The sequence below is a fragment of the Cricetulus griseus genome, chromosome 2, assembly GCF_003668045.3.
Source record: "Cricetulus griseus strain 17A/GY chromosome 2, alternate assembly CriGri-PICRH-1.0, whole genome shotgun sequence".
NCBI classification, from domain to species: Eukaryota; Metazoa; Chordata; class Mammalia; order Rodentia; family Cricetidae; genus Cricetulus; species Cricetulus griseus.
The window spans coordinates 331,407,803-331,479,891 of NC_048595.1; the positions used below are offsets into that span (position 1 = coordinate 331,407,803).

The following is a 72,089-nucleotide window of genomic DNA, read 5'->3' on the forward strand; positions in this document are numbered from 1 at the left end:
TACCAAGTATGATGTACCATATATTATTTTCTCATTTAAAAAAAATGGGCTGGAAAGATGGATCAATGGTTTATAGCACTCACTGACTGCTCTCCCAAAGGCCCTGGGATCAATTCCCAGCACTCACATGACAGCTAACAACTGTCTCTAACTCCAAGACCCTAACACAAACATACATGCAGGCAAAATACCAATGCAAATAAAACAAAAGTAAATAAATTATTAAAAACAGACTTCCTAAAGAACAATCCAAACAGGTTGTTAACTTTACCCCTCCAAGTAAAATAATCATGATCTGATGAAAAAGTTTAAAATTTAAAACTCATTGCTGAGGCAGAGTCAGGTGATCTCTGTGAGTTTGAGGTCAGCCTGGTCTACAGAATGAGTTCTAGGACAGCCAGAGCTACCCAGACAGAAACCTTGTCTTGGAAAAAACAAACAAAAAACTAACTCATTGCCCTGTCAGTCATGTATCTGCTTCCTGTTAAGAAGGCTAAAAAAGACGGACAATTTTCACATTAAAGTCAAGAGTGCAAAGTCCCTGTTTTTGCTCTTAAACCATTAATATATCTATACAGTAGACATAACTGTCACTCTGTTGCATTAAAAAGCACTGTCAAGGCTTGACAATAAGATGATACCCCCAAAAGTTCCGGGCTATAAAAGGAAACATTTATAATTAAAGGGGTGATGCTAGCTTGACCCTTGAGTGGTGTCATCTAAACACACTTGCCCTTAGTGATGGCTGAAGTTTACAGATCTTAGGAACATGAATTTCCCTGAAGGAATCTTTTTGACAGTTTGTCACTCAACGCCCAGTGTCCCTTTGGAATGGGCAGCTGTGGATTCTGGTGGCTAAGTAGGAATATAAGTCTAGTGCTGTTTTCATTGTCCTCTGCACAGGGGAACTGGCTTCGGAGTGTCACACAGTGATAGAGTTTACAATGACCACCACCCTTTTCAGCCAGTTGTAAAACTTGTATACTGTCTGTCCAGGTCTCGTTTCAAGTCGTCAGTGAATTTGTAGGTCGACAGCACATCCATCAGTAAATGGCAGTGGTGCACACTGGACTTCAGCTGAGTTATTTGCTCACTTTCCACATTAAACTACCGGTTTCTGGTTTTTGTTTATTTTTTGTTTTGTTTTGTTTTTCTCTTCTCCCCAGAGAGGAGAAAACCAGCCAAACACATGACCTTTTAGGGTCATCAGCATAAAGCTCAATAGGAAGTCATTGTACTTCTATTTTCAAATTCTACACACAAGAGTAAAGGAAGTAAGACCATTAATTTAGTGGCATTAGAGATAAAGATCAAGCAGGAAATGACTTTTCAGATGATGTCATCCAGGGCTGAGTAGGAGGCGAAGCAGGTGGGGCGTGTCCTTGGTCTGATCTCTCAAAGATCTGCCCCAGCCTTCAGAGCAAAAGACGCCATGGTGGAGATAATGAAATTAAAAGTCATCTTGATACAGGTTGCCATGCTGTGTGATTAAAACCATACTCTACACTGCCAGCAAGAAGGAAGGGGAAGGGAAAAGAGAGGAAGAAGGAAGACCTTTTTAGTAACATGAACTTCAGCTGTAGATGTGGAATATTTCCAAGGCTTTTATATTCTGAATAATAATAAGCTTGTGGTGTTTTATTGTTGTATGTGGGGAGAGGAATATTTTTCTTCCTGATATTTCAACTTCCTGATGTTGTATTTTGAAACAAGTCTTATAAAATAGCCCAGACTGGCCTGAAACTCACAGTTCTCCATCCTCAACCTCAAGAGTGCTTAAGCTAAGAAGAGCATGTGAATTGCTGTGCCCCTCTCTTGGTATCATCTTTTTGTTATTGTTCTTAACACAAGGTCCATTTATCGCAGGCTGGACTCAAAGTCACTAAGTAGACAAGGCTGATCTTGAACGTCTAATCCTCCCCTCCATCTCTTACCTCTTAAGTACCTGAATTACAGGCATGCACCAACAGGACCAGCTCAATTTTAATATGGTTAAAAGTGACATTCAGTGTAAATCAGTTGGGTGCCTTTAGGTATTAGGCATGAGAGCACAGAAGGAAAGTCAATTAGGCTCAAATTCTAGTTTTTGACTGGTCAGTTATGAAGCCTTCTTCATCTGCAAAATAGGTCAATTAGTATCTAACTGGCACGGTTTGGGTGAGTAATACACAGACATAGACATGTCTAACACAGATGGCAATCTAGTGCATACAGTAACTTCCTCCCGTGACTATTTAGAAGAGAGCATTTTTAATGATTTTAAAGGGTGGTGTATACATGACATGCAATTCTTACTATCTCAGTCCTCTTTAAGCCTGCAGCTAAGTAACATTAAGTGAATTTATGCTATTGTGCAACCAGCACCCAGCCTCTTGCAAAACTGAAACCCCAAAGATCTCTGCCCATCAACAACTCACTCCCATTCTCCCGTCCTCCAGCCCCAGCAGTTATTAGCTTAACTTTTTGTGCTGATGTATTTGATCAGTCTCGATACTTAATGTTGCCTGCTAAAACTGCATGATTGGCTTATTTCAGATAGTCTATTTTTGAGACTACTCTTTGAGGTTTGACAAAGTTTTGTTCTCAGACAAAAATTCAGGTTACCATGATTTATATTGCATAGTCATCTAATTATTTGCTTAAGAACATAGACATTTCCAGAATAAAGATGGCCCATTGTAACAGGACAGTACACAGCTGCAATGGATGGATTTTATACAAATATAATCATCAACTCTCAATCACTTGCTGTGTGCTGACACTTGTGTCTTAGCCCTTTTCATGATTTGTAAGTTCCTGCATGGCAGTGACTGCCTGTCGTGAATAAGGTGCATATTATATATGAATGCACAAATCAGTAAATTAAAAAAAAATCAATGGACTCAAATCCCAGTATGTATTGCTAGCCAAAAATTATCATAGAATATTCCCTAACCTTGATTTTGTCCATCTTTACTCATCGGCTGTTGGTTCTCATACCATGTGGACTTTATAAATGTTAACTTAAGCAAAGCACAATCCTTAGAGAGACAAACAGTTGACTTTGGGGTCCTAGAAACATCTGTGCTCCATTTGCTTTTAGGGGAATGGATACGTGAGATTTTATTAGTTTTCATATCTGGGGTTGCTAAATTACTTTTGACAGTACAGCTGACAATGAACCAATGCATTAACATGTTCAGGCTGCAGAGTGACTTGCATATAGTGGTGTTAAAAACTCTAGATCTTCATGAAGGCAACTGGAAATTTTGTGCAAATCTTCCACAATTCTGAAGGTTCATTTCTAGTTGATTTATTTATTTTTTTACAGAGACCATCATACAAACATTCAAAGATGTATGATAATGGTAAACTGAGTAATGCCGTCCCCAAAGATGTTTACATCCTAAATCTGAGAACTTGTGAATCTGTTACATGCATGGCAGGAGGTGACAGAGGCTGCATAAGCATAAGGGTTGCCAACCAGCTTATCTCACTAAGAGTCTCCTAGATTATACCTGATGAGCCCAGTGTAGCCCCAAGGGTCTTTCTGAAGTGAACAAGGATGACAGAAGGGACTGTGTCACAGTAATTCAAAATAGGAAAGACTCAATCAGCTTGGATTGTCAAAATGGAAGAGGTTTGGTGCCAAGAAATGAAGGCAGCATCATGACGCCACAGAAAGCAGGAAAAGAGACTTTCTGTTGTAGTCTCCAAAGAGGAGTACAATCTTGTTGACACCTTGATCACCATGATATCTATCCTGGACTTGTGACATCCACAACTACAAAGTAATGCGTCTCGGTTTAAGTAATTGAATTTGTGACAATTTGTTAGAGCAACGGTAGGCAACTATTGTAATGAGTAAGGCTGTTAACTGAAGCATCATTTGTAACAAGAACAACAGAAACAACTGTAAACAACTGTATTAGTTGATTTTCTATTGTCCTAACAAAGACTTGGGGCTAGGTGTTTTATAAGGGAACAGTTTTAGAGAATGAATATCCAGGTTTGGACCACCCAATCTGCTCAGTGTCTGGTGAGGGACTGATGATAAACAGCATCATGATGGCAGGAGCATGTGTAGAAGAGATCAAGTGGTGAAACAAGAAACCGGAGAAAGCTTTAGAGCCAGCCTCGCTCTGTTCGTAACAACTGTTCTCATGGAAACCCAGTTGCTCCCAAGAACTATAGTACACCTTTTCAGAGATGGTACTCCCAATGATTTACCCACCTTCTACCAGACCTCATCTCTTAGAGGTTCCACCACTTTCAGCACCACTACAGTGAAGACCAAGCCTCCAGCACACTCAAGCTACATCTGAACCACAGCAGTGGTCTGAACACCCTCCCTCAGGAGCCTAGTAAAGCATTGTGTTGTGACAGTGGATGCTGAGGATCTGCACTTTGCCCAAGAGAGGAGGCAACTATTCTTGCCAACCATTTTGACCCAGAAGGGAGGGAGAGGAAGAGGACCACTGAGCTTTTAAGTCATTCTGCTTGAACTACATCATGGCAAATCAAACCTAACAGTGAAAACTGTAGAGCTTCTGATTTCATTCTTACAATAAATGAACATACCAGGCACTGTGCTAAACACTAGAAAATAAAAAGCAAACAAGCTACATGAATAGAGGGGAAGAAATTAGGGAATTGATTACATGAAGTACAAAAAATGTCAAAGCAGAGTAAAAGCACCGGGAACAAGGTAAGGGACACCTAACCAAGCAAGGCTGGGAAGACAGGACAGGGACAGCGGCCAATGGGAGGTCATGCCTGAACCCCATCCCAAAGGAGGAGCAGGATCCAGCCAGACAAAGAGGACTTGGAGGCCAGTACAGCAGAGGAAACACATTACAAAAGGCCAGCTGGCATGAGTCTAATGTGACGAGATGGGTGGGGCAGCACATGGAGACCAGGAAACTCTACAAAGCTGCATGAAGGACCTGTACATAATTAACTTTGTAAAACTTGCTGACCCTCAATCGTTCACCTTCGTAATAGGAAAAGCACAGAACTTCCTATCTGAGGAGGGTTAAGAGAACTTTCCAGTGTCTTGAGTCCTGAAAGAATATGATCCAACATCTGGGTATCTGTCTTCCTGGCTATGTCAACTTTCCCCATAGTCCCCACTTCTCAGCCAGGGACTATGAACTTTCTAGAATACGAAAACCCCAAATGCATTAAAGAAGGAGAAACATTTTGTGATGTATCAAAGTCATTCATAGTTAACAAGTCACCTCCTCTAACCATGAACACAAACTGTAACACATAATAGTGCTAGTCAGAACAGATCATAGACTAGACCACATGAACACAGCATACTCCAGGCCTTGGGTCTTGGTCACGGAATGGAGAGTTAAGTTTCTTCTTCTAATCCCTTCCCTGACTGACTGGCTCTCTCTCTATAAGGCCTCACCCAGATAGAACTTTTGAGCTATAGAGAATGAGAATCTTAAGCAGTTTGTGGGGCCTGGGTCTGGCTCTACTCATATTCATTTAATGAAAAGTGAAGTTGTATTGGGAATTATTTGGGAGCCTCTTTACAGTACACTGATGCCTGAGCCTACCCTCAAGAAACAGCCTTGGTTGGTCTAGGCATAACAAAAATTTAAAAAGACTTTGTATTATCTTTAATTATGTATATAAGAACTTGTGTCTGTGCATATGAATGTACATGTCTGTGGAAGATGGACACTTCAGATCCCCCTAGAGCTGGAGTAACAAGCAGTTGTGAGCCACCCAAATTTGGGTTCTAGGAACTGAATTCATGTCCTCTACAAGACCACCTTAACCATTGAGCCATCTCTCCAGCCCAACAAAATAGTGTATTAAAGGTTCCAGGTGATATTGATGTAAAGCCTGGTTCCAAAATAATGACCATATCTAGAAGAGGACACAAGAAAAGAGTCAGTAGTTTTGCTAGCCCATTTACAGGTAAGTATTGGTAAAAAAAAAAAAAATAGAAGATCCAAAAGAACAAAGAAAGGTGCAAGGAGCCCCACGAAGAAAGCCTGACAAGAAAGCAAACAGCTGAAGCCTCGATGCTACAAAAAGCTGGAAAACCAATGTCTGTGCAGTGGGCAGGGGGAAGGAACCCTAAAGAATCTTTAGTCTGTCCAAGATGGCTAACTCAGTTTGCAATGTCAAGTTACAACATCCTTACCAGGCAATTATGAAGTCCTCAGAGTCGATGAACAGTCCTGGACCTGGAATGGAGATCCCAGGAGTGACCAGAGTTTGGCGTCTATGACCTAGGCAGACTCAACTGCACCCAGAGGCAAGGTTCTCAGGAAACTCAATCAAAAACTGAAAATAGATGTGGCACCTGGAAACCTGGAAGGCAGTTTTCTGGGTCAGGGTACTTGGAGACAGTGGTGAGGTGGTCCTACAACTTATAAATAAGATCACCCTTTAAGAGCTGACCTAAGAGATCCTAAGGGAATAAACGACTCACTGGGCAAGGCAGTCAATAAATTACAAATAAATCAACAAAGGCTGGTGGTCACCAGTGATAACTCAGAAGACAGGAACCATGCCCCAGCTTGCCAAGGAACTGGGGACATGGTACCTTTGTTTAGGGATCCAACACAGCTGCCCTCAGCTTCCTCTGCAACACACTTGGTATGGGCCAACCCCACATTTGGAGGATCACAAAGCTTTCTGCCCAGTCTCTTTGTTTCTGCCTTCATTCTTAGGCTCAATGGCTGTTGTTCCTGTCACACGAGACAAATCCTAACCTTTTCCACTGAACTCTCCAGGGCTCCAATCTTATTCAGAGCAAATGCATAGATCCTACTGACAGTTACTGCCCTCCCTGTTCATTCCTCACTCACATCTAGGCTAATCTTCCACTCAACCCTGCAAGACCACCCCAACTCACCCACCCTTCCTCACATAGCCACACAGAACCCCATGTCCTGCCATCCTTCAATCATGCTAGGGATGCTCCCGCTCCAGGCCCTTTGCTTCTATAGCACACACAGTTGTAGGGGACAGTAAGCCACGCCTATTAGAGGCTGGCTACAGGTGTGCCTGACCACGTCTGTCAAGACGTGGTCAAGGTGAGGTCAGGATGATGAGGCATGGGCTCTTAAGGGGCTACAGAGCACATGGAAGCCCCTTCAACCTGGTTTCGCTGCTCGGCTGCCCTGGGCACACTCTGGCTTGTGTTTGGCTGGTATTTATCTCAATAAAGATATCTTGACCTTACGGATTACAGATCGTCTCTTGTGGTCACACAATACACAGTCTTCAACATCCTGTCTCTAGTTATCCACGTGGCTCCCTAAAACCTTCATTCAAGTTGTAAATCCTTTCCTGACCCACTCATAACAAAACTTTCCCTCACTACTCATCTTTTGTCTCTTTTCACTTCATGTCTTCCCTGTAACACTTGCCCTCTTCTAAATATTGACATTTATTTCACTAACAAATTTCTCCTCACTCTCCATACACTAGGATATACAGTCTGGTGAGTTCTGTTCACTGCTGCATTGCCGGTGTCCATGACAGACCCTATAACACAACAGGCAGTCAACTATGTTGAATGAACAAAGCACTTTCATCAACCCATGTCCAGGATATCTCTACTGTGTAAATAGATGCCTTCATAAGTGTTTGAAACAACTTTACTTAAATGTGTGGACCATTGGGATAAAGGTCCTTGATGAAATGATGGTTTCCCAAAGGCTTGTCGGCAGCAGAGAACATGTAGGTATTTTATATTAAGTTTTCACACTAAGTAAAACAAGCAGCCTGGCAAGTGACTGTTTTTCACGGCATTTAAGGGGTTTCCACTCCAGCAGCTCTGATGATGATTTCCCGGGACCCCCTCAGAGGCTGTCTTCTCTTCTCATTCCTAAAGCATTTCCTCAACTCGACACAGCAGCAGCTTAGCAGACAAGGATTTGACAGTCAGAAACCAACACCTATTCATGAACGGCTCAAAAGGATGTGATGTGTGAGAAATTCGTCACTCTGCAGGGTCACAAATCTGCATCGGCAGGCTGGTGCACAGGCAGTGCCCTGCAGAACAAAGCGCCTCTGTGGCCAGCCGGCCCACCATTCTCCTGGAAGCCGAACAGAGGTCTGTCTTTGTGAAAGATGGCCTTCACAGGAAGGCAACTGTGTGTGCTGGCAATGCTGGTGCACAAGGCTCACATGTCTCCATTTCACTTGTTTCCTAAAGTGCCATTTAGTATCATTCACCAACCTGGGAAGTCACTTGGGTTTTCTGTGATTAAGGCTGCCTGTGTCTGCATTTACCGGCTCGTGTACAGCTGGGATCTTAAGCAAGTACAAGACAGGGACAGGGAAGAGGCTTTGTCTTCATGCAAGAACACGACCTCTCTGCCATGTTGCATAGTATCACTAGGTGTGTTCATGCAAAGTAAACAAGTGATTGGGATTGCTTTGTGAGCTATGGAATCAGGTGGCCCATGTTCAAATCTCAGCTCCATCTCTTTCTAGATCTGTTATTTTTCTAGGGGTGACAATAAGCCCCAGCTTCTTGATCACCAAATTGTTTAAAAGGAAGAATTATATAGGTAAAATGAGTATGTAATGGCACATGCCCATAGCACAGACACCCCACATACAGGTGGAAAGAAAGAGCAATATTATCCCTGGATCTACTGGTAACTATTTGCTGAATGCTGTCACATTAGTGTTAATGCAGAGAAGGGGCCGAGCACTGAAGAGAGTGTCATGAAAGGATCCACAGGATAGGAGCCAGGAGAGAATTCAACTAGAAAGACAAGTAGACAGTATATAAAACAAGAGGCTGTGGCCTGATCACAGCTGTCTTTACAGTCTACAGTCCAGTTACTCTAAATGTGGTTGGGTCTCAACAAGGGGCAACACAGCAAGACTAGCTTCTAGGTCTCAAAGGTGTTGGCATTGGGCTGTAGCTCCATCCACCTCCTTGACATCCCTCTTAAATTTTGCTAGTCCCTCTGTTAACTTCAAATCTTACAGCTATTTTTAAATACCACAGAGTCTATCATTCAAACACAAAAGGTCCAACAGATACAATGAACAGTATCCCATCTTTGCCCCAAGTCCTTGGCCCCAGAAGCAAACACCTTGTTACCAATTTGGGGACATTGATGAAATAATCTGCACACATAGAAGTCATTTGTTTTACTATTATAATAAAATGTGGGATACTGTTCTGCCTCTTATTGAATTTTCTTGGAAAACTCTATATTGGCATATAGGTTCCCTCTTATTTGATACAGGATTTCATTATGAAGACCCAAATGTCTTGGTGCACTGCAGATCAGGCTAGCTTAGAATTTAGCAATCCCTCGGCCTCTGCCTCTTGATCACAAAGATGCACATTATTCTCTTTTTAAAATGACTGAGACCTACGTAGGTTTTGGTACTTTAGATACTGTGGAAGTACATCATGGGAATCATGTCAAAGTATCTAAAAGGTCAAACTTTCCATGGATTCTAGACTGACAGAAGCCCCTTTGCTCTGGAATCTGAGGTCTTACTTTCCTAAAAGCCTTGTGATTTATCCAGACATATGGAGTTAAGACCATACAGCCTGAGTGAGACTTCGCATGTTAGCACCTAGCCACTGGCTTGAAATAGAAGTCCCAGTTAGGCCAGGTGTTAGTATTCAGGCATCTGTACTGGCCTACCCTTGGGCTTCTGACAGGATATGTTCTCAGCTGCAGCCACTAAGAGCACCACCTGTGCACATTCACTACATTCCCTTTTAAAAGGGCCCTGCCCATCTCCTCTCTCTCTCTCTCCCACTCTGCCTCTTTTCTCTTCTGCCTCTCCTGTCCCCAGAGGCCCATCTCCCTTCTGCCCCCCCCTTCCCATTCACTTTCCTCAATAAAAAACCCATTCACCCAAAATCTGTCAAATGGCGGCTTTCTCTTGCACGCTGCTTTTTAAAATTACAACACCAGATGATAGAAAAATGATTTAAAATGTTCTGTAACACAAGAGTCAATGTTAGTATTAGGATGAATCTGATTTGCTAAGTCCTTGACTTCAATTATTTTTTAAAGTTTTGTTCCCAAAGGAACCATTTTAAGTAAAAAAACAATTTTCTAAAACAGTTGGGTTGGACAAAAGTAGAGCAAATATGTTGTCTGATCTAATCGGATCTACACTATCACTGAATGTAAGGGCACATTGCTTCCAAACTGACACCAAGGCATCAAGAACTCAGCTCCCCAGAGAAAAGCACTGCCCATCCACATGCCTATGTTGATGAGATCAGTCAGGTACTGACACTGAGCAAGCTGCTCCATTGGCTTTCAAGTTCAGATGGTAAGATATAGATAGCAACTCAATGGGGGCCACTATTAATTTGGCAAATCAAAACAGGATTTTGAGCTGCCTTCCACTCTTCCTTCCTAGCTAGACCTATGAGACAACTTCCTAAATACACTGGCATTCAGCTCTTAGAAAGCCAGGGAATCTGTACCAAAAGGATAAAGGAGGAGCTGGATGCCACCTTCCTGCATCAGTTCAGTGGGTTTGAGTGTGGTGGAATCAGGTTTGCAGGATTCAGATATTGCAATACTTGGTTATCATTGAAGAAGCTCAGTTCAAGGACTGTCCATGAAAATTTCAAAAATATCTCAGTCTTAAGTAAGTTTACGATTTTGTTCTGAGCTATCCTGAGTACCCGAGTCCTATAGAGTGCAGATTAGACCTATACCTAATGCTGAAATCAATTATCACTTCCCTTGTTTGTTTGGAGGACAATGACTAATTGTCTAATGACTAAGGATTTTCCGTGGTGGTCTTAACCAATAGATTCCCAATGCCATAAATTCTAAGGAGGACTACAGCACAAGGCAAGGATGGGTTGGCCAACTGTCTGAGGTCATATGGGGTATGGCGAACCTGTTGACGAAGGCCTCTGGCTCCAAAGCTTCTGATGTGCTGGTTCAGCTTACACAGACTCCTGCCAACCCAGAAACTATGAGGGCCTGAGAGTTATTTCCTGGAGTGGATGAAAAACGTGAGGCACAGGGAAAACACAAGCACTTCAACTTCAGACCATTTCTGACTGGACTAGCAAGTCACAAAGCAATAGAACATCCTTTCTTGGGTGGTTCAATCCTACTTAAGGGTAACTTCACAGGGACAGTTAGTCTTGTCTTTGATATGTGACTCAAATACTTCACAGGTAATGACTGACTGTCATCCTCTCTAGCAGAAAAGGAACAAAGCAGATTCTAGATATTTTTCCTGCATTTTTATGTCATGGCCAAAGAATGCTAGGATTCTTATCCACCCAGCATCAGGAGCTTTGAAGGCTTAGAGAACGTTAAAAAATGGAGAAACGTCACCCATTGAAACCAGTTAAAATGAATGGCTTGAGCCAGAACCCAAGATGAGTGTCAGCAGTAGCATCCTTGTTTATGAGATCTCAGGAGAGGTCTCACTGGGGCTTTAACACACACACAAACGGAATGGATGGGCTCTTCCTCGGAGGTTTGCCGTGAGTACCATCAGATGCAGCTCTCGGAGAGAGCAGCCAGTCATTTCCTCCCTTCCTTTGCAGGCCTTAAGAAAGGCAGGCTAGGGAGGCTAGTGTGGCCAGGGATGGCAGTCCCCAAAGGAGCAAGTGTAATCTCCAGGGGATGGGACTGGCCAGGTCCCCTGCACACTGTTGTGTGGCTTGGGTAAGTCTGAGTTTGCCCCTTTCTAGTAACTAGGGAGACAATTTAAAGGATTTTACTTCAACACCTGTATGTTTGGTGTTGAACCCAAGTTAATTATCATCTCAAAGATCTTGGTTTACTGACAATACTCAGTGAGACCCCCTGAATGGCATATTGTCCATGGACAATCCAAGTGGCAAGCACAGTTGAAAGTGGAGGACAACGGAGAGCATGTGTTTCAGTTTCTCTGTGTCTTGTGTTTGCGAATGCTTCCTTGATGAATGGAGAAGAAAACACATCCTAGTGAAGTTGAGAATGAAGCAACCTTTGTTTATTTTTTGAAAGATAAACGCATCTGATCCACGTCACTCATAACATTCTAAAGTAAACAGTATCCAACATTTCTCATCTAAAAATAAATAATACCCCGGTTGACAACACCTGTGGCATTAAAAGCTCAGGTCTTGTTAGGAATAAATACAAGACCATAATAGTACCAGGGAAGCCTGGGAAATTCTAATTGCTGCACTGTTCTAGCCAATGTGCTTTGATGTATGTTTCATTTTTAAGTGTGTTTCCCTATCCTGGGTGTGAACTGTTCCTTCAGATATAATTGCCTAGAAAACTATGCATGGCTGTACAACCAATCTTGCTGCACCATTGAGACAGCCCAGAAACAACTCATTGCCTGCAATTAAAATAGTTAAGACCAGGCTCAAGGGCGCACACCCTTGTGTTATCCATAATTACATATCAGAATTTCTAGTTCTAGAAATAAAGACAAATGGTGGCTGGAAGGGTGTGATAGTTTATTTAAAAAACAAAAACAACAAAACAACAACGACAAAAAAAGGAAATGGTACCACACTGATCATGGTGACCAGCATACACACAATGGCTTTTCTCTTGGGTAGTAACATTGCAGTATTTGTAGATACTGAAATGTTTCAACAGGACCAAGAACGTTAGAGAAGAAGGGTCTTGGATGAAAATGGACACTAGTAACTCTGGTGCTTTCACCCACAGAATTCATTTAAAGTCCCATGAATCAGTGGCATTATGCTATGTGGTTAGGAAGGAGGCAGCATGAACTTACACTTCTTTGTACTTTAATCTTTAGTTTTTATAATTTAAGCTATGTCCACCCTGGCTAAAGCACAATCATACAAGACACCTCAGGTAATTTCCTTGCTACTATTGCACAAGTTTAGTAATTTTACTTAAAAAAAAATCAAACCACCATCAAAACAAAAAGGCAAATAAATGTGACTTTCAAATCATTTGAAAAGCAGAGAGCTTGCTTATTCCATACCAACTCAAACTTAAATTAAATGCTATCATTATAACCTCCAAACTTCTGCAATAAAATTAAATTTTAAATATATATGGGCTTTCTTTATTTAACTGTACTTTGCAATCAACAAGAGGAAGTTGCTTTTTAAGAGAACTTGGCTTTTGCTGACAGTCCCACGTGTCTGTAGTAAAGACAATGCCACATGATGCCAAGTCCGGCTCTAAGTTCTGAAGTATAAGAACATCAAAATGATCATTAATCCATTCTTAAAAAATCCAACCCATATGTGATTACTTCATAGAGAGTAAATGTGCTGTTGAGTAACTATCCCAGTAGCCTTTTGCTTTTTGACCTTTCTGCAAGCTGACCCTTTCATGTAACCCTGGCTCACCCTCTGTACTCTATGACACCTTTTCAGTACCAGAGCTTCTGGGGTAGCGTAAGTGTAGTTCACAGGGACAGTAGATACAGGTGTTTCAACCTTCAGTGACAGCTTTTGCATCTGTAAACTCAAGAATCACATTATTTAGCTCAGCAACTACAAAAAAACATTGAGATTTAGGCATTTCAAGCCAGAATCTCATTGTGCTTTTTAAATGAAGCTGCTTTTGAATCTTTTATTTGGTATTTATAGTCATTTGTAGTTCCCTTATAACAATAAAAGGCTATATTTAAAATAATTTTTAAGGTTAAATGTTCTGAGGGGAGCTTTATCAATATTTAGTTTTTAAAAACACAGTATAAATCAGTATTTTTTTGTCTTCAGTACTGGAATAGAAGAAATTATTTCTGGTCCCTCCTTAAATCAACCAACACTTCTCATTGAGTAGAACACTGAAATTTACAGACATCCCTGAAATTTTTTGATTACGTAAACGAGTGAATCACAGTGGAGTCTCATTCAGTTAACAGTGTAGATCCATTTAAAAACAAAACCAAAAGCTGAACATTAAAGAAAATTTCAAGCTAAAAAAAAAAAGGACAGAAGGAAGCCCTCCCAAGAACTAAGAGCAAGTGTGTTGTCTGTCACTCACTGTTTCTACACTTTATCCCCAACTGATCGGATTCCTCCTTCTCCATGCCCTAAGGGCATCTGCTGAAATCCTCACGCCCAGTCTGCGGGACCCTTGAGTTGAGAGGCCATGCTACGACCGGTGTGAAGGGAATATGGTGCACTACCTTTTACCCTATGTCCGGAGATGGCATGCAGTCTCCCTCCTCTGTAATTGCCAGCATCTCACCAGGCGATGATGCTTCCCGTGCAAAGTGATGGTGGACACTGATTCTCCCACCGGCCCCAAGAAATACGAGGTTTTCATCAGTTTGTCACCAATGCACTGGCCTTTCACTCTTTCCATCAGAAAAGTGGGGGCTTAAACAGCAGTGGGACAGAAATGAAAACAACCAGTCTAAAGGCACGAAGTCGCATAGCTGCTCTAGTTGGAGTTTGTAAACAGAGAATAGGTTGAATTTAGATAATCTCGATCTATGAGAATAAAAAGGCATCCACAGCAGGCTTTTATCCAGCCAGCTTCTTTGAGACTCTTCATGGGTTTTGAGGTCTACAAAGTATACACTAATATACCCATACTTCAAAAAGCAATAAGGCAAATAGTATAATCATTATCCAAAAGTTACAATGGTAGTGTAGGCATACATAGTATAATTTAGTTACAAAGTGTGGTACTGTTTCTGCTACATAACCATATTAACTGTTTCTTTCCTACATAATTATATAGCCAGCTGGGGTTCAGTTGAACACAAAACCATCCTTGTACCACCACCTATAGTTGGCAATAGCTCTTTGAAAGCAGTTTTTATTCTGCTATAGAAATTAGCCTTGGACTGAAAACAAGTGCGCAGTCCAGCCACTAGACGCTGTCGTATTTGTGAAGAGCTTCTTCCAACTTCTGGGTCACTTTTTGGAAAAATATTATTTGTTGTTGTAAAAAATGCTGCATCTGTGATTTAAAGTCTCTCACTCGAATTTGATGGAAGTGATGGATCTCTGCCAGCGTGGCGAAAGAAATGGTGTTACAGCGGTCTTGAATGCCGTCAGCCTTTTGAACCTCCATCTTCCCTTCTTCTACATGCCGCCTACTCTCCTTTACTTTGGTAAGAGCTCCTGTCGCCAAAGAGAATAATAATTAAAATACAGAGACAAATAGTAATAAAATCCACACACCTCCCAATGCCACAGCTAAGTAATCATGTCAGTATCAACTCCAGTTGGCTCTGGAAATCAAGCCACAGTGGGGGAGGAACTGGGAAGTGTTGCCAGTGTATAGTGAAGCGGTCAGGGTTAGTACCTAAGCCCATGCCAGGTTCACCCAGAGACTGTGCCTGACAACATAGGGTGATGTAAGCATGTGTGCCTGGTCTGGTGGCACCTTCTTCCAGGAGACCACACCTGGGACACCAGCATCTCTGATGGTTACAATGTGGCACCTTATCCAGATGTCAGGGGCAGAGGGTTTTACATTTGCTCTGATGACCACTTCAGAAGGTCATCAAAAGTACCACAGCTTTCTGTCTAGAAACTTCTCCAGAGTGCTGCGGGGGGGGGGGGGGGATATATTAGGCATTTTGGTAGGTACCACACAAGGGTGGACTCTCCCCCGAGAAACACATGCCACACAGAAGGCTAGAGAGTCAGGAAATGAAGTGTTCCCAGGGCTAAAAATGTCCAGACTCACATGGCCTGGATACATTTTAGTGGCTTAATGGAGATATCCAAAGGCATCGAGAACGCACACTCCTAAAGCACTCTAAAAACTAGGAGTGGAAGCCAGCAGCCTGGGAGTGACATTTGGGGAGAAAGGTTAAACAGGGCACTTTTCAAAAATACTATGTTAATAATATTTGTGGACTAAAACCCAGGACCTCATATATACCAGGCAAATATGTTCTACCACTGAGCTCCGTGTGTCTTCCCCCTCCCCTCTTCAGTACTATACAAAGATGGGAAATGAAAAACCACCAACAGCAAATTTTATGCAGAGAAATGCATGTCTGTGGAGGAATGTACATACCCACAAGTTTTTCATGTATTCATTCTAAATGAGATCTTTCACTGAAATGGGCAGAGTCCCAGAGCAGCGAGGCATCACACAGCAGGGGCAGACATCCATGCCTGCATCATTTTGCCCTGCATTGGCATCATTCCACCCCACCACTGAGAGAAGGACGCTCTGTGGGCAGAGGCAGCTAGGCCCTAAGGCAACACGCAGTTTCAAGACTACCCCTGCCCAGCTAAGGGAAGTAAGTATCAGACCTTTGATGTTTGTCCTAGCCCAGCAGCACCAGTAAAGTATTAGTATTTGCCTGCTCCGTATTATTTTTTGTTTGTTTGTTTTTTGAGATAGGGTCACAAAGTTCCTAGCTGGCTGGGAACTTCCTTTTGTAGCCTGGGGGAGGGGTGAGCATGAACTCACAGAGATAGGTCTGCCTCTGCCTCCTGAGTGCTGGAATTAAACATATGTACATTGCCTAGCCCTGCCTGCTCTATATTAAAAAGACTGCACCCAGTTACATGCTTTTTGAAATATAGCGTCTTCGTTATTTTTGTACAGGCTTCCCATTTATATACAGAGATAAAAGATGAAAAGACCAGGAACACTGAGAGGCAATACTCTAGAAAGAAAAATATTTCAACAAACAACCAAAGATATAAAAACCCATGTTTTAAAATGGCAGAAAGAGAAGAAAGGGAGGTCTTGGTGATTTGACTGTTTTTCATTTAATTTCAATCCAAGGTATCTCTGGAAGCTGCAGTCCAGGGTTCAAACTCAAGGGGCAAGCGCTATACTGGGCCACAGAGTGCTTCCTATGTCTATATGCACATGGCTTGCTCAGCATGCAGTGTACAACAGCTGCTGTCTCATTGTAATGTTCCTCTGGATCTTCAGCAGTGGCCCAGGAGGGCACAGATTTCCCCTTAGCTGAAGTCTAAGGAACTTTGCGCAGCTACAACTTTTAAGGCTTCCAAGTGTGCCTGTTCAGGGGGCCAAGGAAAAATTCAAGACCGAGTTTTCTCCCACGTATGACTCTATGTGGTACCAGGGTTGTTGTACTTACAGACCATGTAAGGGCTTTAATTCATTTAAGAAATACTGATGGACAGCCTAACATGGTGGCTTAGTGGAACAGGTAGAATCAAACATGTGTATTCTAGCCCCCACCCTCGTGAGCTCACCAGGAAGCCATGTGGCAAGCACTCTCAGGACAGATGCACCATCCAGACACAGTGAAACAAAACCACAAAGTATGGAATTCTGCATTGGGAGTTAGATGTGCCTGCCCAAAGGTAACATGAATTATGACATGACAGAAAATGCAGCAAGGGCCAGCTAAAGGCCATGTGCTGTGCAAAGGGTAGTGGGGGTATAGGAAGTATATAGATTAGGAACAGACAGACAGCAAATGGTCTCTGCCAAAACCAATTGTGATATATGCTAGGTACCATGCACACAGTCTCTAGCCTTGCCACAGCTTACAGGAGATACTACTCTTACTTGAAGAACAGAGAAATTAGAGTTGCTCGCCATGTGAGCCTGAAAGTCACCAGGTAACCTAAGAGACTGGGGTGGGATCTGAAAAGTCTAACTGATTTCAAAGCAAACTCCACAACTATGCAGAAAAGGAAGAGGCACCTGAACAGGCCAGAAAAGTGGGCTTAGAGGAGCCTGTCCTGCCTGCAGAGTCAGCCAAGGCCAGACTGCTATCTCCTTTCTCTTTTTTCTCACAGTAGAGGCTCTGTGTGTGTGTGTGTGTGTGTGTGTGTGTGTGTGTGTGTGTGTGCGCGTGCGTGCGTGCGTGCGTGTGTGTGTGTGTGTGTGTGTGTGTGTGTGTGTGTGGTGTACACGTATGGCAAATGTACACGTGTGTAGATTCCAGGAAGATGTGGGGATGCCCTGTTCTATCATTCTCCATTTTATAGTCACATGATTATCTCACAGAACATGGAGCAAGGTTAGAGACTAGCGGCTAGCAAGCCCAGTGACCCTCCAGTCTCCTCTCAGGGATTACCATCAGGTGAAGAAGCCACACCCAGCTTTGTGATGTGGACGCTGACTCAGCATCCTCATGCTTCCTCAGCAAGTACTCTTACACATGCACGCACGCACGCAGTCCCTCATGCACACAGGCACACACACTTTGTTTTACCGTGTAATTCAAAAGGCATTCTGAATGTGTAAAGGAAACTACTTGTTTATGTCTGAAAATTTTCCTTTTACTAATATAATTCAATCTAATTTACTAACTGAATCTGTAAAACCTTTTGTACTTAAAGATGTATGACCTTCTTATCGTAAATATTGAAAAAGTACACACTGCAGTACTCAGACTAAGGAGGGAGTTCCCTACTTTTGTTTTTTCCTTTTCTTTTTTCTCCATCTACTTAGATGCTATAAATTGTCAACTCCGACCTAAAATATTAACAATAGCTGCTTTAGGAGTATATGCATTTATCTGATTAATCCACTGGAAGATTTTGGCAGAAAAACAAATCACTTTTGTAAATTAAAGAGGGTAGGACAGAGCATTCGGAATATGAATGCCAAGAGCCAACCACACTTGGACTTTCAGTGTGACCCACTTAACGGAACTCGTTTGCTGGCTAGTCCCTCAAGACTGCAACAAGGCAGAGATGAGCAGGAGGTATGTCTGTGAAAACGTGTCTCCTGTGCAAGAGCTCAAATCATTTTCTGAGGCGACAAACTCCACATGCCTGAAACAATTAAGAACGTACAAAACCGTACTCGAAGGTACTGAACGGCATACTGTGAGTGTGCAAACAAAAAGACCAGTGTGCAGTCAAGAGGGCTTCCCCTCCATCATGGTAGCTGAGGCAGGACTGTAAATTTCAGCTACCTGGGCTACACAGTAAGATTCTGTCCCAAAGTGCACTCTATCACTCGTGATTACAGCAAAATCTTTTTAAATAACCCCTTTTAAATGAGATATAACTAACTTGATTTCTCCTAGAATTACTTTCAAGAGAAAGCAAGATGATTAAAAATAAAACATACTGGGCAGCAATAAATTGAAAAACTAAATGAAAGAAAACCACCAGCATTCTATAACACAACCTCTGCATGGGACCAGCAGCCAGGCTCCACCTACCCAATCCAAAATCATAACTTCAGGGGCCTCCCACATCTGATGCAACATAAAGTTTCTTTTCCATAAAAACTACATGTTTCTTTGCACAAGAAAGCTGTTAGATTTTTTTTTTTTTATTTTACAACCTCTAACAAATAAACAGGGAGTTGCTGTGTTTTCCATCCTAGGAACAAGATTAATTATTATAAAAGCTAATCTTTTATCTCAGTCTGAGGGTGAATAGAACACAGACAGGCTTCAATAACCAAAACAACATGGGGACAGAGAGTGACTTCTGAGGGTTCAGGAGCTTCATCTGCCCATCACCAGTCACTGAATTCTGCCTTCTGGGTAGGAAGTAACTAGTGTTACCAAGGCTAGAACTTGGGTTTTGTTTCAAATTACCTATTCCCACAGCTGACAAGTCTGAAGTTGGAAATTATCTGTGCAGTTCCCTGCACTTCACACGTTTCATGTTTAACACATTAACTATCAAAAGAAAAGCATTGTTTGCAAAATTTCCAGTCAAACCCAGCATATGAGAGTGAGGAGCTGGAGAGGGGAGCTGGAGAGGGATATTGGGGCAGACCCAGATCAGGGCAGGCTTGCTCCTACTATGGTCATTTTCAATATGCTGTGTAGGGCTTCAGGGACAACTGCAGAGGTGCACACAATGCAGCCAGCTGCTGTGCCCAAGCAGAGCATGGCAGCCAGCCCCGGAGAGCAGAAAAATAAAAGCTAAAAACACTGCACAGAACAGAATAACAAAGGGACCACACATTTCCATCAGAGAATCAATGGGGAGACAGGAGAAGATTTTAGAAGCTCTACTTCTTAAGTGGTTCATTTAGGAGGGACCTGGCCCCTCACAAGCACATTATTGCCATGTTGCTTTCAAAACCAAAGGGAGATGAAAGAATGGGGGAAGAAATTGTGTGGCAAGGTCTAAGGTCAAGAGAGCTTAGTAAACAAAAAGTCTCATAATACCCATGGTTAGGGTGACAGTTTCTAAATGAAAGAAAAGAACATACAGGTCAGATTTAAAAAAAAAAAAAAAAAAAAAGGCATGTGAACAGTTCTCTAAGAAATACAAACAGACAAGATACACATGAAATAATTCTTAGTCATCAGGAAAACATAAATCCTAACTATAGTGGGATTCCATCTCACCACAGTCAGAATGAATGTCACCAAGTTAAAAGAGAACAAAGAAACAACAAAGCAAGAAAAAAGCAAATACTGAGAGCACTTGGTGTTTGGAAGCAGTTTACAGTGTTAGTGGGAATGTAAATTAACAAAAAGAACTACCACAATTCACAGGCAGCACTTTTGCATGCAGATCAAAGGAACCTTAAGGCAGCAAGCAACAGACACCTTCTTCCCCGTAATTACTACAGCATTAATCACAGCAGCCAAATTCTGCAGTCAGCCTAAAGACAATGGCGCAGGAAAACAGAATGGAGTATCACTCTGCCATAAAGAAGTACAAACTGGGGCTGCAGAGATGGATCAGTGAGGGGCTCAATCCCTAGCACCCACTAAAAGCTACAGAGGGGGGTATTCTTGTAACATGCCTCACACACTGCCAGGCCAGAGGGGCAGAAGCAGGAGGGTTTCTGGGGCCAATTCTGGAGCTTGTTGGCCCCTCAGTGTAGCCAAATTGTGAGCTCCAGATTCAATGAGAGATTTAGCAGAGGAACACACTGCACACATACACAGACACATACAGTAGAACTGCAAAATGATGTCAGTTGCAGGAAAATACCACATTATATAAAATATAACAGACAAATACCACATTTCTCTCATCTCAATCTAGATTTTCTTTTTTAAAGCAGAGGGACTATGTATTTGGGAGGAAGGAAGGGCAGTTAGGTGGAAGGGGGAGGAGTCAGGAGAGCATGAGGGCGGGGCTATGCTCAAAGTACTTTCCAACCGTGTATGAAATGTCAGAATGAAATCCACTGCTTCCATCCAATGAACCTGTGCTAATAAATAAAAAGAAAATGCGTAAATGATTGGAGGGAACAATTTCTAATGGGGCTTAATTGGGCTAACAGCAAGGGGAGTGCTTACTTTAAAGGGGTCTGCTACAGAGCAGGGTGTGTTCTTCCAAGTATGGGAGCCCTCAAGGCTCAGAGCACTTGCTTCTTACAGGAAGGTGGTGCAAAGCCTCCAGTGTCACCCACAGGAAATGGGCTCCTGGCATGTACTCCAAGCACAGGAAGGGGCCTGAAGGGAGGAGAACACTTAGGCAACATCCCCAAAAGGCAGAAGTACCAGAGGTTGTCCCAGAGTACCAGCAGGGCCTCTAGCAGGGCCTGTAGCACATTCTAATGGTTCCTTCCTGCGAGAAGCTCTGTGGGGTTGGGAGTGGGGGTAAGACACGACATATTAAAAAGCTTACATGTTGAGAGGTATGTTTCTGGTGGGCACTAGGTTGATATATTAAGTTATTTTGGCAAACTATCTGGAGTCCTCCATAGGACCAAAAGTTCACTTGACTAATAATTTATTTCTAAAGCAGTAGCAGGAGCCCTGAGGTCGAGCGTCCACAGACACATGACCAACCCCACCCCATCACTCCAGGTCTGACAGACTCTGAGTAAGGTGAGCTACCACTCAGGCCCAGGTGAGCAGAGCACAGCTGGTGCCAATTTTTCTTATTTAGCTGAAGCTGAAAGGTGCTTGGAAGAGTTTATGGTATGGTTCTAAAAGCTTCTAAGTAAGAGGCTGTTACTTGTCAAAATGTCCCAGGCTATTTGTTTCAAAGATCCCACCATTCCCACTGTGGGCCAGCCTGGCCCTTTCCACTTCGGGATTCCACAGGTGCCTGCAGGAGACTGCTAACAGCTTCGTGGGCATTCACAGATAAGATGTGAGATGCAAGCTCACACCTGTATTCCAGTCCTTACTCAAGGACACCTGAGCAACATAGTGAATTCCAGACCAGTCTGGGTTATAGAGGCCAAATACTCTTGAAAAAACAAAAGGGATCCTTGGCTTCCCACATTTTGAGAGTTAAGAGGAACTAAACCAATGTTCTTACTGTGCTGTTATGAACAAAATCTCCTAAACTACAATGCAGACTCTATAACTGCAAAATTCCGCAAGGTTCATTCTCAAACCTACTCCCATCAACCCACCTCTGGAAGGAACTTTGTGCCCGTTTCCAACTCTAGAATCAACTGCACAGACACACAACTTCTGGATTCACTTCTGCCCGCTTCCTACCTTTGTGGGTGTTACCAGAGTAAGCACTCTGTAAACTCTTACTATCTGTTTTAGCTGAAAAGAGCAAAGCCAGAGAGAACCACACCTTTGCTTGTAATTTGCACGAACTCCTTCCTCAGGAGCTATTCATGTTTGCAATGAATACGAAATGAAAGAATTTAACAAAGTTCATTAATATCGTTAAAGACTAAAATTTTATAAATGAATAATGAACAAGGAAGTCAGCACCATTTCACAGAGTGCCATGTTATTTGTGTACCATGTCATTAAGTTATTTCCCTCAGTACAAAGTGATGTTTCCCAAGCATTACCACGCTACTGCCTTTGCAGAGATCACAGGAGTGCTGCATCTCAGGTCCTAGCCCACAGTGATAACCCTCTACTATCTGAACTAAGTCAACAAGTGTCTTAGCACTTGCCTGTGCCTCTTGTCCTACTCCACAGGGACAGACAACTTTCCTGGCACCAACTGACCCAGCAAAAGAAATAGGAAAAACGCAGCTTCACTGGCTATATACTGCCTCAGGAGTGGTCTCAAATCTTTTTGACAAGTTGCTGGGGCTGGTGCAGGGTTCCCTCTTTATGCCCCCACCCTGATTCTCTCTCTGCACCTCAGCTCTGCCTTCCTATCCTCATCCAAATATCTTCTCAGTTGGTTTTGTCTCTCTAAAGCCATTTACACAAAAGGCCTAGTCACTAAGCAACAGGGATCCAAAGGCTATGTTTTTTTCCCTTGAAAGAAAGAAAGGGAGTGGTGGTAAAAACTCATTTGATTTGGAAATCATGAATGTGCCGAAAACATAAAGTAGATTTTTGGTCTTCCTATGGGCTTTCTCAGAAAACAGAGGCCTTGGTGTAAGAGGCAAAGCAGAGAGAGCATGGGGACCAGTAGTCTGGACTGGTGGTCAGTTTATTTTCATTCCCTTGTACTGCCAATGTTGAAAGAAAATGCAAATTTGGTCAAGGTGACCTAATTCCTTCCCCTCCCTTTACTGATCCCCACACCTCTGCAGCTCTCCTCCCCTCCAGCTACCTCTTCCCTTCCCTTTCCTTCCTCCCTTTGGGTCTCCACCCACTTGATGCGCTTTCCCCTCTGTTCCAGTATTTACTTACTTGCCCTATAAGTAAATGCTTCTAAAACAAGGGCCAATCAATATCCACCTAACGGAGGTGGATGGCCACTGTGATGGTGACAGTCACCCAGGGGATCATGTTCTGTGTTACACTCTCTATGGGTTGCATGCTTTTCCTCTCAACCTTCAATAGGAAAGGAATGACCACCCAATTTTCAAAGGTTGTAAGGTGAAGCCTTAGGAATGAATGACAGAACTGGTGTCAGTTGCCTGCATAAGAACCTGTGCTTGGGCTCTGCCCAGTAGGGGCTCCCTTGCCCACATCTCACCTACAAACATCCAAAAAGGCCTCAAGAATTCCATTCATCCAAGTCATACTAGCTTTTGAGCACACTTATGAACTCTGCCAGGCACAAATAGTGAGCCAGTGAAAACAAGCATTTTGTTTACCTGTTTCTGTGTTTGAGACACAATCTACTAGGTAGCCCTGACTACTCTTGAATTCATAATTCCCTAAACTCAGCCTCTCAAGGTTCCAGGATTATGAAACCTGGCCCCAAACAACTTTTCTTTGAAGGGCTTAGATGCCACTAAAGCCAAGTACTACCAAATTTCAAAGGTAAATTAATTTGAGTTTACTTTCAACTCATAACTGCACTAAATGACAAGAAGTCTGGAGCATTTTTCTTTTTTAAAGAGAGTTGAGACAAGAAGAATGAGTGACAGAAAATCCTGGCTGTTTGTTAATGGGGGGGGGGGTTATTTAAAGAATTCCACCTCAAAGCTCATTTTGGTGCGAAAAATAAAGTTGCTTGTTCCTGATAAAAGCCTTGCTATATCCTGGAGAACCAGGGAGCACAGCTTTACTCCAGTCACCTAAGGTCCAGTGGCAGATGACAACACTGGGCAAGAGCACCAAGGTGATGCTCACTCACTAAATGGATGTTCAGTTTGCCTTGTTCCCCAAAATGAAGCCTGAAGTCATGTGTCTCTTGAAGCTTATTTGCTGAAACAAAATGTTTGTGGCTGGAATTTCATAAAGGTTCTTAGGATGCTTCAGCTCCCAAGATATACTAAACCTGGTTGCGGATTAACTCAATGGGGAGCCACACTCAGCAAGCAAAGCCCTGAGGTTGATCTCCAGAACCAAGGAGGGGTTTTAAAATCTGGGTGACAAAACTAGTTCCAAGACAACCTGTAAGCACCATATAGCTTAACTTTAGAAGAGTAGGTGTGAGGGTGATAATGCTGGGTAGCCTATCTCAGCAAACACAGATGAAGACTTTAAAATCTGAGCATAAAAGAAAGATCAAAACAAGTATTATTTCTTTTCCTAAGTATTTTCTGGCCATAAAATCCCACCAAACAGTGTCAGCAAGCTGCTTGCTACCACTTGAATTTGGCAGCCCCTTCACAACCAATCCCAGGAGTCATACCAGAGAGAAGGGGACTTGGAAAGAACTTATAATTGAAATAAAATCTTGATTACTTTTGTTCTAGAAAGATAAAATGGGAGACTTGGGCTAAAATCAAATCTACACAGGCTGCTAAATAGACGACTCTTCCACAGCAGGACTAGGCCGGGTCTAGGGACAAGTGGCACCAGAGCTTGACAGGAGCCACCAGGGAGCTGGGCCCTGCAAGCTCAGAACAGATGCCTTCTGGGAGGCTGGGCTGTGAAAACATCTAGGAGGACTGCATTAACCTGGCTGGGGCCACAAAAATAGTCCCAGAGGATGTATTTTTTGCTGTCTAGTATTTTCCCTGAAATTATGATTCGAATCACACAAGGAAGGCAGCTCAGGCCTTCTCCTGCTTCTTTCACTGCACCCCTGTCATGAGGGGTTGCCGCTCTGCACACCACCCGATGAGCACTGTTTTATTGACAGTTCTTAAATCAGCCATTTTAAACAGAAACCCCCTCATCACCCTCATCTCCCCTGTGGCTTCCTTGCTTCCCTTTGCTGACAGGGATCAGGAGTCTTGTGGCTTTACTTTTTACTAAGGCATATCTGAACTTTCTTGGGTAAGTGCAGAGAACAACCAACCAAGCAGAGATAGAATACAAGACCTAGAAAATGCCAAGTTTAAAGATACACTCAAAATACAAGTCTTCAGGCCGGGTGTTGGTGGCACACGCCTTTAATCCCAGCACTCAGGAGGCAGAGGCAGGTGGATCTCTGTGAGTTCCAGGCCAGCCTCGTCTACAGAGAGTTCCAGGCCAGGCTCCAAAGCAATACAGAGAAACCCTGTCTCGGAAAAGAACCAACGAACCAAACAAACAAACAAAAAAACCCAAACAAACAAAAAGAATAAGTCTTCAAGCAAAAGAACAGAGATGCTCTTTGGCCACTGAAATGGCCCATGCTGTTAAGAGTATCCCACTGTGAATATAAAGGCACCTCTCTCTCTCTCTCTCTCTCTCTCTCTCTCTCTCTCTCTCTCTCTCTCTCTCTTCTCTCTCTCTCCTCCTTCCCTCCCTCCCTCCCTCCCTCCCCTCCCTCCTGGAAGGCCCTGCTGATCCTTGTCAAGAGCTCGTATCATTTATGCTGCCAGGCCTCAAGAGGAGGAGCTTTTCCATTGATTTATTTTAGCCAAATCCTCCCTTTATCTTTGTAAATCAAAAGAAAATGAAATCTTTCCTTTAATTAAAACAATGAAGGTGGCCATAGTAGTGCATTCCTATAATCACAGAGCTTAGGCTGAGGCAGGAAGATATCCATAAATTCAAGGCATACCTGGTCTACTCATGGGGACCTGCCTGAAAACACAAAACAAAGAAAAAGCCAGAGGTCTAGAGAGCAGGATTTCCCACAATTCCTTTCAGCCTCACTCCCGTCTCCTTATACCATTCCTCCTCTCCACCTGCCTGTATATTTCTTTTGCTGGCCTCACCATTTCCTATCGCCCAAACTTAACACCTAGGGTAACACTAAGCTCTTCCAGACACCCAGCACCTCTCCTACTGCCACACCAGCTAGCAGACTAGCAGTCTCAGGTTCGCCTCTCCTTTTCAAAGTCACACCCACTGTCCTACTCAACAAGTCTCATCTCTGCAGAGCTTTCTAAAGTCTGGCCTACAGTCAACACCAAGGAGTATGTGGGAATCTCAGGCTTCAACTTCCGGCTCAGTTCCCACCTGTAAAGTGTCGAAAACAGAGAAGTGCCTACCTTTTAAGCTCCCACGAGGTTTAAATGGGTATAGTGTATCTAAATATATGAAAGTGCCATGACTGGTACATGGTAAAAGCCTTCAAATTATAGTAGTGACTTTGAAAATGATCAAGATGTCACTGTTTAGTTGGAAAACCTTTACCAGCGGCTAACTGCTGACAGGGTTCATTTCCTAGCAAGTATTCTTGAGATGAAGCACACCAGTCTCAAGGTGAAAGATGAATTCAAATCCTGCCCTGGCTTGTCAGCTTTGTGACCTAGGACACGCCCAACTTCTCAGCCTCAGTTGTGAGGATCACCCATCAGGAGATGATACACTCTAGGGGGAAGTTAACTGTACTGGATTGAAGAGCTTCGCCCCAATCCTTATTCACCAAGAGACAGCCTTTTGCACATGTAATTAGTGAGTTAATGTCAAATGTGAGGCCACACTGGACAGAGCAGGAAAGAAGGAAGGGAGCACCGAGTCAGATAGCTGGCCAGTTACACATAGGCAACGCCATGCCACAATGGGTACAGACTGGAGTGACCAGCTGTCGACAAGCTACTCTGAAGCAGGCCAGCAACCAAGAATGGAAGAGGTCTCCATGGAGGAGCAACGGTTCTGCCAACACCTTCATTTCAGATAGCCAGTCTGCAGAACTGTAATGTTACACACTGCTGCTGTTTAAGTCACCCAGATTGCAATGACCTGTTAAAGCAGTCCCAGGAAAAAGTACAGGCGATAATACCAATGCCTAAGAACATTAACCTCTGATCCCATAAGAGACAGGTGTGAAGCACTTGTTCAAAGAACTATGATGTAATGCTCACCAGTATGCCTGGAATAGTGAAAGCCACTCAGAAAACTCAATAACCAGCAGCAACCGCCACTTGCACCTCCATTCCACTAGCCTGCTTATCCTTTAACAGGAGGCTCAGCACACATTTTCTTTGAGGGCGAGACAGTAAATATTTTAGGTTTTGCAGATCAATAGGCAAGACTGGGGTTATTACGAAGGCACTTAGAGAACCATTAAAAACAAAGAAACCATCCTTAGTGCAAATGCTGTAAACAAGCACCTTTGGACACCGGGCCCATGGGCTGTGCCTTGCAGACCTCTGCTGAAAGCTATCTCCCAAGACCTCTGCGGGTGGCTCACAGTTCATGATCTACAGGTCATTTTATGTTTCCCTTCTCCACTTCTGCAGACACAAGTGCCTGAGTCTTTTTCTACATCCCACGACACTGCATCCATTCAGGGTTTTACCATGCCTTGCCTCAATTATTTCAAAAGCTTCCCACACCACACACCTGTCTGCTGGAAGTGCTAATTTGGCCTCATTGATACCACTTTCTATAACATTCCCTCCACCACCCACAACAGCAGCTGTAACCCAGAAGCATATACCCTAAGCACTATGACAACCACTAATGTCCAGACAGTATGCATCTGGCAGCCAGGCTCAACAGATGGTGGGGGGAAGCTGATTCTGAGAGGCAGCCTGGACTGATGTTTGCACATACAGTTCCTTTGATCTGGGAGGTTCCCTCCCCACTTACAAATTTACACTTTCGTTCAAAACTCATCATAGAATGAAACGTCGCAATTATGAATACCTTCCCCTGATCTTCCATCAGGGTAAGCCATGACTGTGTGTCACACTGCATTCACAGCAATTCAGACTCCTTCATGTACTTCCGTGCTGGAACCAACATGTCAGCTATTGAGTGCCAATCATACCTAGCCTAAGTCATACCCAAGACCAAGTGGGTACTTTGCATCCATGTTCTTCCCAAAGTCAAATATAAATCTTTCAAAGCAGAAACAAGCAGAAACCCTCCACCCAAGCCTCTAATGCAAACTGACATCCCTCTCCATCTTCTATCTTATACACTTATGGGAGGTGAGTTTGCCTTGTCTGGATCCTCTGTGCACACATCCTACCCCACAGAACTGCCATGAAGTACCACCTGCTCAGCATTAATGTCAATGCACATACTTAGGTTCTTGTGATCCAAATTAACAGGAGGGACCCCAGAAAAGTGCTACTACTAAAGCCTACCCTAAAACGCGTGTGTGTTCACACGTGTTTGTGAATTGTATCTCTACATGTTCAAACACCAAACAGTTCAAAGAAATACCATGAGGTACATATATATTTTTCTCCCTCCAGTGAATTCTGGAAAGGCACTCCATAGCCACATAAATCTAAGAATTTAAATTCACTCATGTATTAATGACTTCATCTATAAAATATATGCAGATTCTATCTTTAGATGGAAAAACAAAAACATTCTATAAGTCACATAAGACATCTCTCTCCAAGTCAGGCAAGCAGTCTACCAATGAGTTCCTGCTTCATTAATGCAACAAACATGGATTAGCACTTACTACAAACATATAAATGAGTGTAGCTATATAATGCAGGATCACAAAAGGGAGGCAGCAAACACCAGCCAACAACCAAGCCCTGCAGTTGGTGACGGCTTTTTAAAGGACGTGTTCTGAACAGAAGGCTCTAAGCATTAGGTCCAGGTCAGAGGTTTGGCTGCTGCCTGTGCTTGTGATACAGAGAGATGCGGAACCCAGTGCAGGGGCCCAATGCATCTACCAGACTTAAGGAGCTCCAACTTGTCAGTCAGGCCCCTAACCTGCAGACTGTACCTTCAACACAGATCTCTCCGAGGGTCGGGACTCCTCCTGATCACCTCTACTGCCTCTCCCTTGTCTGGACCACCACCTCCCACTGTTTACCTGTTTGTACCTGCTCCAACCTCTGAACCATTCTTTTTCTCCGAAACAACTGGGAAATGTCCAAAATGGATGTCATCCCTTCACTCAAAACCCTGTAACAGCTTTCATCTCAACTGAACATGTAACACATGTCCTGACAATGACCTACAAAATCGTTCCAATCTGCTCTTCTGTGATGACCTCTCCCACTAGGATGGCCTAAGATTCAACCCCGGACCCCCTGGCTGTTCTTTCGACTTCCTAATCCACAGCCACCCAGGGCCTGGTTACAGATGAACCCTCTGCCTGAGCAGCCTCTACTGCAATACCTTCTCTACTGACTTCCTTCCCTCCATGGTGCTAACTGATCCCACCTTTTCAGTGGAGTCTACACTGACCTTACATCTCTGTGCTCCACTCCCGCCCTGCCCCCACTTCCCTGATCCACTTCTGCAAGCTTATCATGTGTATCTGTGGTACATTATGGCTTGCTGTGTTTATCTTTCATTGTGTCTCCACCCTGCCAGAATGAAAGCTACCCAAGGGTGATAATCATTTGGGTACTGATGTAATGTTGGCAGTGTTCAGGCTATGGTGTCTATTTAAAATATTTATGCAATAAAAATCCAGTTTATTTTTTAGAGGGTCCTGTGAATAAGCTTAATGACTTTGCCTTTCTCCCAACTACTGTCATCCAACTCACTAAATAATGCATAGGGGAAAAAAATCATATCACATCATGAGTTACAAAGTTCTAAGAAAAAGGGTAGAAATGGCACGACGGTTAAAGGTACTCACACTGAAGTTTAATCAGATTATACACCCACTGACTGTGATGGCTAATTTTGATTGTCAATTTGATTGGATTGACGGCATTTGTGACATACACCTTTGGAAATGTCTGTGAGGGGCTAACAAGGATGATAAACTAAGGACCATGCAGAGGCTGGGTGGGGTCTAACACTGAAGAGAGGAAGAGGGAGAAAGCCTGGGAGGAGTCCCTTCTGTATACTCCAGCCACCATGGAGCCACCTGCTATGTTGTCTTCTCTCCCAGGATGGGCATGTCACTTTCAAACCAAAGCAAACCTGTTGTTCCCTTAAGCTGCTTTTTTTTTTTTCTTTTTGGTTTTTCGAGACAGGGTTTCTCTGTGTAGCTTTGGAGCCTATCCTGGCACTTGCTCTGGAGACCAGGCTGGCCTCAAACTCACAGAGATCCGCCTGCCTCTGCTTCTGCCTCCCGAGTGCTGGGATTAAAGGCGTGTGCCACCAACGCCTGGTCCCTTAAGCTGCTTTTGAGTGGGTAAAAGGAGACTGTTTTTAGAGTTCAAAATAAAGTTCACTTTGCAGGCAGGAGAAAGCACAGCATTCCAACCGATTGCTTTTGCCACCCCATTCATTACATCCCTCATTTAGGTCCTAGAACTGGCCCCAGATGTTCACCATAAGGCAGCTTCAGAACAATGGGACTCCCCCACTCCATCCCAGACAGACATGGGGTCAGGTACTTTCCTTCTAGAACCATCTGATGAATTAAGCCAGGGATTCATGTTTACTGATTTGAACTAAATGTTCTTAACTTTGTCAGCTAATAAAGGATTTTCAAGCTCCTGGCAGCTGTCATGTGAGCCAACAAAACACTACTGAAAGCAGCCCAGAACAATGTCTAAATGTTTACTGCATTCTTGAGTTGTTTTACTTTCAATATGAAATAATAATGTTATCTAACAAAATAAAAATCATAAAAGCACAGTCACACCTAGGAAATCCAGAACTTCATCTTTATAGATGTGGAGAATGATGCTCAGAACTATTGAAGCAACCTGCTCCTGAACAAAATTATTTGGTGTGGGAGGAAGAGGGCTGACAAAAGAAAATTCACATAAACTATCTAATGTGAACTGTTAATACACTGATCATTCCAGGTAATAAATACCTCCATTTATCCCTCTGACTTTTGGTATTCAACATAGGATAGCCTGATTAAAACAGCATACCCCAGGGTTGTAGTAATGGTTCCCCCAGCTTTTGTACTTGTGCCTGCAATTCTGGTGGTTACAGGCTTCTGGGAGGGACGGTATACTCACTAGAAACATGTTTCGGTGGAGACTGATTCCCATTTAAAAGCACCTCCTGTTCTCAAACCTAAACATTTAGTGAGCAGCTACTAAGCACTATAGAACTTAATCCTCAGGATGAGCTTGAGGAAGTGCCCCACTTTGCACTGAGGATTATGGAGGTTCCAACAGTTCAGAGGTATCCCACTCACCCATGCACCAACCCAGCAGGCTCCACACTGCTCACAGATGAGCCTGTTGCCACAGCCATGAAGCTGCACACAAAACTTCTTGACCCAACCACCCAACTGCCCTTGTGCCATGGGAACACTAAGAGCGTGCCCCCTTCCCATTATCCTCCAGGTTCTCAGCATCCTAGCACACCACCACACTGCTACAGAAGGATGGCCGTTCATCATTACTGGTCCAGAACTCACTGAGGATCAAGGAGTGCTGTCTGTGCCTCCAGTAAAATCTAGTCTGTGCTGTCTAAACACCAGCTGCCAAATGTTCTGTATATGTCTTCTAGATACAATCCCATTAAACACAGCTCAGCTACCAGACTACTTTACTGGTGATAATCATGTTATCATGGCTTCAGAGATGATACAATCCAATTTAATAGTAAACTCTGGTTTAAAAATATTAGAAATAATACAGCAGATTTTCATAGAGCCACCAAAAAAGGAACCTAAGTGTAAGGGAAGTTTCCTGTTTCCTAGTGAATCACAGAATTTCTCATGCTTGGAAACCTTAAGGTGATCAGACGTGGGGGGAGGGGGTCATTTCCCAACAAGAAGGGAAGTTCAGTGAAGCCCAAGGGTGCAACTGGGAAGGAATGAAAGTCCCCCGCCTCCTCTCAGTTTTGCTGAGACTGCAGAACTGTCTAGGCTTCCCAGTAGGGCAGACAGGACTGCAGGGCTCAGAGTCTAGAATCCATTGGCAGAGAGAAGGAGAAGCATCCATCTAGCTGTCTGAACAGGACAGTCGTGGACCAGTCACATTTAGGTTTTAACCAAGCAACTGACTCTACTTCAAAAACCCCAGAGGTTACTTCAGTACCACTAAAAAAAGTGCAAACTGGGACAAATATTACATCTAGAAATGAAGTCAACAGCTGAGGTAGAGGTATGAGATGGGAGAAATGCTCCAACTGAGTTAAAACTGAAATGAATGACCTCCATTTCTGGCCCAGGGGTTTCAAAAGGATGAACTTACAAACAGCCTGCCTCCTTAGCCCTTTCTCTTTATTCCTGGCACCACCTTCTTCAAGCTATTTTTAGCACAGGAGAACAGGGCACACTGAATGAAAGCTGGGGCAGCAAGGCCTCACCTTGTCTGCCCTGCTGGGACTCTGGCTATCTTTAATTAATGCCTGAGGGACACAGGACCAACCCTCCTCAGGGTGGCAAAAGGCTGCACAATGGTGAAATTCTACCCAGTAGGACTGACAGGACAGTTTCTGGTCATTATGCCTCAGGTCCTGGGGCTGTTTTTTGTTGAAAAGGCAGTGCCATCTGGACCATTTAGAGAGCAAAGAGACAGTCTGCACCATCAAGTCAAGAGTACAGAAATCGAGGCCTGTCTATTTATCTAGTCCTGCTATACAGGGCACAAATGCGGTTCCACCAAAAGACATATCTGACGTTGTTGAAAGTTCTACTGAACAGCACTCACTGCCCAGTAGGCTGTGGCTTCAGAGACCCCTTTGCTAAGATTCTCCCCCAAATGAGACATCTTTCAATGTGGAATGTGGTTTGAGACCTTTCCTTCGGGACACAGAAACTGCCCTTTGTGACTCCCTCCAATCCTCTAGTCCACATTTGTTAGCAAAGATGAAAACAGGGGATCTCATCATTTTGCTGCTATGGTTTTTCCCTACTGTAACCCTCAAGAGATAAACGTAATAAAAATTTGAAACCATGAGTGGCAGCCATCCAGATGTGGCTTTATTAAATTGGAGACGCTAATCATATCTTTGGAAACCAAACTGAATGTGCTGTGAATCCCATCATAAATCCTCTCCCACATACTGCTTCAAAGTCACAGGGCTTCAGCGTTATCACAGCACACTGCAGGCAGGAATGACAAACAGAGAGAAGATAAAACGCTACCACCGCTACCACAAAACCAGAGCCACGGGGTTTCCAGGTCAGTGACAGACCTGACATGCACACTGCCCACAGAGGGTCTAGAAAGCTAAAAGTAAGTCATGCAAAATATGACTGAGACCTGAGCACATTCAACCATTCCCTCCAGTGTTACTACAGACTACAGTGACCCCCTCCTCCTCATTCCACTCCATTAAACTAAGTAGGCCTATTTATCTAAGAGTCCATTAGTTGACTTAAAAACACAATTCTCAAATGGTCTTTTAGCTGATGGAACCATATGGCCATCTTCACTTTTGCTCGAAGTACTGAACTAAAACCTTTATTAGCTTAAGCAAAAGCCAGCCCACCACACTGAAGAGTACACACCCTCATTCTGTTGTGGGAGTCCCCACCAGAATGGCTCAGATTTCCACAGGAGACCAGTGTGTGAGAGACATGGTGGCGAGCAGTTAATAAGGCTCACGGGGTGACCAACCTGGGAGACTGCAACAGGGATCCAGCAGAACCTGTTTCTCCTCCCACTTTTTATCAATTAAGCTTACAAGGGAAGTAATCATTGCCACAAAATTACTAAACCAAAAGAAAACTACCAGGACACACACACACACACACACACACACACACACACACACACACACACACACACACACTGAAAGGTAGGAATCTTGGGAACAAAGTTACTGACATTGCAGCCAACTAGGCAGTGCTGTCAATGGAACTCACCCTTGATGGACATGTCTGTGTCTACTGCCCAACCTTCTGGTCACACCTCATCTAAGCACTTGTTAAGTCTGAATGGAAACTGAAGTTTCCATCAGATTTAATTATTTACCATGAATGTAAAAATGTCAAAGCCATGAAAAACTGCCTTTCCTGTTGATAATGAGCTCCAGAGTTGAGACAATTGTTTTTGAATGTCTTGACTATAAAATTTCTTCCTAAATTTGAGACAGAAACTTTGGATCACCTACAACAAAAGGCTGGAAAGCCTCTTGAGTTTTTGTTTGTTTGGTCTTTTTGCAGTGGATATTCTCAAGTCAGCTGAGCCCTCTGATGGGATTATACTTTGAGACCTTAGATGGGGGAGGGGGGGAGGACACCAAAAAACAACTTAAGCAGTCAACAGACTTCCAATGCTCACACAGCAACTATACAGCTGAGAGGAAGAGTCAGCTGACCTTTACATGGTCAAGTCCCCACACAGGCTCAGAAAGCTCCACCCAGGCTGGGAGGGAGGGGGCCGGAACTTCCAATACTAGCACCCTTAAGTGATACTGATTGTGAGCAAATGTTGGCCTTGTACATGGGACACTGCAGCTTTAAGACAGTCACATAGAGACTCAAGATCCCTGTGCATTACCCACCAAAATGACAGCAGAAAAACTTCACAATCAGTAGTGCTCCTGACATAATGCCTACAGATGTTTACCCTCTAGAACTGTGTAAGCCACATAAAAAGCTGACTGACTGACTGACTAGAGAACTGCACATACAAGCAATCTTTGGGACAAACACAGCTTTTCTGATATGCAGTTGACAGCAGAGCACACCAAAGGCCTGACAGTAAAACCGTGAATGAACCCACGCAGAGGTGGAGCACACAGAAACCTGCCCGCCCCCACCAGGTGTCTGTACTTGGTTCCACCCTCCTTCAATTATTGTCAACATTCTGTACAAACCCACAGAAATTCATCAGTAGGCAGGCAGCATGTGACCTTAGTGAAGTAATACAATGAAATTTAAAAGGTAAGGTCTTGTATTAAAAACTCAAAGTGTCACTTTCACTAGCACCAGCCCGGAAGGTGATTTATAACAACTCAAAAATAAGACATAAAGAATGTAGATGTAGATTCAATTCAGGCCAGCAGCAATATTATTGCTCAAAGAGCTAGTTCAGTTTTAGACAGTATTTATGAATTGCAAATTGTCAAGAAAGTTGCTATTCACTAAGGAAACTAGTACCACAGATACGCACAGTACTGTGTTTGGCAGTAGCAAGAATGGACTCAAGACCTTTGAACTTCCCCATCCCCCCACCCTATTAAGAGTCAGAGGCCTTGTCACACTGGGAAGTAGAAGGAAAAGGGCAGAAAGGAAGGAGATGGTGAGGAGACTGATGTCCCCAAATGTCTGAAGACCTGACACAGTGACGAACAGATTTGTTCTGTTTGCTTCCAGCAAACCAGAAAGAGAATCAAGAAAGAAGAACTTAGTGGAACACAAGAAAGAACAAGTCAAGATCAGGGATGTTCACAACCGCTCTGCTCACCCTCTCCCCCAAGCAGGGAAGTGAACAAGTGAACGGGTAACCCCCACCCAAGGCCAAACCTGGCTATCCATGTAGCCTTCCACCAGGATGCTACAGGAGGTAACTGCCTGCTGCTACCTCCCCCACACCGGACCTCCAGAGGCAAGGCCACATTCCTAAGAGCAACACCTCCCCATCTGTCTCAGTCAATAGAGCCATTATATCGGGAGGCCAGCTAGTGAGGAACCTCAGGTCAGGCAGGCATGAATGCTGCAGTTCACAAAAAATAATTTGCAAAGTCAGTGCTTTCACAAAAGCCAGTAACACCACCAGCTACTAAAAGGCACACTCTGACACTAGGATAGCTAATTCGCTGCTCTCTCAGACACAGTATTCCTTATTTTCGTCCCAACTAGTTCCCTACATCATTTTCCTAAAGGACAGCCCAAATGTCAGTGGGCTGATAAATTCCAAACTCAGAGAAAGGAGAGCTGGGTTCCTGAAGGCAGGGAACTTTTTAGGGCATTTCACAAGAAGCTGACACAGGAAGTTCCTGTGCTGCCCCAGCTTTGTGAAGAGGGTTGGCCAAACTCCCTGGCCACAGCAGGAACTGAGGGGAAAGCCTGACTTACCTTTATTCCCAGGCATCCATTATCCCTATTGTTCTCCTATCTCTGCCAGCACTGCAGTCTTCAAAGAGATGCCTAGCCTGGTTTAGGTCCCCTGATAATTCTGCCCCAGTCCACAAGATTATAGACAGAGCAGCTGATTTCCCTGCCTATTCAAATTCTCAAATGACAACTACATGGAGTAGCTTCCCTGTCTACAAGGAGCAATCTAGCAAGCCACTGGACACTCTCTAAGGAAAGTCCCAACAGTCCATAGCCCTAGGGGTCCCCAGACACGGAGAATGAACCAGAACCTGAAACCAGTGAGTGGTAGGCCAATCACAGTCATTGCTTTCATCCTGAACAAAATATCCCACGCCACCAGCTCTATAGGCCAGGCTTTACCTTTCTGAACATGGATGATGTCTGGGAAGTTGGCCAGGTGCCCCTGATACAGTGCTAACAGGTCCATGACTGGGTCCAGGTCCTGCCTGGGCTGTTCAGCGAAGAGTTCGCCGATGGCATCGTAGGCATCTCCGGTGAAGGCGATGGCCTGGTTCAGACCCACTGAGAAGGCCTGCTGATCCAGTTCAAAGGCTTGGCTGAGGCCTCGGAAGGACTGGCCCACCTTCTGATACTCCTTCTTGAAGCCAGTCACCTGCTTGCGCGCAAATTCGTTGGCAGTGTGGTTGAGCTGCAACGCGCTGTCGTCCATCTTTTTGGTGAAGGACTTGAAGCCATCGATCTTGCTCTCCACCTCCTGCAGATCCAGGGCGGCGGCAGGGGGTGTGCTCAGAGTGAGGAAGAAGTTGGCACCCACCATCTCATCCTTCTCAGCCTTTCGCTTACCCTGTTTCCAGGCCTTCTCGTCCGTGCTGCTGGGGCAGGTCAGAAAATGCTGGAAGACATCACACTGTGCCAGCACCGGGTGGCTGGCCATGTGATTCATCCACCAGATCAAACCCTTCCTGCGCTTGGAGATGAAGTCCTCCTCGAAGCGCCCGGTGGCCTGCTTCTCAGGTAGGTGGGGCACCGAGATGACCGGGAACTTCTCGGCCAGGCGCGCGTACAGCCAGTCAAAGTGCTTATAGCGCCTGTGCACGGGCACCTGGGTGTGCGTGGGCACCAGCTTGTAAGAGATGTAGCTCTTCATGCCCTTGAACTTGGTCTGCTTGGTGGGGTCGTCGATGGTGCACTGGAAAGGGTAGGGGTTCTCCTGCCACTCAGGGCCATAGGGCCCCAGCACCACGCACAGCTTGTCCCCATCCTTCACGAAGCCCGATGCCTCGCCCAGCACGAAGGCCTCCCCGCCCGACTTGACGAAGGTGGAGAAACGATTGAGGTTACGGCTCACCGTGGCTGAGCTCTTGGCTCCAGACCCTTGATGCTGCTGCGGAGGCGCCGAAGCGCCGCGTGAGCCCAGCGACAGGTCAGAGCGTGTGGACAGGCGGTAGCGACCAGCCATGCCGCCGCCAGCCGACGACGAGCCGTCGAGGTCCGGGTACGCGCCGCTGCCCAGTGCGCCCGGCTCGTCGGCCACCGTGGAGCTGTCGTCCCACTCGTCGTCCCAGTCATCGTCGCTGCCCTGGCTGGCCTGGTAGCCGCCGTAAAGCTGCTGCGGCGACGGCTGCAGAGCGCCCCCGCCGTACGAGAAGCTGGTGCCCGATGGCTGGAAGGACCCCGGCGACGCCTGCGGCTGCAGCAGCGGCTGGAAGGCGGCGGGCGGAGCGGCAGGCAGAGGTTCGAAGCCACCGGGCGGCACGTTGGCATAGCGGGCCGGCACTCCAGGGCCGCCGTCCGCAGGGGGGCCGGGCTCGGGCGCGCGGATCACCTGCACGTACGAAGCCGGGAAGAGGCCACGATCGCCTCGGCTGTTGACCCCTTCGAGCCAGCCCTCGATGTCCTGCTCGCTGCACAGGCTCAGCACCTCGTGCTCCCGCAGGGAAATTTCTCCCGGGTTCTCCGACCTGAAGTCATAGAGTGCCCGGGCGCGCAGCGCCATGGTCCCGAGCCCGGAGCCCCGAGCTCGGGCCGGCCCGAAGGCCCCGCGGTCAGTACCCGCGCCCCTGTGCGCCCAGGGGAGCTCTGAGGCCAGTGCACGGTCCGCTCCCCTCTCCGCTCGCGCCCTCCGCGCCGATCCGCTCTGCTTGCAGCCAGGACTGCGGCTTGCTCAGGGCCGCCGCCGGCGGCTGGGGGCGGGGCCCGGGCCTCCCACGTCCCCAGCGGAGCTAATCCATTGCCGAGAGCCTCGTGCCAGACAAAAGCAAGAGATAGCCGAGCAGCTCTGCGCCGAGGACGGCGCCGACTCCGCGGCCGCGGCTGCCCCCTCGTGGCGGGTGTGGAAAAGGGGCGCGCTTGGGTGGACCACGCGGCGAATGGATTTGTTTTTGTTTTCTTTTCAGAAGTGAATTCTCTGAAGTTGTTTCGTTTTTCTAGTCAAAAAACATCTCTTGGAAAGTGAGTGTTTGTATCCACGATAGCCGTTCCCTCTCTGACGGTTCGGACAGAATGTTCCTAAAATGGCTTAGTCCCACGTGTGTAATAAAGACTTTCACAATGAAGATTAGCTTTTGCACTGATAAGGATGTCCTTGCCAGGGGTGTGTTCACTGGAGGTACAGCTCCTTTCCTTCCTGTACCCTCTGATCTTGTTGGCAAGGAGAGGAGACGGGAAGGTCGTTGTTTGACAAGGGGCAAGCGTGGTGCAGGGAGAGAGGAGCTGAAAAGTTTCCAGCAAGTGTGCAGAGAGCTGGCACTCGACATGTGCGCAAATGAGAGCTCAGCTTCGGAGCTACGCTGCAGGTGTTATTCCCTGTTCTGACATTACTAGCTCGATGACCTTGAGCGAGTTACTTGCATTGCACTTAACTCCTAGAGTTGTGTGGATTCAGTGACAATCTTATCTTACAGGTGAAGGAAATGATGTATGCGGTAAGCTCAGTCCAGTTGTTTGCTTTGCAGTTAGTGTTATCTAGGGAAGCACAATTTCTGACCTCTTTCCGAAAGAGATTAAGGGTCCTAAAATTGCAGTTACAGGTGTGATACACAATAGGAAAGATCCTCATGTTCACACCTTTACATTTCCTCCGAGGATACTGATCACTCTTCTCCTCAATAAATTTATAGTTAAGTAGACCCAAGCTCACTTCCTAAGATTTTAATCAACCCCAGTCTCTGAGAGTTGCCTTGTTTTATCTTTTTCCTTCGATATATAATTTGCGCAAGGCTTACTTTCTCATACTGCCCTTACTGAGTCTAGCCCCATCCTTTGAAGGAAACCCTAACTGGAGGCCTCCAATCACAAGTCATTCATCTCAACCTGTAATCTGACCCTTTCTATGACAATCTGGGTATCTGATCAGAATTGTCCATTATCCTAAGGACTGTGGTAATCTAAGCTTCCTGTTGTAAGCCCCTAACCAGCACACCAGATTCCCACTGTGCCTCCTAATGCATAACCTTAACTCAGAAGGTAATTCTGAAGTGCAGCCTTTTCGGTATGTGACAGTTCTCATGCAGCAATCACTGGGATTCTATTTTATCACTTGGAATGATCAGAAACATGAAGACACTAACTAAGCAGCTTATATCATGTAGGAACTCGAGAGATGTTCATCTGCAATGTTCCAGACAGAACACAGTGGAGTCAGTAAACTTTAGATTCAAGAGTTAGTTGCCTTAGCTTCGGGCTTATCTCAGGTTGAACCAACTGTGGAAGCAATAGCTAAAGACCTCCAGGGTGTTGAGTCTATTGATAGCCCAATGGCACACACATCTGTGAGAGCTCAGCATGTGAGAGCCAGGTTAAGGACTTTATGCTTTTTAGTCATAAGGGTTTGGGAGAGATGCTAACAAACTGTCATGGCGTTTTGCCCTGTGGTCAGAATGGTAGGGAATACTCTACCCCTAGCAGGCCATGGATATGGAGGAATTATACTTAATTAATAATTTATAATCATTCACCCAGGGAGTGAATAGAACAATGCATTTATAAAACATATGTCTAGAAGACAGTTTCTTACACTGCAGGTTAAAACCCCGTACAGAGGCCACATAACTGAATGTGGGGTCATGAAAAAAATTAGCGACAGTAAAAATTTCCTGGACAGGCAACAAACAGAAATAATTAATTCAGAATCAAATACATAATGGATCTGAAATGCTTCTAGCAGCACTCAACTATGTCGCATGTTCAACTTCACTGCAGCCTTGGTTTGAAGACACTACTAGCCCACTTTGCAGGTTGCCTGCCTGCCATCAGACATGCAATGCCAGTGAATACTGCCCATGTGTCCTAGCTGTGATTTAAGACCATTTCGTATTGTGAGCAGTGGTGATTTTAGTGTGCATATAAAGTTCTTTGATCTAATAGGACCATAATAGAGAATTGTTTCATGCCGACCTTCCTCACCATGTATGTGTCAGATTCCCTTTAGACTCTGTTCCAGTGATTTTACTACTGCTGTTTAAAATTCTGACTTAAGTTAATACACATTCGTTAAATGAATTTGACTTGGGATTAGGATAGAGCTGCTAGCAACTTGTGAAATGACCTTAAATACACTTGTGCCATTTTTGCACTATATATGACATTCAGAAGAATTGATGATTATAGAAACAAATGTCAATCAACTCATTGATTGACATCATTGAAGATGATGTTCCTTCCAGTAGCAAACATTCATCCAAGATGTAATTCTTATTTAAAAACGAACAAACACACTTATCTCATTAGAATGCAACTTTTGTCTTTAATTCAATTGTCTGGAATAATTGACTTATCAGTAGATGACTTTTATAATGATTATATATAGCTATACATCTAAGGTTGTATACATTTTTCTTGAATAAAAAAGTCTTAAGTGGGAAAAGGTTGAGAAGCCCTCCTCTAGAGCAGTGGTTCTCAACCTTCCTAATGCTGTGATCCTTTAATACAGCTCCTCGTGTTGTGGTGGCCCCCAACCATAAAATTATTCATAACTGTAATTTTGCTACTGTTATGAAGCATAATGTAAATCTGATATTCAGGATATCGACCCACAGGTTAAGAACCACTGCTCTAGAAAATAGAACATAATTTATAATTTAGTTAATGTAGTCACTGTAGCTATCAACAGTTTCTATTTCCTTATATTTTTATGTTGAAAATTCCTTAAGGGGACATTAGATGGTCTGAAATACTTGTATTTTCTCACTTTCTACAGTGGCTGGAGGGGCCCAAAGTGCCTGGTTCTTGGCTGCCTCTTCCACTCGGGAGGCCACACTGGTTTCTTTACTCTTCTTGGGGACTGCCCCTGGTTTTGCCTTTGCTGTTCTCTTGCTTGGACCCCACCTACCCTAGAGGTCTGCCATGCTTCACCTATTCCTCATTTAAAATCAGCCTGGCTCCACCAAGCCCCCCCCCTTTTTTTTTGCTTTGAAGCCCCAAGAAGTGAGATGGAGAGCACCTGTGTGCCTAGGTCCCTGAGTCTCCACTCCCAACCCTACTTTGTGAGAGAAAGCCTTTGTTGGGCTAAGCCACTTAACCAGCAGGGTTGCTTTGTTGAGACAGCTGGCATTAATTATAGAACTAACACAATCTCTCTCCCTCTGTCACACCATCCATAGCCCCATCTCATTTTCTTTGTACACTTACTATCTAACATCAACACATCTGTACATATTAATTATCTCCCCTAGTACAATGTAAACCACTTTGGGCAGTGGTGATATTCCAGACACCAAGGGCATAGCAATGAACAGAACAGAGTAAGCAACCAGTAAATATTTGTTTAATGAAAATGCCCACTTGCTTCCTCCCCCAATGATGTCAGCTCTGAGAAGTGACACTTACCGTGTCTGGGTCCTCCTGGTTTGGTCCCTCCTGTATCCGGCTCAAACTAAACATTTCAAAGGGCAACTGAACAATACTTCTCATCAAGTCAACAGACTTAACACTGACTCATCCACCCAGAACACCATTGCAAAAATTCTGTGATTATGGAAATGTCATTGAATTGGCTGAATGGGTCATTATTTTTTGTATAACACTATATTTATATAATTACCCAAAACCATGCATATAATATGTCAAGCATTACACAAATGATTGTATAAGCACTTCCACCTGCATTGTGTTAGTCCCTGCTGTTTTAACAGCCACTCCTCCAGGCACAGAACTGACACTGTTGTCAACCACAGACTGGATGTTTGGCCAAGGCATGTGGTTGGTGAGTGGCCTAGGAGCTACTCAGCTGTCTTGAGAACTTCCATTCCCTGAGTCATGGGCCTGTGCTTTGCTGGTTCCTCAAAATTACTGTTATTATTAAAAGGGCTGGCCACCTACTAGAAACTGTGTCTGAGGTCTACTCGAAGGCTTAGATTCAGGAGCAGAGCAGAGTGGAAGGAAGGGCCACTGACTCTGTCCCTGGGTTTACTTGGTGACACCTGGAATTAGAACTTTACTGGGACCATTTTTTTTAATCATCTACAATATATTCCCTGAATACTAAGCTAGATACTCATCAAGTGGATAAATAAATGGACAAAGCTTTCTAACCCTTACTCCTCAAAAATAGGAATTGAAAAATCCACTTCAGAGCTGGGTGTGGTTGTACCTGCCTTTAATCCCAGCACTTGGAAGGCAGAGGCAACCAGAGCTCTGTGAATTCCAAGCAGTCCTGGTCTACATTGCAAGTTCCAGGACAGCTACACAGAAAGAGTCTGTCTCAAATGAAAAAAAAAAAAACCGAATCCTGGGGGCTGGAGAGGTGCATTTGGGGCTTAATAGTATTGGCTGCTCTTTCAGAGGACTTAAGTTCAATTCCCAACACCCACAAGACAGCCCACAATTATCTGTAACTTCAGTTCTCTAGGATCTGATGCTCTCTTCTGGTCTCTGTGGTCACCAGGCATAGAAGTGATGCACAGATATACATGCACGCAAAATATCCATATGCATAAAATAAGACTTAAAAACTTTTTAAATCCCCTTCCTTGGGTCAGGCCAGGGTTTAATGAAACAGTAACTTGCTATGACTACGAATACCAGTCAAGGGCAGGCCAGCCTTTTATTAAAGTCAGGTCTAATATTGAATGGTTTATTCCCAAGGTGAAGCTAGAGTGTTCACCTGGATGGATTTCCCATCATACTTGACTTCTATAGTGTTCATTTCCTTTGCAGCAGTATTTACAGTTGAGAACATATAATGCTCTAAAAGTTTATCCACCACTATTGGAGGAATTCTTCATTTTCATGCCTGGGCCTCCTTCATACACAGCTCACTTCTCTCCAAAATGAAATCAAGGACCCAAATGTTTGTATATCTTTAGACATGTGTTTCACTAAAGCCACGTGGTAACATGACTGATGAGTGCATTCTTTTGGATATACTTCCCCATTTCCCCTTTAGCTGTTTGTTGTCTTTTGAATTGGGACTTCCAGTTTTCTTTCCACTGTTAACATACTCATAGTTCTATGCTATAGAAAGCAATGGTCCACATTTTTTCAATGGGAAGTCACCAATTGTTAAACCATGACCTGAATGTTGGTTTGATCAACATGTCTCTACCCTGACATACCAGAGCTTGAGTGTGTGTGTGTGTGTTGTTGTTGTTGTTGTTGTTGTTGCTGTTGTTGTGCTGTTGCTGTTGATTGTTTTTTCTGTATTTTTTTTAAGACAGGCTCTCGTGTAACCCAGAACAACCTCAAGTTCTTCATCCTCCTGCCTCTACCTCTCACTGCTGGTGTTACAGGCATGCACCTCTAAGTATGGCCAGTCTTAGGCTTTTTGTTGTGCAAAGAAATATGCATCCAACAGAAGTGATCCTTTGCATTTTGAACATTGTCTTGATCTGCCTGTGGTTCTGGGCAGCAGCAGGGAGTCACAGTGCTTAGTCACTCAGTAGTCACAAGGGGAAACTTCACAGCCTGTGCTCTAAGGTGTGGGGTAGCTAAGCTATGATGTTCCATGGGAGATGCATATTAAATACATTTCCAATCTATGGTTATTTCAATTAACCCCAGCAGATGTTGAGAAGCATCTGTGTTGGATTTTGTTCCAAAGAACAGTTTCAACTTTCTAAGCTAAAGGGGCATCAGAAGATGTAGCCACACTAAGCCAGCATCTTTGCATAGTGGTTTTAGCTTGCCCCTCTACCTAGGCTATGTTCTCTGTAGAGAATCACAGTCTCGGCTTATCCTCAGTGTCTTACTTTTGTCTTTCATCTCTACTCTGTATACAATGTCCTGGGCAGAGTCAGTCATTTCCACAGCATCACCAAGGATAAAGAGCAGTCATCCTCACAGCATCACCAAGGATGAAGAGTAATCATCCCCATACCATCATCTTGGGTAAAGAGCAGTCATCCCTGCAGCATCAGCATGGGTAAAGAGCAGTCATCCCCACAGCATCACCATGAGTACTTCACATCTATCTCTGGCACAGTCCTCTTCTGAGCCCTACACCTATGTCCAAACATCTTCCAGATACCTCTCCCAGGACATCTGTCCTGCCTTCTACAAACAAGGATGCCCTGGGATAAGAATATGGTGCCTGCTTCACTCTCAGACTGCTGGTGTGGCAACCATATGCTGAAGATACAGGAAGTTCTAAGACTTAGCAAACCAGGCAGGGGTAGAGGTGTAGTCAGGGAAGGCCTTCTGAAGCAACAGGGGTCTGATTTGAAAATGTGGGCTATAGAGGGAAGGGGAGGGGAAAAAGAGAAGAGGATGTCATCTATTCTCTGAGGGTTGATGCAAGTTACAGACTCAAGGCCCATTCTGTCTCTTTCATTTATTTCAGCAGGATTTGCAGCAGTGTCTGCTATGTATCTTGTAATGCTAGAAGCAACTGTGGCAGGAATAGTCTCTGTACTGATGGACATAGAATCCAGAAGAGTCTGGGCCATCAGTGGATCAAAGAGGTCATTGGTGGCATGAGGTATGTGTGTGGGAAGAGAAGCAGGTAAGACTAAGGTAAGTGAATAGAGTTGGAAATGGAGTTTGAGGTGCCTGTAGGACACAAGGGAGAAAATATTCATTAGGCAGTTGTACAAAAAGGTCTGGAATCCATGATATGTTTGTATACATTGAGTTAGAAGTCCCCGTTCATAGCTGGCAACTGAAGACATGAGGGTGGTAAATAGTCAGTGAATGAGCACACAGACAAGAGAGAACAGCAGACCCAGCACAGATACATCCTAGAATTGATCCTTTCCCCTTCCATGCCCGGGAGATCCAAGGAATTTTACTACATGTTCACACTATGCTCATCTAAACCCAAGATAACTGTGGCCTCAAGAGAGATATAGACATACCTCCAACCGCTAAGCAAGCAATTAATTATGCAACAGCTGTGTCTATAATTTAATTTTGTGTGGACACTACTACCCTGGAGGGGTCATGAGATCCTCCATCTTGAAAGTTCTATCACAGGACTGCTCCCCTCAAACTTCAGGCTTATGTTTTGTTTGTTTGTTGTGTTTCTTCAGATCAAAGCCAGGGTACTCTGTGTGTCTGCTTAACTTTTTAAGAACCTGGCCTGTACTTCTGACCAGCTTTAAATCAAGGCACCCATATCTCCCTATTTGGGGAGGAGCATGGATTTTTTTTTTTTCAAGAGGCTCACATGTTCTGCCCAAGTCTAGAGGTTAGGGCTAAAAGTCCAACCCTCTAGTCAAGCTGAGGCCTTTCAGGGTCCAGGCCCCATCCTAATGCTACCTAGAGATCTGGAGCCCTCAGTCCACTTACAAGCATAGAGACGTAGTCACTTTGAAGAGTCCAGGAATCTTAGACACTGTATTTCAAGAAAGCAGGAGACAACCGGATGAGTAGTTCACTGGAACACACTTGGAAGGCAAGAGAACAAAGGAAGAGAAAGAAGAAGGTGGTCACATGGCCAGAAGACAAAGAACATTGACTTGGATTTGGACTTCCCCAGACCTGACACCAGAGGGGGTTTCCTTCTTTATGGTAGCGTGCAGCAACACCCTCTCCGCAAGATTCAGATTCTAGTAACTTTAACCCGGGCCAATCCTTCATCTCCCACCTGTATCCTGAATTTGATATCTGTCTCCATCTCTTTTGCCTCCACCTATGACCAGGCTGCCTCTCTAACAATAACTGATGATCACTGCTTACCTTCCCTTTAGCCATGCTGGCCATCTCAGCCTGTTTCCATGCCAGCCTTGATGCCAGTCAAGACTTGAGACTTGTGTACATACACTTTCCTCCCTGGTCACAGCATCTATCTTGCTTATTCGGCTGCACAAAACTGCAGGGCATCTTTCAAGACCCTGCTCCTCTTCCCAGAGGCCTTTCTTGGTCACTGTAGAACAGTTTGTCCTTTCCTGGAGTTCTTGATGCATTCCATACGCACTTCTTTGTGGTGTATGCTGTGAGTGTTTATTACCAGCCTAAACATTTGCCCATTTACATGGACTTCAGCTAAGAAAAATCCAGGAATTTGAAGAAATGGCTTTTTATAGATCAATACAGGCACCCATGGCTTCCTCTCTCCTCCTCCCTTCCTTTACTGTGTCTTACTGTGTAACACACACTGGCCTTGAATTCACGATCCACTGCCTTTCCTTCTGTGCTGGGCTATAAGCATGTGCCCCCATGATGCCTGGATAACACAGGCGTATCATAAACGTGGGCCTTACCCAAATATAGAAGAATAGAAGGAGATGTTTAGGGCTAATTCATGCCTGACTATGGGAGTTCAAAGAATCTTCTGTTTTCATCCTTTAGTTTAGAAAAGAAAAAAGTCATTTGTCGAGTTCAAAGGTGGGAGGTCAAACATAGTAGAAAACAAAAGAAGGGGAAGGAGAGGAAGGGAAGCAAAGGAGATGGAGGGAAGGAGTAAGGGAAGGAGGAGGGCAGCCTATCCCAAGAGAAGCTCCTCCTTCAACTCGCCCTCCTGCTAATGACTCCAGTGGCTCACCCAAGGAGGGCTATGTTGCTTGCTTTTGGTATGACCATTAATGAAGCCTCTGTCTCATTGATACAACAGTGCCTCGTTCATCTACCTTTGCCTGGAGGTCAGAAACCGCATAAGAATTTAAATTCAAAGGCATAAATGAGTAAAGCAAACTAACCCAGTAGTGAAGGTTGGCTTTCACAGGGTGTACTGTCAGCTCCACTAAGACTTGAATTTCACAGAATGAGTGTCTTTAAGGCCAGGGAATGATCTGGAAGCATTTTAAAGAAGCCATTGATTCAGATGCCCATGTGTGCTCTGCAGAGGGGGTAGAAAGTGGTAAGAATACCTTTGAGAACTGAGAGTTCACCCCCATCTAAAAGGGGACTCTGGGACTAAACCTCTAATCCTAGATGACATGCATGAATATGGGGCTTGTGTTGTTGTGTGGTTTGGTTTTTCTGAGAAGCAAAATTTGTCTGTAAAAAGTTCTGATTTTGAAAACACTCATAAGCCAAACACCAGGCACCCAATGGCAGGATTTACTTCCCGGCATTGAGTGGGGCGAGTTATCTCTTGCCTGCTCTCATCCCGACTGGGAAAGGTATATCTGAGATCTACCTGGTGATGATGTGTGGCAGGCCCTGTATTTCTGGCAATGTTTAAGAATTCCCAGGAATTTGAGCCACAGAGGGCTGAAATCTGGAAGAAGAAGGATGCTTGCTTCCTGGGAAGGTAGGCCACGGACTGTCATGACCCACACCCTCCCCTGGAGAAAAGCTCTGTTGTCTATGACGCAAACTCATTCACTCCCAGGAAAAGGCAGGTTGTTTGCAAGTGAACATTTTCCATCTTGTTTTACACATATTAGCCAAAGAAAGAGTGCATGCTTCTAGAAACCAAAGGGGCAGGAGTGTATCAGCCGACCTTTCAGTGGCATGGATAGTATGGATGTCAACAAATCTCACACAGCTTTTCAAATTAATTCAAAAATATACTTCAGATTAATTCCAGGTCACACACACACCACTGAATTCCAGATAAAAAATTAAAATTAAAATTCACATAAACAAAAAATTAAAATAAAACAGCCGATTTTCTGTTTTGCAAATATTATGACTATATTCTTCAGTAAAGAATTCTTTTTTTTATTAAATAGTATTTACTGAAACAAAGGACAAGCCATGTGGAGATAGATCTGATAGCACAGGATGAAGTGCCTCTGATGATGAATCTAGTAACTTCATGGTCTGTCAGCAAGACCTCCTTTACAGAAAGACACTCACCAGAATGTATCAAAACATTGTGTTCCTATTAATGGACATTTCTATCACCTTGAGCCAGCTATTTTTCTGAATCATGACAACAGGGTGCAAGCATTGCTTCCCAGTTCTCCCATAACAGTTCCAGTATCTGGGTCCCTTGTAGATCTGTTTGTCAGTCATCTTGTTGCCTCTTATCCATGGCTTTATCACCTGGCTACTGTAGGGAAGCTCAGACTTTCAGTAATCGAATCTTCTGAAACCACTGATAATATGCAAATTAACAGACAAGGCATGCAATTTCATTAACAAAAAGCAGAGCATGGTGGTATATACCTGTAATCTCAGCTACTGGGAGGCTAAATCAAGAGAATCTTGAGTGTGAGGCTAGCTTGAGCCTGAACAACACAGCCATACCTAGGTTCAAACAAAACAAAATACACTCACATGCACACTCACATGTACGAACACCTGAGCACCATATAAAATATGAAACTTGAAGAGCCCAAAGGTTGCTTAGGATCTCCTGAATGTACTGCTAATCTCTAGGCTGTCTCTCTGTCCTCAGGCTTCCCGTCTGCTCCCATCACCTCCTTAACAAAGCATGTGCATTACATCATTCAAGTGGCAGAATGATTTCTGCTTTCCTGGCTGAAACCTGACCGATGTGCACATCTTCTCAAAACCATAATCACAGTGTTTATACAAGGCAAATCCCACAGAACTGATATAGCACAGGGTGGGTGGAGCATTCTGTGAACTGCTCCTATCTTTAAAAGAACTTTGAAAGGTCTCCTGCCTTTCCTGATTTCTTATCACAGAGCGTCTCCAAAGCGCCCCTTAGCTATCTACTACCTTTCTTAGCTATCTACTGCTGGGAAGCAAGCCCTTCAGAAGTGTCCCCTGCTATGAGCTCAGAGTTTTTTTACAGTGGGAGGCATCTGGGCATGGCTCAGCTACATCCTGAGCAGAGGTCAGCTGGATGATGTGGCCATCTACAGGCCTGAATGGGAGGAAGCAGCTTCTGCTTCTGAACTCATGTAGTGTTGACAGAACTTGTCCCTTGAGGCTAGGGCACCAAGCTCCCCATTTTCCTGATGGTTGTTGTTCTAGGGCCCCTGTCATCTTGAAGAAGCTCTCTGTAGTCCTTTGTTGCATGGCCCTCCCATAACATGGCATCTTCAAAGCCAGCAAGAAAGTCTTTCCATCCAGTCAAGACAGTCTTTTATGACAAAGTATGATCAACAGGGTGACATCAGATCATATTTGCCACTGTCTTACCATTTAGAAGCAAGTTGCAGGTTCTACCAGCACTCATGGGGACAGGATTATACAGGGGCATGGCTCACGGGGATTGCTGTATTGTGTCTACCACACTACCTATAGGGTGACCAGATGGCTATCGAATTCACAAAGCCTCATGTCTGAGCATAGCTGATTCTTTTCAAGATAATCTGGACTTGGAAGATTAGGTTTTAGGAATAAGAAGAGCAAAGAACCTTCTATCAAGTCCTCGATAGAAGTATTACTAGGATATTGCAGGCTGAGGCAGGATGAAGGCTCACAGAAACCTGGAGCAGTCAGGGGAGCAGCCCTCCCTTAAATGCACAGTTGGTCAGAAGTGAGCAAACTGCACACAGAGGGTCTGTCAAAGAAGATCAGAAGGGTTGGAACTATAGACATGGCACCAAGTATGCACACAGGAAGTTTAAAAATAAGTGTTCCAGTTTCATAACACGAGGTCGTTGTTTCTCTTCCTTCTCTCTGCTTCACCATCCTAGCTGGTTTCAAAGGGGCCTTCCATCCTGGGAAGGTGTAAAGAATGGGGAGAAGCAAGCTTGATTCACCGCATTCAGCAGTGTCATTGTGGTGAAGGCAGAAGCCAGGTTTAGTTCCTTCTCTCCGGTGCTCTCAAGCTCCTTGTTACATTCAAGTTCTCCATCCCTGTCCTCTTTGAAGTGGTTGGCTGGGGACTTGACATTGTGCAAACCAGTTAAATTCCACAACTCCAGGTGGTCCTTATTCCTACCTCAGCTTCGGTTCCTCTTTTGCCTCTTCAAAACACACACACACACACACACACACACACACACACACACACACACACACACGACCCAGGGAGTTTTTACACTTTTCAGCTTCAGCTTTCCAATACAGATGAAATCTCCAATTCACATCTCCAGCCCTGGTTGGAAATAAAGGATGAAAGAACACATTCTGACTTTCAACCATGCCCCTTCCCATCGGTGCCCTAGCTAAGGTCAAGTTCCAGTTTTATTCTACTATCCCTTCATGTTTCACTGCCTAGTCTTATGAAACAGGAACCAACAGAATCTTCCTTGAAATACATCAGTGACTAACAGAATCACGAGAGTCTGGTCATTCTTTTCTTTATATCCAAACTCCTGGTTGGTTGGTTGGTGTGTTTTCTTTTTAGATCCACACTATGTAGCTCAAGCTGACTCAAAACTCACCACTCTCCTGCCTCTACCTCCTGCATGTTAGGATTGTATGTGTGTGCCATTGGACCTGGCATAGTGTGTCTAGCTTTTCCAGCCTTCCATCATCCAGACTCCCCTGTCCCCACCTTCCCAAAACTTCCTAAGCCCATCTAAGCCTTCATTTCCAGCTTGTCTATTCATTGACTCCTTTCATGAAAGACCGCCACCTGGCCTCTAGTACTCTGGACTGAGAAGTTGCAAGGTAGGATGATTTGGCAGAATAGGCTCAGGAATCAGACTGCCTGGGTTCAAACCCAGACAGCTCTATGTTTTTCTGGCTGATTATATTAGTTATGTTTCTTGTTGCTGTGATCGGAAACATGATGAAAGCAGATATGAGAATGAAAGTTATTGTGGCTTACAACATGAGGGGAAACATGAGGGGAAAGCATGGCAGTGGGAATGTGAGGTGGCTGGTCACACTGCATCCACAAGGAAACAAAGAGATGAACGCTGGTCCTCAGCTTGCTTCCCCTTTTTTATTCAGTCTGAGATCCCAGGCCACAGAATCATGCTGCCCATATTTAGGGTGGATTTTCCCACCTCAGTTTAACCCAATCTAGAAACTCCCTCAAAGACATGCTCAGAGATGTGTCTCCCAGATGACTGTAGAACCCATCAAGTTGACAGAATCAGCCATCATGGGACATTGAGCAAATTGTTGCTTTCTGTATTTCAGTATCATCAGCTGTAAAAATGGAGGAAATAAGGTTGTTGGAGTTTTTTGTTGTGTTGTTGTTTGTTTGTTTTTGTTTCTGAGACAGGGTTTCACTGTGTAGTTCTAGTGGTCCTAGAAGTCACTATGTAGACCAGGCTGGCCTTGAACTCATAGAGATCTGTCTGCCTCTACCTCTGCCTTCTGAATGTTGGGATTAAAGGCATGTGCCACCACCGTCCAGCCAAGAAAATAGGATTGTCTTAAAGAGAGTATATACACGCACACATACCCAGAGTACACACAAATTCTACACACATACACACACACAGTACACATAAATACCACACACATATACACATATATCCACACACATATCACACAACCATACACCACACACCCATATGCAGTCCCCTCCCCCCCCCCCCCGCCCCCGCCATCCCACAGCATTCATATACCACACTCATAACCAGCCCCCCCACACACACATTGTGCCTATAGAATTCTTGGTAATTAGGCCACACAATTATAAAAATAGATGTCGAGACATTGTTCACCAGTTTCACTGTCATAGCTTAGTTATGACACCATACCTTATCAATTGGATGAGGAGTGACTCATTTTGACCTGTGTTTTATATTTTATTATAAATCTATTTATTACTATAAATTATTGTAAATCTTAGAAAACTATTCTTTTCCAAGTTTTCCCTCCTTCTCCCTAGCCCAATTCTATCATACTCTTCAAGAACTAGCTGAAGTATACAAGTTACTCTCAGGTAGAGAGCCATGGCATACCACTGGCAACTCAAGTTACTCTTCTTATTATTGACAGAGTTGAAGTGTAGGCTTACTGCAGAGTGAGCGACAAAGCCACCTAGTGTCACTGCAAAAGGCTTTGTCTTCTCTTCATGGGACACTTTTATTAAAGTCTGTCCACTACGAGTACATCACCCTGCTTCCCTAGAAAAACAAGAGCAGAGAGAGGGGAAGCCAGAGAACTGTAAAGAATGTCCTACCATTGCACAGTCACCAGATGGCATCAGGTTGTGAAGCTAGAGTGGGATGTGGAAGAGAAAAGGGCAGTTTTTAAGGACGCCAGTTCACTGATTTCCTGACTCAAGAAATGCTTAATAGGAGATTCGATTTTTCATAAGACATTTGTGTGGAGGTTCAGTTTGATGATAGGAGGCCAAAAGGACTCAGGGATAAATAATAACAACAACACTAAATGTGATTTCTAGCTGAACAGATTCTAGAAGAACAGCTGTCTAAGATTGTCCTCTAACCTAATTTGTCCCCACCACTTTATGTGAATGTGATTAGTGGGATCATTTAAGGGCCAGTATGACAGCTTATGTAATAAAAGCTGTGTTTCTGATTTAGATCTTATCTACCAATTTTTCTTTCATTATCAAGATATAAATGGATATGCTTAGGAAAGGGCTTTTTTTTTTTTTTTTTTTTTTTTTACATGCAGCATCTAGGGGTCTTGGCAGTATGATTTAAAGCATGAAGTTGTGCTGGGATGATGTTCTGTTTTCCCATGGATGTGGCTGCCTTCAGCAGTACCATGCATTCAATATATCCCACAGTTGAAAGTGATCAGTCATTCACTGCATGCCATCAATCTTAGTCAGTCTTCTTTCCCATGTGGCTCGCTATCTGACCCTGCTCACTGAGATCGCCATGAGCTTAGAGTAACCATTACAAACGTAGGGTGATAAATATGTTGCTGATATTTTCATGAGAAGATGGTGGGTGAAGTGTCAGCCGTGACCACACCATTTACAGGTAGAAAGGGCATCTAGGTTCACCCTACATGAAACAATCCTACCCTTCCCCCAAAACCCTACTTAAATCTTAATCTTGAAAGAGATGGGTAAAGGACCTATCAGAGGTGGTTGTTTTGGATACAGGACTAGAAGAAAGTCTACCTCCAGCTTCCGGGCAATTTCTTTCCTGATGCTATTAAATGTGAATGCGGGAAGAAGCTGTTCTTTCTCTTTTAGAATCTGAGAGGAAGAAAGGGCATTAGAGTTCATATAGCCTGGGTATCTCATACACTCATTTGGACACTTTCCATCCAGAATGGTGGCTCTCAACCTGTGGGTCGAAACCCCTGGGGGTCAAATGACCCTTTCATAGGTGTCACCTATCAGATATCCTGCGTATCAGATGTTTACATTATGATTCACAACAGTAGCAAAATTACAGTTATGAAGTAGCAACAAAATAATTTTAGGGCTGGGGGTCAACACAACATGAGGAACCGTATTAAAGGGCACAGCATTAAGAAGGCTTAGAACCACTGCTCTAGAAGTTGCCATCAAGTATTTTGATTTCCCTTGTCTTCTGGGATCTTGGAGCAGCTGTTGTTCCTTGAAAGAGTCCACTAATGAAGATTTAGCTTTTTAATTATGGCTTTATTCTAATGTCAATTAAGTTAGCTAATTCTATTAACTCAGAAGCATCTATGAGAGCAATAGCACACAAGAATTTTAGCGTTTGCCAGCAGAATGGGCCACCATAGTGCAGAACAGTCCTCCCAGGATATCAGTGCATGAGGTAAGAACATGTACATATGGAAGGCATGTGGATGCAACAGTGGGTCCTTCACTGGCTTTGTAGGGTCTCAGGGTCCTCTCCTGGACAGCCTGTGTACCCACAAGCCTTCATTATGATAAGGTTACAATATGAAGTAACAATTATTCTGGGGAACTCTTATCTCTGTTTCTAAAACCCCAAATAAAATAATCATAAGCATATAGGGGAGATAATATTTTACAAAAGTCTTCTGTGTTTTTCAGTTTAACATGATGTAGACTAATGGAGAAAAGCATGCAAATGGACCAGTGTAGATACTGTGGGAGTCCTCTTTGGCAAGTGAAGACCCAAAGACAGAAGTGAGTTCTTCTATACTGACAAGGACAGAGAATAGTACATAAAAACATGAGAAGGCAAAGGGGCTTATGTATGGCTTTCATCCCAGCACTGGGAAGGCAGAGGCTGGCAGATCTCTGAGTTTTAGGCCATCTGGTCTACAAAGCAAATTCCAGAACAGCCAATCTCAGGCAGTGAAGGAAACCATTGAAAACAGAAAGCTGGTGAAGACGTAATTGAACAGGAGGACATGTTCTATCCCCAGAAAGCAGCAGAACTTGGCAGCTTTGGTCATGTGGTTCTGGCTTTAGAGTCAAGGGTAGAAGAAAGGCATTATGTATTCTCCTTTTACAACTAGAGGCCATTTTGAGAAGCTGTGAAGTTGAGGACTGGATTGCCTTGGAGAACCCAAGATGCACGGGATACATGCAGAGGAGAGCTGCTAACAGGGAGTGGAAACAGCCCAAGAGAAAGAAGTATGTTGTAATCAATAAAGATGAAAGGAGTTGGAGATCTGAAGAGCATCTTGACATTAGAAGTGGAGATGCAGAATTTGGAGTTTGCCCAGCTGGTTTTTGGTCTTGCTTTGGTCCAGTATTTCCTCACTATTCTCCCTTCCCTACATTTTGGAATGATAATGTAAATCCTGTGTCATTATATGTTGAAAGTATGTGATTTGGTTTTTTTGATTTTTATTTTATACAGGATTACAGTTAAGAGATTGCATGAATCTCAGAATAGACTTTCAACTTGTTGAGACTGTGATAGACTATGGGAACTTTTGAAGTTGGACTGAATGCATTTTTGCATTATGAGATGGCTACAAGCCTTTGGAGAGTCAGGGAGTGGAATGTGGTGGTTTGAAAGAAAATGGGCCCCAAAGGGAGCAGCACTATTAGAGCACTATTAGGAGGTGTGGCTTTGATGGAGTGGGTGTGGCCTTGTTGGAAGAAGTGTTTCACTGTGGAGGTGGGCTTTGATGTCTTATATATGCTCAAGCCACATTGAGTGTCTCAGTTCACTTCTTGTTGCCTTTGTATCAAGATGTAGAATTCTCCAGCACCATGTCTGCCTACAGACCATCCTACTCCCAGCTGCCATGCTCCCTCCCCACCATGATGATAATGGACTAAGCCTCTGAAACTGTAGGCTGCCACCACAATTAAAGATTTCCCTTTATAAGAGTTGCTGTGGTCATGGTGTCTCTTCACAGCAATAGAACACTTAAGAGAGGGCTTGAACTAGACTGGGTAATTGGACAAGGAAGTGAGTCAGCAGACAAGTTACTCTAACAGATTTGCTTGTGCTGATTTCCTCTGGCCTCCACTTCCTATCCTTAGAGCAAAGAGAGTATCTTTCACTGTAGTGCACATTTGTAATGTCAGTTTTCCTATAGCAACATGCCAGGTGGAGACAGGAGAAACCTGGGAATCTTGTGGGCCAGTTAGCCTGGATATGCAACAGTGGACAACAAAGAGACCCTGTCTTAAACAAGAGGAATGACAAAGACCAACACTCAAAGTTATTTTCTGAACACCCCCCCACACACACACTCAAGTGGGTAAGCAAGGGAGAGAAATCAGAGAGAAGCACACAGAGAGACACACAGAAACACACAGAGACATACAGAGAGACAGACACAGAAAGACAGAGACAGACTTTCTTTCACACAGAGAAAGAAAGAAAGAAAGAAAGAAAGAAAGAAAGAAAGAAAGAAAGAAAGGAAAGAATGAAGGAGGGAAGAAAAGAAGGAAGGAAGGAAGGAAGGAAGGAAGGAAGGAAGGAAGGAAGGAAGGAAAAAGGTCGGTTCTTCTATTGTTGTTTTTCAAGTGTCCTTATTTCAAAATGACATATTTTGGGTGACATGTTCTTGACTGTGATATATTCTTGACTCTTGCAGATGGAGTAGGTATGAATAAATGAAATAAAATTTGTTCCTTTGAGATGACTATAGCTTCACATGGTTTGCAATAAAAAGAAATCTCCCTTTCCCTTTTACCCAGTTGCTCCCATGGACACCATTTTGCAACGTTATGCTGCAACCCTACAACTAGGATAATGACTTTGATGCAGTCAATAACCACAAGTATCATAGAAAGCAATGCTTAATTAGACTGGTGGTTTCTGTAGTGAGGATCTTTCAGGGTCACCAAGGACATTTATGGGCAAAGACAGTAGGAGTTTTTTTTTTTTTAGCACCATCGGTACTGGCTGGTTTTGTGTGTCAACTCGACACAAGCTAGAGTTATCAGAGAGGAAGGAGCCTCAGTTGAGGAAATGTCTCCAGGAGATCCAGCTGTAAGGCATTTTCTCAATTAGTGATCAATGCGGGGAGGCCCAACCATGGGTGGTGCCATTTCTGGGCTGGAGGTCCTCAGTATTAAAAGAAAGCAAGCTGAGCAAGCTATGTAAAGCAAGCCAGGAAGCACCACTCCTCCATGACCTCTGAATCAGCTCCTGCCTCTAGGTTCCTGCCCTGCTTGAGTTCCTGCCTGACTTCCTCCAATGATGGACTATGATCTGGAAGTGTAAGTCAAATACACCCTTTCCTCCTCAACTTAATTTTTTGTCATGGTATTTCATTGCAGCAATAGAAACCCTAACTAAGACACCATCCTTACAATTCAGTACTATACAATGTACAATTCAGTACAATCACAGTGTATTTAAGATTACTAGTAGGGAGCTCACCTGTGGGCATATCTCATTCTTACCTGTGGAACCTTTCATTCCCAGTACCCTGTACCCTACTTTCTGTCTTGGGAGGCTAACCTATTTGCATGGCATAAAGCTCAGTTCTCTCATATCCTGAAGGCCATGGCTCCTGATGCCAAGAATTCTACATTAAGATTTCTCTCTCCAAGTACTTGCTCATCCATTCAGGTTGGGTGTGTTAAATCCATGTTGGTACCCCTCATTCCTGACCTCACTTCTCAATTCTCAAGAATTGTTGACAAGGCTTCTGCCACTCCCCCAAATGATGTCACTTTTTCCCCTAGAATCCTTCAATAAACGTGGGCCAATCATTCCTCTGAACACTCTGCATCTCTTCCTTGACTTCAGAGATACTCTTCTTGGTGTTCTTCTCACAAATGGAAAAGGAAGTCAAAAAACAAAAAACAAAACAAAACAAAACCCCCCAGAGACATCACCAATGAAGACTCTTAGGAAAGATAAGCGAATAGAAACTATGGAGTAAGGCTCCAGGCTTCTCAAACTCAGGTGTTGACCTTGCTAGTTTCTGAGGCATCTTTCTTGAGACCAGAGGAACTTCAAACCAAGAACTGTGGAGAGAAAGCTTGCCAGGTGGCACAGATTACCTCTGGCCAGGTGGCACAGATTACCTCTGGAATAAAGGAGTTACTCTTCCAGTTTCACTAACTCAGCCTGGACACTGCCTCCAGCTGTCCTTGAAGTTGCCTTGACTAAAGGACAGCCTCAGTGGCTTCTTCAAGGGCACCCTGTACCCAGTGACAATTCAGTGAATCTGATAGAAGGGTCTGACTCTTCAGACCAATGGGTTATCTTTAATTCATTATTATGTGCCCCATAACAAATGACAATGGAACTAGTCCCTTAGAACAATGAGCATGCATTCATTTTCAGTGCCACAGGCCTAGGGTTCTGTCTTGGGGCTTCTTTTTGTTTGCTTGTGTTTTGAGACAGGGTTTCTCTGTGTAACAGCCTTGGCTCTCCTAGAACTAGCTCTGTAGACCAGGCTGGCCTTGAACTCACAGAGATCCACCTGCTTCTGCCTCCTGAGTGTTGGGATCAAAGGTGAGTGCAACCACCACCCAGCTTGTCATGGGGGCTCTACACATGAGACTGTCACAGAATTCCAGAGCCTAGGGACTTAACTCCCTTTGTTGGTCAGTCTTCTTGCTATCTGGACCTCTTCACAAGCTTGCTAACTTTATGGCAGCAATTGCTGGGGGAGAAATCCCATTTTCCAAGGAAAGTGGACTCCTTACAGATTTCTGCCCAACGTTATAATTTCCTGGGGGTCATTTTCAGTTGTTATAATAGCTACTGCTACCTATTAAGCACAACAACTTCCTGTCTTTAAGATTCAAATATTTTAACATTAGCTTTAAGGCCACTTTAAGGCTCTCCCCTTCTCCTCCCCACCCCTGCAGCAGATATGTGGTCTGGTTGACATATATCTATCTTCCCACCCCATCTCCTGCTGGTAACAGCCACAGAGGAGAGAGTGGAAGAGCACTTTGTGAGACTGAGATTGTTGTACTAACTGTGGACAACTGACAGTGGACAGCATCATCTGACTAGAGAGATGCTTCCAAGTGGAAAGTTCCTGATGAGAGAATTCCTCCTCAACTGCAAGCTCGGGTCCTGATCTGGCTGCCTGATGTCCACATCTTTGGATGTGAGCCACACTTTTGCTTAATACTGTCACATTCTGACACAAGATCAAATCCCCACATGGGATCTACTCACATTCAACTCTCAGGACTTTCAGCTTTATATAGCCTTCATATTCCAGCCCCCTTGGAAGCTACAATTTAGTGGCCAGTCTCCACCCCCTGCCCCAGGGGTAGTACCCTGTGCGTACCATCTATTCCCAGGGCACTTTCTCTTCACTCTGACAGTCTAGGAGCTATATTACTATTCAGACAGGAGTGGCGTATGAGAGACCCATGGGTCTGAGGACAGGAAGCAGTCAGACCCAGCTTCTGCTCTTGTTTGTGGGATTTAACAGTCTCAGGTGAGTATCTGAGTAATGTTTACACCACCAGGGTCTCACTCTAGGTTCCCCCCTTCACACAGTGGCTGCAGTTAACTTTCTGAAACCCAAAGATCATCACACAATAGCTTTGCTGACAGTTCTCCCATGGCCCCCACTTCCTCAACAATTCAGGAAGCAGTGCTTGGAAGGCAGGCTGATGAGGGAGCTATTGTCTAAAGCACTCAGGACCTGGATTTGGGACTAAACTACTCAGGTTGCATTTTTACATCTACTATGTTCTTACATCAGCACCATTGTTCCTTTAAAAACAAATCCCTGGGCACCTACTGTCTACAAGGAAGTCAGGATGCAATGACAACCATGGCAGTCACGGTCTCAGACCTTAGGCTGCAGAGCTAGTTGACTAGATTAGTAAAGCTGTCACAGTCATATACCCTCAGGCCAGGCAGTATGACAAGGCTTTTCTTTCTTCACATACAAGGTAGGGTTTTTCAGTAGCACCTGTATCCCTATGATGATCATACTTTTCTAAAACCACAGAACAAATGCCTTGGGATAAAAAAAAATCACATTGTTTCCATTTCATCGCAACAGCAAGCAGAGTGCTCAGGCACGGTGAGTGCTCAGACACTGTGAATGCTCAGACATGCTAAGTGCTCAGACACACTGAGTGCTCAGAAGTAACAGTTGCTGAATGAGAGCAAAAAAGAAGGAGTTTTAGCTTGAGTTTCTACATAGCCACTTAGAAGATTCTTGGATTCTCTAGAAGATTGCCAGACCAGCCTCTATTCAGCCTGCTTCTTCAGTGTAACTCTACATGGCTATGTCCTGCAGTTAACCTAAAGCTAATGAAATTCAAACATGACTTATAGAGTCCCACTCAAGTATTTTGCAAGTGACTGTCCCCCATGCTTTATTTGGTTTCTCTGCTTCTTCTAAATTCCATCAAAGAAAGATAAGTTATTATTTGTTCAGCAAAAGATGGACTGAGTGGCCTTTTTCAGTCAGTACAGATGCAAGGTAAATAGGTGTAAATGTGGTTGGCCCCGTGGAAACTCATGCTGAAATCTGAGCGCCATTGGGGTGCCCTTGGAAGGTGGGACCTGTAGGAGGTGACCTGGTCATTAGGAGGGATGGACAGCTTTTTAAGATGAATGGAAGCCACAGAAGGTCCTCGATAGCACTCTCTCTGACTTACTAGTCTTCAGACCCATAAACCAGAAATAAACTCCTTTCTATTGTAAATTATAGCAACAGAAAAGAGGCAAAGACAGACTCTGGAAGTGATGATGGTTGTGTTCCAAGTTTGTGGGCCAGCTCTAATAGTCAAATCCTGTGTTGTTGTAGAGCACTGATGCTTTCACATCCCTGTACCCAGTTGATCCATTATGTCCTCCGGGACTAGGACCCTGCCTGATAGCCACTGTCTCTTGAGGAAGGAGGTGCTAATTCCCTCTGTACCCCCATTTCCACCCAAGGCTGGCATTCTTTACCAACTAAGTGAACCCACCTTTATCCAGCATTGGAGCCATAGCTTCTCTCATTTTATTGTCTTATTTTTACCTTTCACAAATATCACCCCATCACAGCCTCCTGCTTGTCACACAGTCCCCTCGTCAATGGGACATGAGCATTTTAAGGACCCTGTTTATTCTTGGCTGATCATTGTAGAATGTTTGATAAGCCTGGTTCCCAGGTGCTAAAGGTCAGGAGGCCCCAGGCATAGTAGCAATCATGATGGAGAATTATTCTCAAAATTCTCCTATTGTGAATGCCATGGGGACATCAATCAAATATGGACTCAAGGAGCTCCCACCTCTACTGGAACCAGAATCTACTAGTGAAAACTCTGTTCAGCAAATATTCCTTGCCTGAAATATTTGAATATATAAGATGTTCTGGGGATAGGACCAAGTTCCATGAAATTAATTTACATTCATATATACCTTATACACATAGCCTGAAGGTAATTTTTATGTGCTATTTTCCATGTACCGATATTCTGACATCAACTGTCACATTTGGACAATTGTAGAATTTTCCAATGGTGATGCCATGTCCACACTCAAAACTTTTCAGATTTTAGATCAGTTTGTTCATATTAGTGATGCTCAACCTAAATTTAACCTAAGACCAAGAGACTGTTTCAAGAAGAAAAATTAGAGATCGAGAAAACTCTGTCTCTAATTTGTTCCCTTATTTTTCAACTGCCTATTGTCATCCAGAAGTTTGCTATAGTCTGAGGTCCCAGCTCCAGGCAAGAAATACTGAAGAAAAATTATGTCACAAAATGAGATTGAAAGAGAGGTAGACAAAACCAGTTTTCTCAATTTTGATTCTAACTGGAAATGCTCTATGTAGAAATATTGATTTCCCCCCAAAAGTGAGCATGACTTAAATAATTTTTTACCCTTGGCAAAAAGAATTATCTATGCTTCATTTCTTGTTAAGGGAAAGCTTCACATCCCTCCAAAGTGGCACTTTTGAAGAAATATATGAAGCAGAATATTTCATAGAGCAATATGTAGTGGGTTTGTTGTTGTCGTCTTTGGTTTTTTGAGACAGGGTTTTTCTGTGTAACAGTGCTGGCTGTCCTGGAACTCCCTCTGTAGACCAGGCTGGCTTCAAACTCACAGAAATCTGCCTGCCTTTGCTTCCAGAGTGCTGGGATTAAACGTATGTGTTACCATCACCCAGCTATGTTTGTAAGACTGTATCGCCAAGGCATTGGTGGTGCACACCTTTAATCCCAGCACTCTGGAGGCAAAGACAGGTGGATCTCTGTGAGTTCAAGGTCAGCCTGGTCTCCAGAGGGAGTGCCAGGACAGGCTCCAAAGCTACACAGAGAAACCCTGCCTCGAAAAAACAATAAATAAATAAATAAATAAATAAATCTGTACTTAACACAACAAAATAAAAAATAGGATCATGAAAGTTTAGAAATATGTTACTCATTTTGGCCTCATTTAACATATGTTAGTTCTCGAATAGAGTGGGGATGTGTTTTGTTAATCTATGTAAAAGACATATCTATGAAAATAGTTTCAAAAACATTTGAACTACACAGAATGATAGGCCAGATTTATTGAACTCACATTTGACACCTTATATGAAGGCCAAATATCCTAGTTCATGTGGAGTGTCCCAATTTTAGCTCTGTTAAGTCTTGTGTCCTGAGAAATCCCTTAGGGTGAGCCAGGCTTCCTGGCCACTCTGTATCTGTATCTGCATCTCATCTAGGCTTCAGAACAACTATAAATATAATGTATGCTGTGTATATGTGTTGAAGTATCGCATGGTACCACATCAATATATAAAATAATTACACTTAATACAAATTTTAAATGTTTCAATGAAAAAATCAACTACCCTGATTTAACCACTGCATACTATGTATGTATCAAATGATCACTGAGTCTCACAAATTTGTACAATTAAAATATAATAATGACCAAAGTGAAACAGCATAGGTGCTATAGCTGTCCCCAGTCTGCAGATGGGAAAATTTGGTGAGCAAACTGACCCAAAAATTTCCAGCCTAGAGAGCGGCAAACTTGGATCTCAAACTCTTGCTGGTTTATATTTGTTTTCTTTCAACGACTACATCCCTAATTATTCTGATCATGAAGCTATAGATTTCCTTATTTTGTCCTCATCCCTGAAACCAAGTTGTTCTATGAACTTCATACCAAAAGAGCTATTTCAAATCTTCCCTCAAATTAAAAAACAAAACAAAATAGTTACACAATAAACTAACTTTATCTCATTCAGTAGCAACAGAAAATTGAAGGCACACTGAATTTTCCCACTTTGAAATGTTATTTTGATAAATGGCGGATGCTGGCCTTAGAGAGAAAATACAAGAATATGGAGAAACCCGATTCTGTAAGGATCAGTGTTAAGAGGGACAGGAGATGCCAGCAGCTTGGAGAGCAAAACAGGGTGATGCATGTGTCACATACTGCCATGATGGGCAGTCCATCGATCCAAAGCCATAGAGGCAGACAAGGGCCATTCCCATCTTAGTGTGTTGGTGGGAGATAAGCACTCAGCAGCCTGCTCTGGAGGAGAGGGCAGACAATTCCTTCTCTCTTGATGAGCTGGGGGTCTAAGAACTTGTCAGCATCTTTAACCCACCTCTCCTCCATACTGCATTGGAAATGAGAGCTGGAGCTACGTCGGTGTTTCCAAAACCCCTTTTACGTTGAATTTGGAGGTGGTTCACCTTGCTACTGTGAAATCTGCCAGACTTTCCTCAAATATGAGTGTGATTACAAAAGAATGAAAACAAAAGCAATGCACTATTTTGTCCCAAAGACCTGTTCTAGAAGTGAGAAAGGTTTGCTGACTCTGCAGCAGGGAAAAAAGTTAAGTCTTAAATATCTCAAAGGCACTTCCTCACTCTATTTTAAGAGGTGGCAACTGAGAAGGGGAGAAGGGGAAAGAGCTACTTTTAGCCATGGCTGCTACAGCGGGGGTAGAGCCTTTGTGAGAAGGGTGGATTTCTCACAGATAGGTATTTTCATTCTGTCAGTTGCTACATCTCACAGGAAAATTCAGCCCTCAGGAAGATCTGTGATGTTCTGACACTTGACAAGGATACATCATACAGAAGAGAAAATAAATGGCATAGACATCTTTGAAATCCACATAAACAACTCTGTAGACCCAAACAGGACAGAAGCAGAAAGCAGCAGGTGGCCTTGTGCTGCAGTTTTTAACAGGGATGCTTGTTAAGGGCCCCTCGTGTTAAGGGAGTGGCTCCCAGGCTGGGATTCATTGGAAGTTTACCAAGCAGGGTCTCAAGGGAGGCGTTCGGTCACTGGGGGGATTGCTTGGAGAAGACAGTTGAAACGCTGTCCCTCATTCTCTTTCATGCCTGCCTGTGAGGGGAACAGTCTGCTTCACTGTGTGTTGGAGCCATAAAGTGGGCCTCACGCCCAAAGCAATGGTGCCAACCAGCTAGAGAGTGAAACCTCCAAAACTGTGAGCCAAACGTAATTTGTTCTCTTGCTAAATTGATTTGCTCAGGCCATTTGTTAACGCTAAAAGACATCTTAACACACCCTGTTAAGGTGGAAATGGCCAGGGTCAAAGGGAGTTTGGATTTTTCATAATAAAGAAATACAGAATTCTAGGGACAGGAATCCTGCTTACTGTGTGAGACAGGAAGCAGTGGTGCATGGAACCCTTTCTGCTCAGGGAAGGAAACATCCCTCTAGGTTCTCTAAGAAGAAAGAAAAAGTCACCGAGCTTCATGCTTGTTTGATGACTATTATGTTGGCAAAGGCAGGGTTTCTAAAATCCCTCCATGAAAAACCAGGGCAAAAGCAGCAGCTCAAACTCAGTGAGGGAAAGCTAGTTTGTAGTTGAATCGGGGACAAAATAAACCTAAACCACAGATTTCCTAAGCACTCAAAGAAACTTAATGCTGGGAAAATCAGAAACAGCCATGCTTGGAACTTGATATTCTTCAGTTGGAATTTACGTATGGAAGGATCTGATACAAACTTTGAAAATGGTCATGTGTAGGATGCTCAAGGAATTATATAAAGGGATATGTTCATTTAAAAAGAATACACTTTGAAACAAGCGACACAAATAAGGATAGGTGGGTAGAGGAAAAAACCCTGCTTATTAACTCACAAGCATGGGAAAGCACATGAAAGAAATGCCATAAACTCTAACACGACGGGAGAGAGACTTGGCTTCTTTCTGTGCACCAAAATCCAGGTGCTGTCAATGTGATGGAATTAAGGGGCGGGGCCTTTAAGAAGAGACCCGGCCATGAGGCTGCTTCCTCATACAAGGGCCAGCAGCGGCTTGCGGTGTCTTTCCCCCCTGCTTTCTGCCGTATGAGGACACACTAAGACCCACACCAGATGCCAATGCCTTGGCCTTGTCTACCCAACATCTGAAACTGTGAGTGATCAATTTCTGTTCTTTATAAATTGCCCAGCCTCGGTTATTCTGTGATGGCGTCAGAAATGGGCTGATAACTGGACAGGCAAAATTTTAAGTTTTACTATGTCCAGAGTTGTTGAGAATTTAGAAAACACTATATAATTATGAATATACTTATAAAATAAGTACAGTAAGCAGGAAGAATACAAAAGTCCTAGTCATACTCAGGGTAAGGATAGAAATATTAAGTACCTTTGGTATTTGCCTTAAAAATTATATTAACCTACAAATTATCAGGAAATATTCATTTTAATATCTTGAAGATCAGTAGAAAACAAAACTAGGGCTTAAACAGAAACTGAAAAATAAGTAAAGCATCATAAATATAGACACAAAGGGAGAAATCTAAATATTTAATTCTTATAAGTAAATGGATTAAATTCATCCACCCTAGAACAGATTATTAGGTTGTTTTTTAAAGTCATTCATATGGTGCTGCTTCTGAGACACTCAAACAAACCAACCACCAGCCTAGGGTCCTGTGGGGTCTAGTGCAATGCCTCCTTAGCATGTGGAAGCTACTAAAAACCATATGATCACACTGAGTGTATAGCAAAAATATACAGAGGCAATAATATACTAGAAAGTGGTAATTCACTTAAAATAAATTAAAGCTAAAAGCTTCCAAAAGGAAGCCAGCTTCCATAACAATTTAAGAAACAATCCAAAACAGAGAAATCATTAATTTTTAACTTACAATTATATACTTTTATAATGACAAGTTACACAAATTTATGAACACAACAACATAACCTGGAAATACATGAAAATAGTTGGATCTCAATTTTTTTAAAGCTGGAAAATTACCTTTTCATATTGACTTTAATATGCCAATATATGTTTTTACTAACCACCAAGAAAAAACAAACATGAAGAACACAGAATGTCTGACTGACAGATCACAAAGAATGGTGTCATTGGGACTATTGTCCCTCGTCATACTGGATGCCTCTAATCTTTGTCCTTCAGGCCGAGAAGCATCCATTATCAAGGTGGTGTTTAGGTACACACAGTCTATTGAACACATAGAAAATGTAACCATTAGACACATGGAGCCATCTGATTTTTTTCAAATTTAAAACACTGCCTCTGATATTTTGTGGGAATGCCTAGCTAAGACAAAGACTTTCTGTCCAAACGTAGTATGTGAGAATCCAGCCTGGTACTGCATGCCTGTATATGCAGCTTTGGAGGCTGAGACAGGAATATTCTGAATGAATAACAAGTCCCTATCAAAAAAAGGAAAGGAAAGAAAGGGTATAACTTATAAGTTAATACCACAAGCCAATATTTTCATCTTCTTTCCACCCATTACTTACTAGCTGCTTGAAGACTTTTTTAAATCCAAGGTTGTATCTCATTTGTTTTGACATGCTAAGTTCTACTAACAGCAGTTTTCATATCATTAATAAGAACATTAATAAAGGAATTTCAGATCAAATAGGAATTCTGCTCCACTGAGTTTTTAAAATCATTTGTTCTCTATGGCTGTTTACTTGAGATTGTCCATACAGATCCTATTTACATTTTTAAACATACAGGTCTTCCACATATGAGGCTTCCAACCCCCTGCCCCCATCAGAGAATATTTTCAACAGTAGCAGCTGTGCGTTTACAGGAATCTGTTTCTGGAACAAAAGGCCATGGCTATCCCAGATGCCCAAGACCAACAGATAGGGTGAAAGCAATGTCAAAAATCCCTGACCAAGGCCACTTTCCTGTCTCACATACAAAATTTCCCCTAGAAAAGGTCAAGGCCATGAAGTGTTTTGGAACTATTTGCTGAAAATATCCTTGTAAAGCAAGATAGTAGACTTCAGTTTTTTTATTTTTCTTTTAGTCTACTGATGAGTATGATTGGAATAGCAGTAAGTCAAGCAGCATTGTGTTTCAAAGGGTATCTGTGGAATTCTGTGTGAATTCCTACTCTTTTCTAAAAGTATGTTCTCGAGAAGCATCCTGGGTGCAAATACAATCTTCTAATCCTCCTCTTCCTTCTGCTTATCACATAAAGAGTCATGCAGACCAGGTTCCAACCAGAAACAGAATTTTATTTCTCAAGAAAACTTAATGAGCACACTGTCTATGAAAGAGTGGCAGAGGCAGGAATTAACAAGGGAGGGAGTAGTCCCCTGGACGAGAAGGTGAGAAGGCCACACCTTCTACTGAAGAGACCTCAGTTATAACTCCAGAACCTCAATAAGACTGGGAATAGCCCTGGGGAGCCTGTTCTGCTGGGAGACACTGGTCCTGGAGAAGTCTGTCTGCTGCCCTGTGGAAATGAGCAGAAAAAGCAAGCCCCGAGCTTGTCCTCCTGGAACCAGCTACCCTCCCTCTGTTCCTCAGTTGGTGCCTCTCACTGGGTGAAACCAATCGGAAACCAGAATAGTGTAGTCTTCATCAAAGAGGGGCTAGGAAATACAGAGAGTGGGTTTGGGTTGATGGCGGTAGGGACAGTGATCAATGCAGAGTGTCAGATTTCATGCAAGGGTAATTCTAATTTTGCCAAAAGTGATAAGGGAGCATGAACTAGATGTTTAAAGTAACTGTCTCATGGTGGTTGACAACAAATCGTTTTATTTTTCATAGTGTCTGAAACCCTAAAATGGCCATGTATGCCTTTGAATTTTATCTTAGGGAAAAAAAAGTGTTCACAGGACAATGTTTTGAATTTTCATTTTCAAAGGATAAAAATCCTCCTGGGTAGCAGGAAGGTGTCATTTTGAGGAAAATCAAGACCAGATGAAAGGCCTCCGGCTATTGGTAATGTAATTCCTCTAATGGCAGCAATGTTTGGTGGGGATCAGATGTACCCCACTTCCCATCCTTTCCGAAGATCTGGTAACCCACTCACACCTATTACCGTTGTTGTGCCACAATGCTGATCTGTGAAATTCATTTTCTCAAGCAATAATGTCTCATCCTAGACTTCACGTCCCAAATGTCAGCAGTGGACATGAACGTCATATAAACAGACAATTTCAAATTCCCTTCAGTGTTATTAAAAAGTAGCAAATGTCATTCTCAGAGTTTGATTTCTGATTTTTTTTTACTCACTTCCTGTCTTCCGGGTTTTACCTTGACTCCAGAGGAGGCAAGATGGAGGAGCACAGTAACAACGTTGCCATTATCTACCTGATGTCCACCACACTGAGTTCTCCTTCTATTCTTAGGACTGGCCTGGAGCTCCTGGTCAGCCCACTTTCAGTGCCTGGTGAAATGAGAGCAGCCGCTTCTTGCACAGACGTATTTAGAATGAACAGGATGAGATAGCAAATATTTGAAATGCCTATGAGCAGCTGTGGAGGGCCAGCTTCCCAAAACTGGAATTCTTAACCATTACCAGCTCAGTCTTGAGCCAAAGCAGCTGCGTGGGAGACCAGAGGCACTTGTCTAGTGGTGACAAGCATGTGCTGTGTGAACTCAAATGGCTGCATGAGCTCTGGTGTCCTCACTGGCTGCAAGGCTATTTAAAACTTCAGAGCAGCAGACAGCAGATGCCTGACACTTCCTATCTCTGCTTCAAAATAGAGAGAATTAAGACTTAATGAATTCAGCAGTTCAATGTTTTAGTTTCCTACACCTAACTTATGAGACAGTATACACTGCAGGTTAACAAATAAAACACACATAATATATACACTGTCTACCAGCAAAACTCCTGGTAGGGTTCAGTTTAGCTTTGAAAAACAATGCTGGGTCCTCCCTAGTACCAACTTATAGTCAGCTAGTTCTCCGGTGATTTTGTTGTAAAAGCACCATCATTCTGAACTGAACAAACACATTCGAAAACTTTCCCTTCTGATTACCAATAAGAAAGACAACCTCCACATACCAGGACCTGTGGATATGTTTTTAATCCTCATAAAAGTTACAACAAACCATCTCAAAAGTTAAACGTTCCCGGGCGTCGCCGGCTTTCGTCTTCCTCCTGTGGTATGAACAAGAACCGATAAGTTCTTACTTGGTCGCTAGCGGATCCTTTACCTCCACCACCAAGATTCCATCGTGACAGAGGATGGCAGACAAATCTTTGGTTTCGACGCCATCTGGCAGTTTGTACTGTCTGGTGAAACTCCGCGATATAAACCCGTGCTCGTCCATTCTGGTTCCGTGCTGCGCTTTGATCAGCAGCCAGCCCTCGAAGGTCTGGATGATGATGTCCTCCGGCAGGAACTGGACGACGTCCAGGAGGATCTGGAAGCGGGACTTGCCTTCTCCAGGCGGCGTCGAGGTGGAAGCTGAGTCCTCTGCAAGAGCCTGCGGGGTGCCTCTGACTTTCCTCAGGTCCTCGATGGTCGGTCCAGGCAGTGCATATAGAGCATGATCCAGTCTGCAGTCTTCCAAGCCTCGAGCTTCAAACTCCTCCTGATAACGCACTGGTGTCTCTATGAGGTGCCTCAAGATGATTTTTGCCATAGCAGAGGCAACTCCAGCGTTGAACAGCCTCCCTTCCGTAAGTGGTGGTGCCTGCGGACTTGATTCCCAGTCCCAGCAGCTTCGTTTATAGCTCTGACCAGACCGCCGTTTAATTGGGCCTGAATCAGACCAGCACACTCACTCTTGTCTTTTCACACACACTGACAATGAATGGCTATTTATAGCTGCCTCTCTGAGTTGCATTTAGCTCACAGCCTGCACAAGCCAGCCAACCAGGCAAGGATCTCTCTTACATGCCCCGTTAGCCTTGGCAGTCCTCTCTGCCTTGCTCACCCCAAGAGACAAAGTGGAAACCAGAAGCAGCGCACCTAAAGATCTTTAGGTGCCACCTCCCCATGAACCAGGAAGTGTGCGCTCATCTCCGCACCAACTAGTTGGGCCTCTCCCTGGCCTGCAAATCTCAAGCAGAGGGAGAAGATTCTAGTTGTGGTGTATGAGAAATAAAGACAGACAGACAGACAGACAGACAGACAGACAGACAGACAGACAGACAGACAGACACACACACACACACACACACACACACACACACACACCATCAATTTCAAACAGCCAGTAAATTCTACACCCTTTTCATATACCTCTCTTTTTAATCTTTCATGCTTAAGAGACATCTGGGCCACATCATTCGGTTTTTGTACATTTGGCTCAGCAAGAATGAGACAAGGTAACTGCAAGAGTGTGAAACTTCTCATAGGTGGGCAGAGGAGCTCAGGACTGACTGAGAATCTTAGTGCTAGAAAGAGTCATAGTAGAAAGAAGAATGCCAACACTTTCAACTATTTCATATATAAGTTTAGAAAACCAAGGATTAATCTAGTCAATACCTTGCTATTGAATGGGCAAAGATAAACCACGTCATTTCTCAACTAAAGCGCCTTCCAAAAGAACAAGGCAGCTGCTATGGAAGATCTTCAAGATAAATAAAAAGAAAGCCTGGGTGCTGGTCAAATGTTCTACAACTGAAGTGCATTCCTACCAAGGCTCCTAGTTTTACAGCCCTGCAGTTGACTACTAATGACTCCACAGTTGGCTATGTCAAAGGCAGTCTAAATTTATTGTCTATGACATCATTATTTTTCTTAAGTTCTCCAACATTTTTCATAAACCTGGCAGCAGGAACAAAGGGCAACTAGTTGTTGACTTGTTTGTTCTTAACTACCTTAAGAGTACAAACAGGGTCTTCCTGAATTTTGTTTCCTAAATTCTCAGCAGAGGCCAAATTACTCCCAGGAAGGAGGCAAAAACTATAGATTTTATGGAAAGAGAGATGGGGGGAGGATAGGGATATAGATGGAGAGAGAGAGAGTAGGTAAAATCTCAGATACTGTATAATTGTACAATGGTTTGTGGTTCTATAGAATCACAGGACACAAAGAGACATATCTGTGTCATTACGTTTTCATGGGGGAGATGGAAGGGAACTGGGGTGGAAAATAACCAGAGATATCCTTAGAGGTGGGACACTGGGCCAGTAATTAAAAAGGAGAAACACTGTGTAGTCACCTTTGCTAATTGCTTACAAAGCTTCCATGGGGGATGCCAATAACAGTTAGACTTGGAGTCTGAGAAAGTTCTCTAGAAAGAGCCGTGCAATGGCATATTTGGGGTACTTAGCCATAAGAGAGCATCTGATGGGGAATGTACTACTGTGTATGTTTATCTTATTGATTATTGAATAAAATACTGTTTGGCCAATGAGACAGCAAGTTAGACGGAAGTAGGAGTCAAAGAGGATTCTGGGAAATGTAGTAGAGAAGTGCTGATCCAGGCAGGAAGTGACATAGCAAGGAGACTCATATTTAAGCGAAAGAGAAACAGGAAGGACTCTCTTTTCCCCTCCGCTCCTGCTCCAGCGGCACGATGTGATCCACCAGCTAGGAGGGACACCAGTAAGGTGTCCGATAAGATAAGTCTTATAAAATATATAGATGTATGATAATTGAGACTGAGCTAACAGATGAGAATCTAGTCATTGGCCAAGCAGCATTGTAACCAATACAAGTCTCTCTGTATTCATTTGGGCCTAACTCGGGCAGGCGGCTGGCGTAAAGCATACACGTGGCGGTGGGGCTCAGCGGCTTATGGCGGAAAGATTTATCGTAACAAGCATCATGTTTACAGAAGACAAAGGCATCTGCACAACCATATGCAGACTTTAAAATGAGGAGTGAATTTAGGATAGAGAGGCCAGCAGGATCAGAGCAGGAAGCCTAATGCTTGTTTAGTTGTTTGAGGAGTTGACCAGAATTCTTGTTCTAAAGAAAAAAAAATCTTCACATTTTGACAATCAAAAGACCAGTTGAAGTATTATTTTTTTCAAATGAAATTTAAATTCTAGCTAGAATAAAGGAGTTAAACCTGTGCTTTGTCTATTTTCTGGTCACATCTATAAGAATTATGCTTGCCACCATGACCCACTGAGGACATGTATGCATCTGGTATAGATCATTCAGCCTATCTGATGTTGGCACTTTTAATGCCCCCCAAATTCATTTCACGACCCCAGATTGGTCACAAGTCATAGTTTAAAATA

General features: G+C 43.7%; 2 protein-coding genes across 2 annotated transcripts; both read right to left on the reverse strand.

The window, feature by feature from the left end:
* Positions 1–12,409: 12,409 nt before the first annotated feature.
* Positions 12,410–38,407, reverse strand: Snx18 (sorting nexin 18). Its single transcript, XM_027401442.2, has 2 exons — positions 36,650–38,407; positions 12,410–15,040 (listed from the first exon to the last, which is right to left on the reverse strand). The coding sequence occupies exons 1-2, from the start codon at positions 38,244–38,246 to the stop codon at positions 14,787–14,789; spliced, it is 1,851 nt and encodes a 616-aa protein (XP_027257243.1). The 5' UTR covers positions 38,247–38,407; the 3' UTR covers positions 12,410–14,786.
* A 30,666-nt stretch (positions 38,408–69,073) lies between these two features.
* Hspb3 (heat shock protein family B (small) member 3) lies at positions 69,074–69,532 on the reverse strand. Its single transcript, XM_035439141.1, has one exon. The coding sequence runs from the start codon at positions 69,530–69,532 to the stop codon at positions 69,074–69,076; it is 459 nt and encodes a 152-aa protein (XP_035295032.1).
* Positions 69,533–72,089: the final 2,557 nt, after the last annotated feature.

Bases quoted from the DNA above. Each gene is read 5' to 3' on its own strand.
- Hspb3 (XM_035439141.1), bottom strand. From the start codon at position 69,532: ATGGCAAAAATCATCTTGAGGCACCTCATAGAGACACCAGTGCGTTAT.
- Snx18 (XM_027401442.2), bottom strand. From the start codon at position 38,246: ATGGCGCTGCGCGCCCGGGCACTCTATGACTTCAGGTCGGAGAACCCG. The intron at 15,041-36,649 runs GTAAAGCCTGGC...CTTTGGCGACAG, and splicing joins CATCATCCATGTTCAGAAAG to GAGCTCTTACCAAAGTAAAG.